The sequence below is a fragment of the Gossypium hirsutum genome, chromosome A07 (assembly GCF_007990345.1).
Source record: "Gossypium hirsutum isolate 1008001.06 chromosome A07, Gossypium_hirsutum_v2.1, whole genome shotgun sequence".
NCBI classification, from domain to species: domain Eukaryota; kingdom Viridiplantae; phylum Streptophyta; class Magnoliopsida; order Malvales; family Malvaceae; genus Gossypium; species Gossypium hirsutum.
The window spans coordinates 54,861,372-54,933,460 of NC_053430.1; the positions used below are offsets into that span (position 1 = coordinate 54,861,372).

General features: G+C 33.3%; 2 protein-coding genes across 3 annotated transcripts in view; both read right to left on the reverse strand.

The window, feature by feature from the left end:
• Positions 1–16,154: 16,154 nt before the first annotated feature.
• Positions 16,155–22,291, reverse strand: LOC107952775 (uncharacterized). 2 transcript variants are annotated; one of them, XM_016887947.2, is made up of 6 exons: positions 21,912–22,291; positions 21,606–21,678; positions 20,542–20,606; positions 18,564–18,673; positions 16,883–17,133; positions 16,155–16,718 (listed from the first exon to the last, which is right to left on the reverse strand). In XM_016887947.2, exons 1-5 carry the CDS (start codon positions 22,026–22,028, stop codon positions 16,884–16,886), a joined length of 615 nt encoding a protein of 204 aa, XP_016743436.1. In that variant the 5' UTR covers positions 22,029–22,291; the 3' UTR covers positions 16,155–16,718; position 16,883. The 2 variants fall into 2 exon arrangements, with proteins under 2 accessions (XP_016743436.1, XP_016743437.1); XM_016887948.2 differs by lacking the exon at positions 16,155–16,718 and having other exon boundaries at positions 16,737–17,133; positions 21,912–22,235.
• A 46,218-nt stretch (positions 22,292–68,509) lies between these two features.
• LOC107952776 (zinc finger CCCH domain-containing protein 3) overlaps positions 68,510–72,089 on the reverse strand; it is a 4,437-nt gene continuing 857 nt past the window's right edge. Inside the window, exons 2-7 of the mRNA XM_016887949.2 lie at positions 71,899–72,068; positions 71,605–71,658; positions 70,950–71,066; positions 70,586–70,876; positions 69,279–69,554; positions 68,510–69,121 (exon numbers count right to left, since the gene is read on the reverse strand). Coding sequence (XP_016743438.2) covers positions 68,780–69,121; positions 69,279–69,554; positions 70,586–70,876; positions 70,950–71,066; positions 71,605–71,658; positions 71,899–72,068 — 1,250 coding nt within the window. The 3' untranslated portion in view covers positions 68,510–68,779. The remainder of the gene's footprint in view (positions 69,122–69,278; positions 69,555–70,585; positions 70,877–70,949; positions 71,067–71,604; positions 71,659–71,898; positions 72,069–72,089) is intronic.

The following is a 72,089-nucleotide window of genomic DNA, read 5'->3' on the forward strand; positions in this document are numbered from 1 at the left end:
AGTATATTTGTGCTTAATTTCTCTTTGCTTAGCATGCGTGGTTTATTGATGAAAAGGGAATTCTTGCTGCATTTTGGGAAGAATGATCAAAATCATGTGTTTTAATCTTAGAGTTTTTTATTATGGATCGTCCTTGAGAGAAAGCAAGCATCGTAAATTTTGTTTGAATAAATGTGTAAATATTTTTTGCTTGTGTGATGTTTTGTCTTTAAATTTGAAAATAAAGTTGTTGAATTGTGATAAGATGCAAATGAAAATTCTAACCTTTGATCCCGGAGATTGTTCTATGACATGGTTAAAAGGATTCGTATATTCTTTGCACGATTACAAGTTTCACTTGCTTCAAGTTCCTTCCATGATGCCGGTCATGAAATTTTCAAGTCAAATTAAAATGGTAAACAAAAACTTTGTCTTTGATCTCGGTGAATGTTGTACCATATCATTGTTCAAGGGATTTGGACCAAGGAATTTTGATTTTCGAGACTATAACCTTCGAATACTTTATGAATCCAGTTTGTTTCCATCGAAGAAAAAGGTAAGATCGATTTCTATTTTGATCCCGGCATCGATTCATATGTTCAATTTGTGAATAACATTTCAGCATGTTCCTTCGAGTTCATCATCCATGGTGTCACCAACCTCTTTCATTTTCATGAGGGAAGGCAAGCAACTAATCTGCTTTCTTTTCGAGTCTTGTGTATTTTTTAGGTTTGTGACGAGGAAAATTTTTTTCGAGCAAATGGCCCGATTTGAGGACAAATCGTCTTCAAAAGGGAGGGTATGATGCAAACCCAGTCAAATCATGTTACGACCCAACTTGTTGACACCGATATTGGGCTAAATTCGAGGGGCCCAAGTGCAAAATGAAGTTTTTAATTTCAGTTTGTTAATTTGGCTCTTGGAAAATAAGGACTTTGATTAATTTATTTTAGTTACTTTAGTTATTTTAGTTTGTGTCTTTAATTATGTCATAGTTTGAACATCATTAGTATGAGTCTTTAATTATGTCATAGTTTGAACATCATTAATATGTGTTCTGCATTTAATAAAGTCATGCATTATGTAACTCTCATGTAAGTTAAGTTTGCATCATAAATTATGACATGCATTATGTAACTCCCATGTTAGTTAAAGTTTGCATCATTAAATTAAGTCATGCATTAAGTAACTCATTTGTTCATTTAGTTTACATCTTAAATCATGCATTTAAGCATCTTAGTTGTTAAATATGTTTGAGTTTATTTATATAAGTATGTTATTTAATTTGGCTATTACTTTTTACTACATAAATTAAAGTGTGTTTATTTTCATTTTAAATAAGGTTATTTGAGCTGCATGTTCATTAATAAATTTGTGTATGAGTGTTTACAGTGTGCTAATTCTTATGAGTGTCTTTAATGCTTAATTATCTACCTTGTAGGTGACTGTTCATATGGCTAATTGGCTCTTCAAGTTTTGGAAATAAAACATGCCACATGTAACACCCCTAACCGTAACCGTCGCCGGAATAGGTTAAGGGGCATTACCAGACTTTTAACTCAGATCAGAATTGACATACACCAAATATTCTGGGGAACTTGATATTGGTGTGTAGCGGAGATGGGTAAGAAATCTTCTGAAATGTGCATTATTACATAAGCATAACTTGTTATGTTCATTAAATTTGATGATATGTGAATTCTATGAAAGTTATATTTATGATGATTTGGATGTGTTATGCTACGTGTTGAAATATATGTTTGTGACGATCTCACACTGAGCCTTTTAAAGCTCGCCCATGTTATATGTGTATCTCAGGTAATCTTCGTAATTAAGGTTCGGATTTGGTTCTTTGGAGGGGCTCTCGGATTAATGATCTCTTGGTCATGGTATTTTTTTAATAATGTAAGACTTTTACGAACTATATGAGTTCATTTTGGATTTTTATTATGGACTTTAATTTGGGTTTGTCTTCATAAATTTTTGGGCTTTATTTTTAAATTATGAACTGTGGCATGGGATTTCTATTTTGATGTTTTGGGATAAGATTTCATGAATTGTTTTTATTTTTTTTAAATAAACGTTTTAGTGATTATTAACCACTACAAATTTGTGATTTAAAAACTAAGTGACAATACGAATATTTTTAATTAAAAATAAATAAATAAATTTTTATTGAAAGGAACACGATGTTTTAATAATGACATATTTTCAAGATAAGTGAGTTTTTCTTATAAAAATATTTTGGCCACCTCCATGGCCCATGTAATTACTTAGATTGGACCATAATATTTAGGTCCAATTTGATAGGTTACATTTAATGGTATCGGAAAAATATTTTTTTAACCCATAGTTCAAGTTTTAAATCGGCCTCTGATACCATTAAATGTAACCTATTAAATTGGACCTAAATATTATGGTCCAATCTAAGTAATTACATGGGCCATGGAGATAGCCAAAATATTTTTATAACAAAAACTCACTTATCTTGAAAATATGTCATTATTAAAACATCGTGTTCCTTTCAATAAAAATTTATTTATTCCTTTTTAATTAAAAATATTCGTATTATAACTTAGTTTTAAAATCACAAATTTGTAGTGGTTAATAATCACTAAAACGTTTATTTTAAAAAATATATACAAAAACAATTCATGCAATCTTATCCCAAAATATCAAAATAGAAATCCCATGCAACAGTTCATAATTTAAAAATAAAGCCCAAAATTTTATGAAGACAAACCCAAATTAAAGTCCATAATAAAAATCCAAAATGAACTCATATAGTTCGTAAAAGTCTCACATTATTAAAAAAATACCCATGACTAAGAGATCATTAATCCGAAAGCCCCTCCAAAGATCCAAATCCGAGCCTTAATTACGAGGATTACCTGAGATACACATATAACATGGGTGAGCTTTAAAAGGCTCAGTGTGAGATCGTCACAAACATATATTTCAACACGTAGCATAACACATCCAAATCATCATAAATATAACTTTCATAGAATTCACATATCATCAAATTTAATGAACATAACAAGTTATGCTTATGTAATAATGCACATTTCAGAAGATTTCTTACCTATCTCCGCTACACACCAATATCAAGTTCCCCAGAACTCGTCCATCTAATAACACACCATTTGTGGACAAGCTACCACATAGATACCGATGAATGGTTACATAACACATCGTGGACAAACCACCAAATAATTGTTGATAATGACCACATAATCGCAGTTAAAATGCCACATAGCTTCCTCCTTTCACAATTCCACCCCATGCATATGATATGGTCATTTTAACACATATGTTTCCTTTTTCATATTTTTCACATATTCATGCTCGTAACTCATATTTCTCAGTTTTTACACAGGCATGTATCATGCTTACATTTTCACATATCACAAATGATGGGTTTTCACAACACTTAATAGTTTAGGACATTTACTTGGATTCCTCTTTGATTGAGTTTTTCAACTCCACTCGAATACTTTGTACTCACAAATTAATTAATTAAATAAATTTTTTTTAAAGTAAATGACATTATATTTCACTTAAAATGAGAGTTAGATCACACATCTTAAACAGATCTAAACTGTATGCTCCCTTATAGAAGTCTCATTTGGATCTAGTCTCGATCGTAAATCTAATCACACGATTAACCCATTTTAGTCATGATCCAATCGAATAACATAACTTTTAATACGAGACCTAATGTGGAAATATCACCAACACTTACTCTCAATTCAAATGCTCGAATTTGTCACTCTCGCAATGTCACACTATTGGTTTCTCGGAAGATTGTTGTTTGGTCTTTCATGTTGACAAGAAATCATGTTAATACTTAATATTTTCAAAATAATAAAATTAAATACGAAATTTTTAGGCCCTATACTATTTGGCCATGTCGTAATAATTCTAAGACGAAGGATTTTCAATCACAAAACTTCACTTATACTTGTTTTGTTACAAGATGATGGAAAGAGCGAAAATGGAGTGAAATTGATGGTTGGATAATTTAAAATAATCGAATAAAATAAAATAAAATATATGTTTTAGTCACTAGGGTAATCGAAAAAAGAAAGAAATAAAAAATGAGGAAACCAGTCACCGGTGGCTGCGACGATAGTGGTTCGACGGCAGCGACAATGGTCCAATAGTGGCAACGGTGACGGTTCAATGGTGGGGTGCAGTGATCTGATGGCAGTGCGAAAATACAAGTAAGGAGGAGGGTTCGATCATTTTCAATTGAAAGAAAAGAGAAAAGAGAGAAGAAAAAGGAAAACTGTGGAGAAGAAGATGGCCCACAGTGGTTACGGTGGCGTCTCACAGTGGCACACGGTGGAAGAAGGAAGGGGAGCGAAAAGGAAAGTGAAATAGAGGTTGGTTGTAGATAGTGGTGATGTAGTGGTGCAAATAAGCCTACAGTGGAGAAAAGAAAAAGAGTGGTGGTCATGGTTGTCAAAAGAGAGAAAATAAGGGTGGAAAGGAGAAAGAAAAGGAATAAAATAGTGGAAATGGGGGTGTATGGTCGACTAGGGTGTTTTTTGGTGGTGACTAGGGTGTTTTTTGGTAAAGGTGAGGGATGGGAAAGGTAAGGGAACATAGGAGAAATAAAGGGGATGTGTTTCACTTAAAAAGGCAAGTTTGACTTGCTAATGAAGGAAAGAAATCCTTCTTATATGGTAACATAGGTGGACGACAAAGGCTTGAATGCAGAAGCTAAAAAAGTGAAAAAATTAAATAAAAATAATGGGCATATAAGGATTCCAACTAGGGACTTCTAGGATAGCTAAGGAGTACTTAACCACTTGACTACTACACTTCCTTATGTTCAATAATGCACAAATAATTTTATGACATAAGAGCTACCAGTTTCACCCTCTTTACTAAATTAAAATTTATTAAGAAAATGGGATATGACAATCTCCATTGCAGACGACCTTCAGGCAGGGTCTCTTACTCACAACTCACTATTCATAAGTTTCTTAATACCTTTATTTTTTCAAAAACTTAACATGCAAAGCTAATAAACTTACCAAAAGGTAGAATATCCACTCTTTAATTCAAAAACCTTAGCTTCCAAAGAAGAAAACATATAAGTTCTAAAAGGAAGAACAAGATAATAGATTTAAAGGAAGAAAAATAATCTAAACTGATCCTTCTCACAATATATATGTATCCAGTTTCCCCTTAGTATAACTCAAAAAGTGTCAATTATATCCAGAGTTTTTCTTAATAAATGGCTTACAAAATCTGAGAAAAAAATAAATGAGAATCCTGTGTCAATATTATTTGACCAGCCAATTAAATTAGCTCTTACAAAAGCCTAACTAACATAGTGTTCAAACAAACTAGGTGTACTCTATGTTTGGTGGTAACTCACACCATGCTTACTCTTCACTTGACACATTCTTTTCTTAAATAGCAAAATAACCTAAGATAGAATCCTTAGTTACTTATATGGCGGGTACCATACCTTAACTCTTATTTGCCAATAAACCTCAAATGGGTAGACTATACTATGCCAAATAGGTAATTTCAGACTTACATGCCTTCTAATCCAATTTACTCGATTTGTGCTGTTACACAACTCGGCCCATGGACAAGTCTACCTACAGGTATCCTTCAGCTACGCAAAATTCCAACTCTTTTTGTTGCATTGCAAGTATACACAGTTGACTCTCATGCTCCACTGCTTTTGGTTATAAAACCAATCTAAAAAATTCAAGCATGAGGGGGGAAGGGGCTCTTATCACCATTTCTTAAACACTTTAGGCCATTGCTTCCAAAGATCTATTCAAAAGAAATCCAAAAAGATCTTCAGACTTTAAAGATCTTTTGGGAAGAGTTCGATTTTAGAAGATCGAGACCCAAAAATGTTAAAAGGAAGAGAGGAGACTTTTGATCGGTAGTTCAACACCAAGGAACGACGACAATAAGATGAAAATCTAACATTTCATTTCATGTGAAAAATTTAAAAAAAATTAGAGAAGAAGAAGAATAGAAGGAAACTACAGCACTATCCTTTGGCTGAATGAGATGACCATCGATAAAGAAACCCGACGGTGGCGCCTAGGGTTTTTCAAGGGAGAAGAAGAAGAATAGAAAAGAAAAGAAAATGAGGGATAAGAAAAGAGAAAGAATAAAAAATTAAAAGGAAATTGGGAAAGAAAAAGGAAAAAAAGGAAAAAGGGGAAAAAAGAAAAGGAAAACAAAAGACGACAATGACGACGACAACAACAACAACAACAATAATGTGGGAAATTTCACTTTTAATTCTACAACTTTTTTCTTAGATTAACTGCATTTTAATCCTTTAGTTTCAAGTTTCTTTTATTTATTTATTTATTTTTGTTTGCATTTAAGTGAACTAGTTCGATGGCATGCACGGATAGGTCAAGGTGGGTAGCCTAGTATATTTTTAGTATAATTTCTTGCTATTTTAATTTTTTTATATTGCTTTTAATTTTTAATTTTAATTTTGTTTTAGGAAAATTGAAATTTATTTTTTTAAAGAAAAAGCGACGACAACAGATTCAATAAAATTTGTCATAGTGATTCCGTTGAAATCTTAAGGCATAAAATTCTATTAAAATTCAAAAATAAAATTTGAAATATTTTGTAGATTTTTTCATATATATTTAAAAAAATAATGAGGCAATGTTCCCGAATTAATTTGATCGATATCATTGCGTTGTTTCATAAAGAATATCATTAATGTTTATCAACGACGGGATATCCTTTTCTGAACTAAGTGAATCAACAAGTTCTTGCGTATTATTAAAAGATAAGTTTTTAGTATTTTCATGGACACCAGAAAATATCGAAAATCATTTTGTTTCGAACTTTTAACTCACTTGGAAAACAAAACAGTTTATTGTATGTAAATATTTCAAGGGCTCATAACTAAATATTAGATTTCACATTTTTAAATGTTATAATTTTTTGACAATACTAATGAACAAGATACCAATTTTGGGCATCATAGGAATGTTATAACCTTCCCTACGTGTAACTAATTCTCAAGCCTAATTTTTTTTCTCTAGATTTCAAAGAAAACCTTAAAATTGACATTTTAAAGGAATTCTAAAATTTCTTTATAAAATATGATTTTATAGGTGACTGATCACACCTAACCAAGAAAGATCGATGGCGACTCCAGTTTTAATTTAAAACCCTCGTGTTTTTCAAAATAAAAAAAAATCCATATTTTAAAATATCGCCAGACTGTTATTTTTTTTAATTTCAACCAAAAATTGATCGCGACAGCTTGGCGACTCCATTAAGGATATTTTGAAAGTTAAGCCTAAAGTTAATTACATGTCAAAATTTTCAAATTTTAAAAATGTAATAAGTGATATTTAATTATTATCTCTTAAAATATTTTCAGATAAATTGTTTAAAATTTATCTTTATCATGCAATTATATTGTTCATGATTTGTACTAACATGTGTTTTTCATGTTTTTTTATATTTTTTAATTTTGTTAAAGGAAATTTATTTTATTTTTAAGATAGAATAAAAGGTTTTGCAAGTTCTTTCCCACACATTGTGCACATACATTTGTATAACATTAGCTCTATACACATCTTTGTCTCGTTAAGTTAGAGTAACATTTACACCTTTATGACCATCTTTCATATGGGTTAGTAAATTACTTTTAAACTACAACCTACTTAAGTTTTCGTGATGATCCTTCGTATGGATATAAAGAATTTTATCCCCTCAAATTGAACTTGTGAACTGTGATATTAAAGATCAAGATTTTACTAACCTTAGTAAAGATTAAGATTTTACTAACTTTAGTAAGCGTCAATAAGGACAATTCAAGTATGTTATTCGAGCCCAAATCCTATATAATGAACCATACAAGCCTACTCATGTAGAGCCATATCGAAATTTTGTTCGTGACCAAGGGAAGAACGCTCCTTACCTTTTTATTGTTGTTATGCATATTTTGATTTTAAATTACTTATTTGCCTTAGGAATAAAATTGTTTGATAAGGCAAGTTGGATAGATTTATCTGATAAAGCAAGTGGGGTAGGATTTTAAAATAAAGCATGTTGGGTAGATTTTGTTGCTTATAAAAATTACCACAACACCTTTTTTATATATTGTTTCATTTTAATAATTTTTGGAGCAAATATTGTCACATGCTATGATATAAGATAGACACAGTTTTTAAATTCAAGTTGCAACACATGCCCACTATTTTTTGCAAAATTATTATATTACCCTTAAAATTTTGATGTTGGAATGCACTGTTAGAGACAATGTTTTTGTATGTTTTGAATAATACGAATATTTCAGTTGCCTTTCCAAGAATGATGAATGAATTCTATGTTGTAGGAATAAATTGTTTTTCTTTTAATGTACTAAATGCTGTAATAAACATGGATAACTTGCCATTTTAAACTTTTATTAATTTCCACATGTTTATTATTTGTTTTACTTTTTCAATTGCTTTGGATTGTTTCGTAATAATTATTTTTTGAATGTTTCGGAAATAATTGTGAATACTTGATTAACTCTATTTTCCCTGCATCTTATTATTTGTATTCATTTTCATGCATGCATACATGCATCAAATACATTTGGGAGTTTAAGTGGTTTTATGAGGGATTTCTTTTGTTGAATCATAATAGTTGAAATTACCAAGCATCGTCTTATTGAGCATCTGAATCAAGGATAGAGAATATGCTTCAAGAATAGAACTGATGGAAAGAACACAAAAAGAACTACAAGAACAATTGGCTCAATCTCAACAAAATTTGAGGGACCAAAGGGAAGAATCACGGAAATAGATGGACCAATTGATGGAAATGATAAGGAATTTGAGAACTAGGATGGCGAATATTGAAGAATCAATTAGGTTAGAGAATCAAGCCTGAATTATTAATAATCCGTTATATCAATCAAGAATCACTCTACCTTCTGATCATGAGCCACAAAGAGGATGTCCACGGACCATACCTACACTTGAAAGACTGTAATTTGTTGGCAGCACATCAACTCCAACTAATTATCAGCAACAAAGGAGTACGTGGCTTTTATCTAGGAACAATCCCCTCTAATCATGTTTTCCCAGATTTGGGTGACCTCACAAAGCTACTTGAAGCCTCTAAGCATTCCAAGTTTTTTTAAGCTCAAGATAAGTATGTTGAAGTTGGCATGCATGCAGCAGATAATGTAACCAAGGAGCAGACCATGCAACTAAGTTATGCGGATGAAGTATGAAGAAGCAAATCAAGCCGCACTTACAGCACATGAAGTATACATGCAGCTACTGAAGTTGATGGTACTGTTCAATTTCAGTTTCATTTTGTTACTTTAAGTAATATTTTGTAACTTAGTTAAATTAGAACTAAATAGGTAGTGTATGTAATGTAATTGGGTGCTGATAAGATTGATAGATCAGCTTATCTAATTGTGCAAGTTGTGATTTGCAAGTTGCAATGTGCAAGTTGTGCAAGTTGCAATGAAGCCTAAAAATAGTAAGTGAAACCTGTCAAAGCTGACCAGCTTATGACTGGTATACGTATTGGCAGTATGCCATCTTTTTTAATTAATGAATTTCAATAGAAATCATTCAAGGAAAATACTCTCTCAATATTTTCTTTCTTTTACCAAGTAAAATTTTGTTCGTTTATCCTACAAATATCGAGCTTTTTGAAGCTCAATCTTCCTTCATTCTTTATCCAGATTTATTATGTTGTTGCTCAAGTTCTTGACTAAGCCTCATATTTCCTCCGTATAAATTGTTCCAAAAACCCAACAATTGGTATCTAGAGCCAAATTCTTAGTGGACCTGTCATATTCAATCCTTAAAATCATGTCTTCCTCAGGATTCTCACTAGTGCCACCACCAGTCTTCAATAGAGAGGAGTGCCACATTTGGGTAGTGAAAATAAAAATCTACCTACAGGCATTCTACTTGTGTGAAGTTGTCAACTCAAATGTTGAACCAGCACTTCTTAGAGCCAATCCAACAGTGGTTTGAATTAGACAACATTCAGATGAAAGAACCAAAAGGCACAAAGCCATGTCTTGCATCCAAAATAGTGTGTCTGATGTGATTTTCACAAGAATCATGGCTTGTGAGTCACCAAAGCAGGCCTGCGATAAACTGAAGGAGGATTTCCAAGGGACTGAAAGAACAAGGCAGTAACAGCTACTGAATTTAAGAAGGGACTTTGAAAACTTGAAGATGAAGGAAGAAGAAACAGTAAAGCAATACTCAGATAGAATCATGGCTGTAGTAAACAGCATAAGGCTACTTGGAGAACAATTAGTGAAGCAAGAATTGTGGAGAAGGTGATCTCAACCTTACCTGAAAGGTATGAGGCAAAGATCTCATCTCTTGCAGACTCGAGGGACCTGACCAGCATATCCTTCACAGAGTTGATCAATGCTCTTTATGCTCAAGGGCAAAGGAGAGCCGGCAGACTGGAAAAGCATCAAGAAGGTCCCTTCCATGCCAAAAGCAGACCAGCCACAAACTCATCTGCATACAAGGGGAAGAAAACCTAGAAAGATAAGCCTAGAACAAATGGTGCAAGAAAATATCCACCTTGCCCACACTGCAAAAGGCTAAGTCATCCGGGTGAAGTATGTTGGTTTAGGCCTACTGTACAGTGCAAAATCTGCCAAAAGATGGGTCATGAGACAAAGTTTTCAAAAATAAAGGAAAACAGAAGCCAAATCAACCTCAACAGCCAAGAGCTGAAGCTCAAGTAGCAGAATAAGGTAGTGACCAAGAAGAGCAAGTCTTTGCAGTTTCTTGCTCAGCTGCCAAAAGAAAAGCCACAAAAGGATAGTTGATTGACAGTGGATGTACTAACCACATGACTCTTGATGCTGCCATCTTCAAGAAAATTGACAGAAGCTTCAAAACAAGGGTGAAGGTTGGAAATGGACACTTCATCAAAGCAGAAGGCAAAGGAGATGTGCTGATTGAAACTCCTACAGGTACCAAACTTGTTTCAAATGTACTTTTGGTGCTTGAAATAGATAGAAACCTGCTCAGTATAGCTCAGTTGCTAGAAAAGGGCTACTCTATGGTGTTCAAAGGCAAAGAATGCCTAATCAGTGATCCAAATAGATCCAAGCTTATGAGAGTGACCATGGCTGACAAGAGCTTTGTGGTGGACTGGAACAAGGGCGCAGACAGTGCCTACACAGCTATTCAAGATAAATCCAAGCTATGGCACAAAAGACTTGGCCATGTTAACTACAACTCAATGACTCAGCTAACCAAAGAAGATTTGGTTGAAAACTTCACTAATTTGGTTGAAAAGGAAGAAGTTTGTGAAGTGTGTCAGCTAGGAAAACAAGCTAGACTACCATTTCCTACAAGCAAAGCCTGAAGAGCTTCTGAAAGACTGCAACTTGTACACACTAATGTGTGTGGTCCAATGAATACTCAATCTCTGAATGGTAGCAGGTATTGCATCTTATTCATTAATGATTACTCGAGATATTGCTGGATTTATTTTTTAAAACAGAAATGAGAAGTGGCCTCAGTATTTTTAAAGTTTAAAGCTGTAGTAGAAACTGAAACAGATTGCAATTTGAAGACATTGAGGTCTGATAATGGGACTGAGTATACTTCATCCGGGTTACATACGTTTTGTGATGAAGTAGGTATCAAACACCAGCTCACCAACACTTATACACCTCAACAAAATGGTGTAAGTGAAAGAAAGAACAGAAGCTTGATGGATATGGCCAGGTGCCTAATGTTTGAAAGAAATTTGCCTAAAACATTTTGGGCAGAAGTAGTTAACACTATTGTTTACCTCCAAAATAGGCTCCTAAGCATTCGAGGCTTGGTTCGGGTTCAAACCATCACTGGCTCACCTAAGTGTCTTTGGATGTGTATGTTATGCTCATGTTCCAGCAGCAAAAAGAGACAAACTTGCTAAGAAAGCTCAACCTGGTATTCTAGTAGGCTGCAGTAGTATCAAGAAGGGTTATAGGATACTTGATCCTTCAACAAACAAGGTCTCTGTGAGCAGAGATGTTGTATTCGATGAGAAGGCAAGCTGAAACTGGGATAAAAATGAACCAGAATCTGTTACCGAAGATTTGGTGACAGATCAGACTGAAGCTGATGAAAATGGTCCTAAAATGGACATAAATGATGAACCAATCAGAGGCACTAGACCATTGGCTGAGATTTATGAAAGAGCTCATGTGGCTGCTATTGAACCAAGCTGCTTTGAAGAAGCTGAAGCTCTTCAAGGCTAGAAACAAGCAATGGCTGATGAAATCAATATGATTGAGAAGAATCAGACCTGGTAGCTAGTTAAAAGACCACTCAACAAAAAAGTCATTTGAGTGACGTGGGTGTTTAGAGCCAAGCACAATGCTGATGGAAGCTTGAACAAACTGAAAGTAAGGCTGGTTGTAAAAGAGTTCAGCCAAAAGCATGGCATTGACTACTTTTAAACCTTTGCACCAGTGGCTAGGCTTGACACCATAAGGCTGCTAGTTGCCTTAACAGTACAATTGCAATGGAAAATCCATCAGCTCGATGTGAAGTTAGCCTTTCTTAATGGTCTCCTTGAAGAAGAGATATATGTTGGTGAAGAAAATAAGATGTACAAACTGAAGAAAGCCTTGTATAGCTTGAAACAAGCTCCAAGAGCATGGTATGGCAGGATCGATGGCTATCTAGCTAGCCTTGGATTTGAAAGAAGCATTAGTGAACCTACTTTGTATGTGAAAAGTAAGGTACTAAAACTGAACTGATAGTGTCTCTATATGTTGATGATCTGTTAGCAATATGAGGAGACCAAGCAATGTTGATAACTTCAAGTGAAAAATGCAACAAGTGTTTGAGATGTCTGATTTGGGATAAATATCTTACTTCCTTGGCATGGAAGTATCCCAAACTCAGTAAGGGATCTTACTAAGTCAGAAGGCTTTTGCCTTAAAAATTCTAAACAAATTCTCCATGCTGAATTGCAAAGCAACAAGTACACTAGTTGCCATTGGAGAGAAACTATCGAGCCAATGTGATTTTGAAAAGGTTAGTGAATCAACCTATAGAAGTCTAGTTGGATGTTTGCTCTATTTAACTGCCACTAGACCAGACATTATGTTTGCTGTAAGTTTGCTTTCAAGATTCATGCATTGCTACAATGAAAAGCACTTTCAAGCTACCAAAAGAGTGTTCAGGTACATCAAAGGTACACAGAGCTATGGAATGTTGTTTAGCAAAGTTGAAAACATGAAATTAATTGGCTATGCTGATAGTGATTAGGCTGGATCGATAGATGATATGAAGAGTACCTCAGGGTATCTATTCACCCTTGGTTTAGCCATTTTTTGCTGGAGTTCAAAGAAGCAAACTGTTGTTGCTCAATCAACTGCTGAAGCAGAGTATGTGGCAGCTATAGGAGCTGTCAACTAGCCATTTGGCTAAGAAAAATAATGGTCGATTTAAATCAACACCAAAGTGAAGCAACAGAGATCAATTGTGACAACAAATCTGCTGTTGCAATTGCAAAAAATCCAGTGTTCCATGGGAGAACGAAACACTTCAAGATCAAATTTCACTTTGTTAGAGAGATGGAGCAAGCTCAAGAAGTGAAGCTGATTCAATGCATTTCTGAAGAACAACTTGCTGATATCCTAACAAAGCCCCTTAGTGTGTTAAGATTTGAAGATTTAAGAGCTAAAATGTGAGTTTATAGCATGCAAGCCAAGGATGAGTGTTGAAGTTGGCATGCATGCAGCAGATAAAGCAACCAAGGAGCAGACCATGCAACTAAGTTATGTGGATAAAGTATGAAGAAGCAGATCAAGCCGCACTTACAGCACATGAAGTATACATGTAGCTACTGAAGTTGATGGTACTATTCAATTTCAGTTTCATTTTGTTACTTTAAGTAATATTTTGTAACTTAGTCAAATTAGAACTAAGTAGGTAGTGTATTTAATATAATTGGGTGCTGATAAGATTGATAGATCAGCTTACCTAATTGTGCAAGTTGTGATTTGCAAGTTGCAATGTGCAAGTTGCAATGAGGCCTAAAAATAGTAAGTGAAACCTGTCAAAGCTTACCAGCTTATGACTGGTATATGTATTGCAGTATGCCATCTTTTTTAATTAATGAATTTCAACAGAAATCATTTAAGGAAAATACTCTCTCAATTTTTGCTTTCTTTTACTAATTAAAATTCTGTTTGTTTATCCTACAAATATCAAGCCTTTTGAAGCTCAATCTTCCTTTATTCTTTATCCAAATTTATTACGTTGTTGCTCAAGTTCTTGATTGAGCTTTATACTTCCTCTGGATAAATTGTTCCAAAAACCCAGCAAAGTACAACATTCTAGAGGAAAGACTGCAAGCAATCAAGGGTACAGAAACATTTGGTGGAATAGGTGCAAGGGAACTTATCTTGGTACTTGATTTGGTTATCCTATCAAAGTTCCAAAATCTTAATTTTGAGAAGTATAGTGGGACTAGTTGCCCTATGGGCTATATCACGATGTTTTGTAGAAAAATGATTGGCTATGTGAATGATGATAAGCTGTTAATAAATTGCTTTCAAGATAGTCTCACTGGATCAATGACAAGGTGGTATAATCAGCTAAGCCCAAGCAAGATAAGATCGTGGAAAGATTTAGCAAGGGCTTTTCTGCATCAATATAAACATGGTTCTGAATCACCTCTCTTAACAGAACATAGAAGAAAAATGCTACTAAGAGCTTCAAACAATATGCTCAAGGATGGAGAGACATGGTAGCGCAAGTGCAACCACCTCGGATAGTAAGGGAGACTATAGTGTTATTTGTGTACACTTTGCATAAAATTGTTGGGAGTGCCACAATGAGCTTTGCAAACATAATACTTTCAGGGGAAATGATTGAAAATGTTGCTAAAAGTGGGAAGTTCAAAGAATATGAGGGGTCCAACACAAAAGAAATAAAAAAGTTTTGAAGCCAATGTAGGATATCCCTATGCCATGATAGGAAATGGTGACCTATATTCTCATAATCCTTCATTTCACCCTCCCAAGAATCATATCTATCAGGGATCATACTCATACCCTAGGGTTTGCACCAATATCAATCACCAATTTGTCTCATTGCATGCTAGGTTGATCACATTCTCATCCCAAACAATCAGTAGATCATAAAAAGTAGTAGTAACGACATGTTTAAATTTTTCATTATCCTTTCTCTTATTAATCACCACCACCCTTGTTCATTGTCTTCCACTTGTAGCAATCTTCTTGCCACAATAATGACCTTAAGATTTTTATATCTTGATCATGACTAACTCTTGCTTTTTTTTTTCTTTACTCTTTTCACCTTTATCTTTCTCCTATTTTCAATAGCTATAACCTCAAATTGTGATGATCCTTGAAACCTTCTTCTAACCTTTTTATTCAAAACACTATTCTTGGCAATTTCCATACTCATAATACCTTTAGAAGTCGAATTAATAAATGAAATTCAAAATTTTCTTAAGAACCAATAGTGAAGCAAGCAATCAAAGACCTATAATATCATCAAGGTTGATGGTTATACAAAATAATTGAGTCACAACACCCTAAAACTCATTCAAGTGATTGGTGACCGTTGCACCTTAAACATCATCATCTTATTGAGTAAGAAAAACTTAATACCACCAAGATTTAAAGTACACAAGTTATAAAATTTGTTCCACAATGCGAGTACATGTATCGCTTGACCAATATGGTTATAAACATTTTACTCATCAAATTATAGAATAAAACAATTCACTTAATGAAGCTGGAATTCTCATTCCTTGTCACTTTAAGACTTGGGATTTTTAGTAGCAAAAATAGAAAGATGTAAAACCTTCACAAACAAAAGGTCTTCCATTTTATCTCGCCTAAGTTTATCTTTTATGTTATTTAACATAATTACTTGTTTTTATTTTCATTACTGCACAACACAATCAAGCTTCAATACTAGTTTGGTGAAAAAAATTGAACCTACCAAAAAATCAAGAAATTACAATCGGAGTTATTTTCTCCCAATAAACACAAATTTGTAATTATGACACAATCACAATACCTCCTCAATCAACACAAAATGAAACAAATAAGAAATTAAATGAAAAATGATTTTACGTTAAAACTCCTTTGAATCAAAAGGTAAAAATCTCATGACTTAAAAATACACTAAAAAGCTTTGCGATAATCAAAAGTGTTGCTATAAAATAACGATATATCTAACCACAAAAAGTCTTGAGCAAACAAGAGAGTAAGTAAAAAAGCTACTTTCTTCTCACTAAAGGGCAGATTGCAGAATGGGCATTCTCACATAATGGGATACAAGACCCAATACAATTAATAAGTTATAAAACATTTATTAGAATTATTTTTATACTAGTATTTATATATTTTTATAATTAAACTTAAATAAAAAAATTATTAGAGAGTGATTCAAACCGAACCAACCGATGCTTGGACAGATAGAATTTATATGATTAACTAATCCATTTAACCTCTTTTGGCACTGCCACTCTCCTTGCTTGACTTGATCTCAGCCTATGTTTAGTTCTGAAAGGGGCAATGGAACAGAGTAATTTTGCTAAAAGAAAACAGCAACAACTGCATCGAATTACATCCAATCCTGGAGTGAAACCAAAAGCTCAAAGCAAAATCTTTCCACCATTAAAGCAAAACTAAAGGGAACTAAATTTGATCCGAGAATGCAGCAGCAGCAGCAACTATTAAGTTTAATCTGTCCAAAGAATGCATAGACAAACAAATCTTATTTTTATAAGACTATATTAATAGTTTCAGTTTTTTTCGTATTGTATTGTGAATACATGATTAATTAACAACAAAAAAAAAAAAAAGGTTGGAACGTATGCTGTCATGATTATGAATAGCAGAAATACTAACATTATTGATGGGCTTCCACGGATTCACATGAGGTGGGAGCGCTCTTTAGCGTTGTTCCAGATGTTTTTGAAGCACTTTCTGGCCCTCGGCATCTTGGTGATGATCTAAGGAAACGGAATTGCCAACCTCGAGGTTTCATTTGTCCGAGCAATTGCCACCTTTTAGGTTTTATCTGCCCTAGTAGTTTCAACTGCTCCCTTCTGAACTTTCTATTTGCATACCATGTTCCACCTCGCCAACCCAAGCCATATCTGCAGTTAAGCAAATAAAGGCAAGGATTGAACATAAAATGTCGAATAAGGGCTTTCAAAAGTAGAGGCTACAATCATTGCCTTTTCATGGTTTTTATATTTCCTATTTTCAGTAAGTTAGGACGGATAAACAATGAGAAGAGGCTACAATTGAGATCATTTTTGCTTAACTCACCTTATTCCTACTACTAATGAAATCCATTACAATCCACTAGTACTCTAGGTGAAACCCTGTTACTTAAGGATGTAATATCGTATGTTACTCTTGACTTTTTCTTAAGTATCATATCCTGATATGGCCTTCCAAAGATATCCTTCAAATACATAAAAAACTTGGGACAAAAAAAAAAAAACACACCCAAATCCAACACTCACACCCAAGTCCGAGTAACATTAGGTTATGTCTGTATTCTTCAATATGTACCTCAATGGCCGTAACTTATTATTGAACATGCATAATTACAAAACTCCAACAATATAATTGTGCTTTTATCTTGATCTTAGAAAGGCTCCAAGAACCACTTCAATACTTGAACCAAAAACAAAATTGAACCTCTTTAAGCCTTAGAACTAAAAATGCAAGCAAGGTTGGAAAACTTAAGACAACGAAACACTTGCATGCAATAACAGATTGATCGGTAAGTTTTTCAAATTTTCAGAGAATATGTTCTTTAAGAGAATATCCATATTTGTTCTTCTTCCTCTTGCTAAAATAAGCCAAGAACCATTATGGGATTTTCCCAGTTAGAAAGGAGGGATCTTATAACTTACCAATGAACTTTTAGGAAGGTGGGTAAAAGGGTTCTGTATGTTTATTTTAAACTCCTTCGCTTTCCTTTATCTTATTGACATGCATGATGACAAGTCAAGAACCATCCAAGTAAAATAACAATAATAATAGAAATATATATAAAACTTGTAAAGAAACCTATTATGGATTTCTTTTCTTTTGGAATTTGTCTTGACAATAAATAAATAGTTCCTCAGGTAGATATTAAGCAAAGCAATTGAAAAATGGCAAAGTGAGAGAATTTCATTAACTTTAAGAGACAAGAAAAAGAAGAGAAAGTCCTGTCATGATGTACGTTTTTAATTTCTACGACAGTTGTTATTAAATCACTATACATGATTAGATGTTGTTTAAATGATCTATTCACAAAACATGTGAGAAACTCCAATGTTCTAAAATCATCATGGGAACACTCTTGATCACTTATCTGCATGCAAACAGCAAGAATTTTTTTTTTTTTTTTGGGTTGGAGGGGGGGGGCAAAACAAGAGAGATGTTGAATTGCAATTAACATCACATGTTCACGTTTCTCTTATGATTTCTTTGTCTTCACTTCTCTCCAATTAATCTAAAAACATTGTCAAGTTCAAAAAATACGGCAGTAATTCATCAGCAATAAGTTAACCATTTATAAGCTTACCCAACAATGAGAGCAGTACCAGCCGTGGCAACCCAAGCAGCAGCTCTGGAATGTCCTGGGTCAACAAGTTTTTTGAAGTCTGCATGCTCCAGATGATGACTGTTTTTCATCTGTCACAAAATAAGAAACAGTATATTTAGAAAACAGAGAGGGAGTGCGAGAACTGCAAAGCACATGGGATAAAATTGCATAAAAATGTTTCATAATGCCTCAAGCCTATCCTGCTCAGTCTTCATTTTTCACGAAGCACCCATGTTTGGTGCATTTTTGGACATGGATGTGAGGAGATGATCCTCTAAGGACACTCCAAATATATGGAAAAATATAGGAAAAAATGAACATTCTTGTGTCAGACACATACCCTTATCCAACACTCAGACTCAAGCTAGGTGTATGATAGCCTCAAGCAAACAAACAGCATATTCTAACTCACAAAAATAAACCAATAAAAGTGAAGAACAGTTACAAAAAAAGACCATAAGAATCAGGTTTTTCCAAGAATTTGGTCACTGAAACCACATAACCCATGAAATTATAAATTAATGGTTAAATTCTAAGGATAGTCCCTGTACTTATCGATCTGTGCGGATTTAGTCCCTCAACTTTTATTTGCCCCTCCATTAACTTCTCCATTTAACTCTGTTAAAAATTTAGATACAATCACAAATTTAGCCCCTCAACCTTTAAACTTTTATCAATTTGAACCTACTCTTTTTTTTCTTTAATTATAAAAAAGTTATTAAAATTTTATATAAAAATATAAAATTATAAAATTTCCCAAATATTTCAACAAATTAAAGATAGAAAAAACTTTATTATTCATTATTGCCACACGATATGTTATCATGGAAACTATAACCCCATCAAAATTGCCATCTCTTCAAAAGGATTCGAGCCCACCTCGCTGCATTTAAATTGGTCTCCTAAGTCCATATGTATGAGAAAAAAACAAAATCAAAGATGAATCTTCCTACCAAAAACAAGCAACTCAGTCACATGCAATTATCAAAACTCTTGATCAGCAATCAGCCCTAGCAATACAATACTTGAAAAGATCAACCCAAAATATGCTCACATTCTCCCGGAATATTGTATCAATATCAAAATTTGGAATGAAATGTCATATGTGTGACCACTTATACTTAACACCTTCAGAAATGGTTTTAAATACTGTCTTCTTAGCAGTCAAGTCAAAGCCCCATATACCTATATAGCTTCACCCTGAACGCAGCCACACTCCACATGACTACACCCCTCGGTCTGACCCACAAAACACAATTCTCACTCAGACAAGATGACCAATACCCAGAAGCATAATTAAAAAATAAAAAAACATCATACACCACTCAGCCAAGAAAGGCAGCCACTATGACACAATAAAACATTGGCCAAATAACCAAAAAATTGCAAGAAAACAAAGCTGGAAGTTTTCATGGCACCAAATCCTTTGAGCCTGTTAACATGAAATCTACTCTGAGTTTCAACTCTTGCATTCCAAGAAATAATCTTCATTACACTTCAAAATGTTATTGAATTTTTTAGACACTGCTAACACTCATGCCCACCAACAAGAGAATTGAACAAAACAAATCCCGAAAACCAAAGTCAAGAGGAGGCAAATATATAGAATTTTGTGACAAGTTTGAGAAATTTTATAACTTTTTTAGAGTTGGGACCAATTGACAAAAGTTATAAAGATTGAAGAGCTAAATTTGTGATTGTACCTAATTTTTTGACAGAGTTAAACAGAAAAAATTAACGAAGGGACAAAAAATGAGCAAATCAAAAAGTAGAGGGACTAAATCCACACAAATCGATAAGTACAGGACTATACTTAGAATTTAACCTAAATCAATCAAATGCAAACTTCCGGCTGAGAAACTACAATAAAGCAAATCCCTTATTGGATAGAAAAGTTGAGCAAAAGATATGAATGGCACAGTACAACAAATCTAACAATATGCAAAAGCATACTCACGGCTTTCTCAATTGATTCAAGCCTTTGATCTACTTTTGATTCATGATAATGCCGTAAAGAGTATCCTGTACCAACATTTATGCATTTCTTATTAGATGTTTCAACCCTAGCATACAAATCAAGTTGTCAATAGCAAGAACATGGAACTAGAAACCATAACATCAAACCTCCAAGACCATCAGAAAGAGAGACTTTAAAAACTACTAGTTTTAAATGAATTGTTGTTTCTATCAGCAGCTCAGTGCTTTCAGGGCACAAGCAAACACATTCCCAGAAGCATTTGAGTAAAACTTAACTGACATATGGAGCTTCAATACTGACATTTTTTATGTTTATGCTTTCATCCTACCCTTCTGAAACAAATAAAAAACCCTAAACCCATAAGCCTATAGCCAAAGAAGAGCAATAAAAATTACCAAAATTTTTTAACTGCATTTATAAACAACTTTGAAAAGACAGGGCAGATGATGAAGAAATGGAAGGTCTAAACAAAAGAAGAAAACCTATATGCAACAGAGCAGAATATTGCAGTGTGATCTAAAATCAGAAACACCATTGTGAGCAGCAAGTAGAGGACCATAGCAATCTACGCCTAATCTCTTTGAAAAACTTTACAGATCCTTCAAAGTTTCCACTTTCCATTAGCATTTAGCAGTCATAGCAAAGTTTGTTTCCTTCCTTTTCTCCATGAAAATCTTTTGATTCTATGGCTGAAGATACAATAAGTCAAATAACTATTTCTAGAAAGAGCTTAGGGACAGAACTTTTTCAAGTTGAAACCTTCTCGACAAGGCAGTGAAGTTAAATCCAAAAGTTCCATGTAGGTACAAAGAAATTTATTTTCAGCCGGATTGAGCAGAAGTTTATTGAATAAATACGTAGAATCCAAATTACCAATGAAAATTCGACAACTGAAGCAGTAAATATGTTTTCCGATAACAGTAGGAAAAATTGCAACAATTCCCCTATTTTAATAGTGAAGCAAAAGTATACAACAATAAATCCTTTAGGAATCATAATGAAAAAACGAGCTACAAAGACAAATCAGTGGAAGAGAAACTCACCAAACCATGCGGTAGCAACCGAAGCTATAGAAGTTCCTACTGTAAATACCACCTTATGCCTCTCAAATGTATCCTGCAACATTAAAATCAGCCATCACTAAAATTAACAAAACCTCCATAAATTACTAAAAAGAAAAAACTCAAATCAAATTAAATTTTAGAAAGGAAAAATTAGAGAAACAAGCTAATAATTTTAGATTAGAAATCACAAAGATTATTAATTTCCCAAAATATATTGCTAAGTTTTAATGAATACCCATCAAGTGAAACTACAAAAAGAACAAAAAAATAGGGAAAAGGAGGTACCTTGGTGGAGAAGTAGGTATCTTGAACAGCAGCCCAAGAATTAAGGGCTTTTCGCTTCAATTTGGGAACATCTACTGAACCCAGAAAGGAGGTGCCTCTGCTTCTTAATCGCAGCATAGTTCATTCGGTGGAGTTAACTCTAACGAGTTATTTGATTTCACCGAGTTTAGATAAAGGTACAACCACCAAAAGTTTTTGAGAACGAAAACTGAGAAAAGGTTTCTCGAATTGCTCTGCTTTTAGCCTTTTAGAAATGAAAATTTAAAACAATTATGGCACCTCTTCTTTTTAAAACCATCCATTTCTGTTGCTACATTATTTCGTTTCGCTATTAGAAATGAAATTTTTTTGCCCAAATATTCTTTATTTTTATTTACTTTATCCTATAAAATATATTATCACCAATATAATATTTGTTATCTTTTCAAAACAAACCACCATATTTTAATTAATAAATTTAACCTAATTTTAAATTATAAAAATCACATAAATTAAAAATAATCAAATTGGAGAATAATATGTGACTAATAATAGAATTTGTCTTAATAGATTTAAATACTATCATTTGAGATAATATTAAAATTTTGAAATTTTAAAAGCATAGAATAAAATTTTAATAACACAAATAATATTTATTTAATAGAAAAGACTATCTAATCTAATTAGAAGAGAAGGGAGTGGCACACCATATTAAACATATTACTAGGGCTGCTGCCCTCACTTATCATATGAGGGATTTGGGTTTATCCTATATTAGTTTAATTATACGTGATTCTTAGACTTTTGGCTCAGTACTTTATAATTTAATCAAAACTAATATTTTTTTTCTATTTTCTAAAATAAATATGATTTTATATAATTTATTTAATTAATCAAATTAACTAAATTAATTTTCCAATTAAAAATTTTGTTAAAGTCGGTGATAACTTTACCATAAAAGAATCTATTAGAAATTATATTTAATTTTACATTCAACGAATTCATAATGACTAATTAATTTAATTCTATTTTCAAATTTTAATTATTTAATTATAATTAATTAAAAAATAATTAAAAATCTTAAATTGATTCTCAAGTCATTTCTATACTTAGTAAAAAATGTATTCATTTGTGAACTCGACTTATTTCTCTAACTTTACCATTTGCATTTATTTTTGTTCGTTTAATTCTACATGCGATTCATTTCTAGTTTCAACGAGCTAGCGGAGGGACCAATTGGAATATATAATTAGGGCTCAAATAATTTATAATTAAGTTCTAAATTTTCACCTGTTAGTTATAAACTTATTTAGTCACGAAGTCATTCCACTATAGTATCATGACTGAGCTCTCTCTAAATACATACCATTACGAAAGCTACTAATTGTTTGTCCAATGACCTTTTCATAAGTGTGTGTTACTCTCATAGGATATCCTTAATATCTTTAGGATAAACTCATTATCCCAATATGATCCTATTTTATCTCATGATAATCATTACATCTTCCTTCATGAAAAGTCAATTACTATCAAATAGTAATCAAGTCATTTATCATAAAGACAAACGACCAATGGCTACTTTACTTTTCATCTAGCATGTAATACCAATGAGAAGATATCATTTATTCATTAGTTAGGCTATGAATTCCACTATTGTAAATGATGTTACAAACTGTAGTAATCGTGTGCCCAAAGCACCAGCTTTTGGTTCCTTATCTATTTGAACTCAGGCTTTTACTTACATCAAATTATGCGAGTCACGCATACATAGTACAACATTCACTCAGGATTAAGGAATGTCACATTGTGAATGTCACAACTGAATAAATTCATAAATGGATCTAGAATCTATTCTACTTGGATCCTCTCTGGTGTACTGTCAATCTAGTCAGTCACATCTATGTCGCTATTTTTAGAGAGTCATCTGCTCTGATGCTCAAGACAAAGTATTTCCCCAGTTGGACTTGATTGATGACATATTAGTCTTTCAATCGATTTTCTCATTTCCAATTAGATTAAGGACATGTTTAGGTTCATCTACTAATACAAGTTTTATTTCCATATTACAGTTCGACCATGTAATAACCTTTAGTCTTAGTTAAATATTAGATAACTAGTAAGCCAATATTTGCTTCCATTTTGATTTGTGTGCAAAAATATTGAGGACAATATAAAATTGGTATTGATGTAATTAATAGATATTGTATTAAACTAGTTTGTTTGAAATATATAAGTATACAAAATGAATATACTACACTCAATATCTCATTTTTCCCTAGTAGAGTAAATGAATCACGTTTTGCATTCTCTTTCCCTCCACATGTTTCTCAAAACTCCTAGCTATTAGAGTCTTGGTAAATGTGTTCATAAAGTTTTCCTTTGATTCGACTTTGACTACATCCATTATTCTGTTTGCTTCTACCTCCCTTATGATATGATATTTTCTATCAACGTGCTTCGTCCTCTTGTGGTTTCCGGTTTCCTTGGCGTTAGCTATTGTCACACTATTGTCACAATACAATGTGATAGTTTTTTCCATACCAAGAATAACTTCAAGATCTACAAAAACCTTTCGAAGCCATATTACTTCTTTTGTTGCCTTAACTTTCAATGTTTTTTCCCAAAGCTTGAAATCAACACCCTGCATTGCTTCATCAAATATGAGTGGGTCATCATCTTCCTATTTGGAAGACTCAGTGTTTAAAGCACTTTTTCCAAACTAGAAGAACTCAAACCTACGAGAAACCCTCCCACTACAACGAAGCTCCCTATGTTGAAAGATTAAATTCATTCATGTAACTTTTCTCAATGAATATAGCATGAGTCAACATTATAATTGTTTGTTCTTTTGGGTTATAAAACAAACCATCGTTTGATCTTTTAGGATATCCTAAAAACATGCACAATTCTTTGCGTTAATCCAACTTCCTCACATCTTTATTCAATACGTGGGTGAAGCAACACCAAATCCTAAAATTCTTTAGGGTTGGCTTCTTGTCGTGCCACAATTCGTATCGAGTTTTAGGTGTGCCTTAGTTGGTACACTATTTAGAATGTAGTAAGTTGTTTGTAAAGCATATCTCTGAAAGGAAACCGACAGTTGCAAATAATTTAGCATCGATCGGTAACAAAGTTCGATTCCTTCTCTTTGTCATGCCATTCTGTTGTGGAGTATTCAACATGGTTAACCAGGATAATGTCCCATTCTCTATGAGATAACCTAAGAACTCATTTGATAAGTATTCCCCACCTCAATCAAACATAAGTATCTTTATGGTTAAACCTAGTTGTTTCTCCACTTCTACACAAATTCTTAGAATTTATCAAATGTTTCACTTTCACGATGCATTAGGTTTATTTATTTAATTATCTTTTCTATTTAATTAGGTCGTCAATAGAGATTTTTTAGTTTGTGTTTTCCTAAAAGAGAACTTCTTTATTGTAATTAAACTAACTAGTTGTAACTTCAATTCATAGATAAAATTCAACAAAATAAAAAAAAAAAGGTTCTTTATCATTTTTATTTTTTAATGATTCATTTCTCATTCTTTTGTATGATTTTTATGAATCTATAAAAAAATGATTATTAATTGACTAAATAAATGAATGAAAAGAATATGACTTTTAGAGATCACAATTTCAGCACCACATCCAACAATTTAAAAAGATTTATGTAATTTTTGTATTAATCATTAGCATTTTGTAAAACATTTATGTAATTTTTGTATTAATCATTAGCATTTTGTGTTTGTTTTGAGGGTTCATCAAACCAACTAGATATTGGGTTGTACCCGTTATGTTATACAAAAAGCGTTTTGATTCTTGTCATAATTGTACACATACTCATATATGAAATAATCATTTATAAAGGTTACATAATAATCATAACCACCTTGCGCACTAATTTTCATAGGGCCACATACATCAGTGCACGCAAGTTCTAAGGGTTTCACGGCCCTTGTTCCTTTTACATTGAAATATCATTCAATCATCTTACCTTTCAAGCAAAATTCACATTGTGGAAGATCAACTTCCTTAATTGAACTTAAGGTGACATCTTTCACAAGTCTAGTGATTCTTTATTGGTTAAGATGACCAAGTCTCAAATGCTAAAGGTACACCTCGTTAGAGTGAGAAGTCCTAAGTCTTTTATTTGTTAATTCAATTTCAAACAGTGTGTACATCTTTGGTTTGATAAAATAAATATTATTTGACATCGATCCATTATAGATGAGAGAACAATTTCTAAAAATTGCACTATTATTATTAAAAGTAACAGTCAAGCTGTTTTTAAATAAACAGGTAATAGAAATTAAGTTTCTTTTAAAACTAGGTACACAGAAAACATCTTTTAAAATAGTCTTCCTAAAATTATCAAAATAAAGATGTATATCTCTCACTACTTCAGCTGCCACATGTTGGATTTGGTGCCCTAAGTGTAGTATTTTTGTCTATGTACACTTGTAATTTTTTTCAAACAAAATTATTCATGAATTAGATTAATACCTTTTGTATATTGTCCTCAATGGTTTTTGCATGCAAAGAAAAAATGGAAGCAAATATTAGCTCATTCTAGTGTTTGACTAATACTAAGCGGTATTATACGGTCGGATCGTAATACAAAAAAACAACTTATAATAGTAGATGAACCTAAATATTTCCTTAATCTAATTGAAAAAAAGAAAACTGATTGAAAGATTAATATGTCGATTATCAATTCCAATTGTGGAGATGTTTTGTCTTGGGTATCAGAGCGTGTCGATTATCAATTCCAATTGTGGAGATGTTTTGTCTTAGGTATCAGAGCGGATGACTCTCAAAAGATAGAGACATAGATGTGACTGACTGGACTGGTAGTGTAATGACCTAAATTCAAAGTTATCGGAATAGTAGTTTCGTAACCACAAATTCGATTTAAAGAGAAATTTATTTCAATATTTTTGCATGAAAATTGATATGATAGGAAAATCATATGAAAATATTGATAGAAAAATTTTACTGATTTAGTGGTTAGTTAGAAAAAGAAATTATTAAAGAAATTGGGTAAAAATAAGGTATCGAGACCTCTATCTCGTAAAATCGAGTCAAAAATAATTTTATAAATATTTATGAAATCTTAGTAATGTGGTATTAAAATTTCGATAGGAAATTTTAATGTTTGGGTAGTCAATTAAATGAAAAGGACTAAATTGTAATAGGTGTAAAAGTTGCTAGAATTATTAAATAGCTTAAGAGTCTAATGAGAAAGGATTTAAAAGGCAATTGGACCCAAAATTTATTATGGCTGGACGGCAAGGGCATGAAATCAGCAGGAAAATTGATAAATTAAGGGTAAAATTGGAATATTGCAAAATTAACTAAATAAAAGTAGGACTAAATAGGAAATATCTAGATTTCTCTTCATTTCTCTTCATTTCTCTTCAATTCCAGCAGCTAAAAACGCCATAGGAGGGTTCTCTAAGCTGGTATTCCATAATTTTTGCACCAAGTGAGTTAATCCTTGCCTTTTTCTTGTAATTTTTGTGTTTCTAAGACTTTTACAACTAGGTCCTACTATTAAATTCATTATTTTTTGATTTCATGGATGAAATTGAAAGTCACCATGGTTGAGTGCTGTAAGTTTATGATGAAATAGAATGAAATTAAAGCTTTAATTTGTTTATGAGATGATTTTATTAGGTAATTTCAATAGAAATTAATTTTTAGGACCTAATCGTGAAAATGCTTGGAAATAAAGTCTATTGCTGAAATTATGATTCCTAAAGGTTGTAAACTAGTTTAAGGTGATAGAATAAAATATTAATTGAGAAAAATTAGCTCAATTGAGAGGCTAATTGAGTAGGGACGAAATTATCATTTATTAAAAGCTTAGGGGAAAAATGGTAATAAATAGCTTGCACAAAAAACGTTTGGACAGCAGCAGTAGATTAACTTTGAAAAATCACCTTAAATTGTAAAAATTGAATTAGAAGATGAAAAGTTATATGGAATTAAATCTTATTGAGTCTAGTTTCTCATAGAAGAAATAGTGTAAGCAATGGATTTGTAAATTTTGAGATATAACGAATTTTGTGAGACAAGGTCAGAATAAATTCGGGTTCCCCTGTTATGACTTTGAAAAATAATAAAAAAATTAATAAAAATAATTAGGGGCTTAAATTTATATGTTTAGAATCCTGAATGAGTCTATTTTTAAGAAAAGCAAACGAGAACATCATTTGAATCCTGTATGAAGAGATAATTAATTTTTAGTGAAGAAGGATCAGAACTGTCAGACAGCAGAATAGGGGTGACTTTAAAGAATAAACTGTACTTATTGGCTAAACCAAAAATTCTGAAAATTTTATGGTAAGAATATATATGAGTCTAGTTTCAGGGAAAATTAACGTATCTTAATTTTGAGTTCCGTAGCTCGAGTTGTAAATAATTTAGTGACTATGACTCAAATAGACAGCTTTGAATAAACTATAAATAATAATAATGAAATTATAGAAATTGTTGCATATGAACATGAAATGTATTATATTGATAATTAAATTTATTTATTTAGATCCAGAAGATTCAAATACGAAGCTAGATCGAGGAAAGGAAAAAGTTCAGGATTAGTAGATTTTTGTATACGAACAAGTATCAAGGTAAGTTCGTGTAACTTGAATTATATTCTTAAATGCTTGAGATTTTATGTTATTGATGTGAATATGATTTGAATGTTCATTGTATGAAAATTAATGAAACATTGATATATTTGATAAAATGGGAAGAAATCCCGGTTGAATGAAAGGAAAATTCGATGGATCTCTGAAAAGGAATTGACGGTAAAAAGGATCTAGCCCAAATGGGTGATCCTATCTTGATATAGCCCTCCCGAAGAATATGTGTGAAATGGATTTAGCCCGGACGGGTAATCCGAATTAAGGTCTAAATTTAGCCTAGATGGGTAATTCAGATCCAAGCTCATAAGAGTAATTGTCGTTGTAGGGGATTTAGCCTGGATTGGTAATCCCGACAATACTCTATGAGTTTATATTGCAGGGGATTTAGCCTCGACTGGTAATCCCGCTGCAAGGCTGAGGTTCGCGGGAATGTGCTCTCTGAAATGGAAATGTGCGCACATGAATATAAATTGACAGACCTGGAATTGTACACTAAAAGTGTACCTCTGAAAATCCATCGAAATTCCAATAAATTCAATGGGATAAATATGGAAAAATAACAAGGAAATGGAAATTATGATATTGATGAGCTCATCAATCAAGATATATATTATTGGTACATGGAAATTATTGTACTAACTTGAATGTTGAGTTTGTGCATATTAGGGTAATAATGCATTGAATGGATATATGAATGTTTATTGTAATGTATTGAAAATATTAGGTAAGTATAATTCTTATTACATAAGCTTACTAAGCACAAAGTGCTTACCCCGTTTCCTTTTTCCCTGTTTTGTAGTGTTAAGAGCTCGGAGGTAGGATTTGGTCGGAGACACGTCACACTATCAACCTCAGGATTTCGGTATATAAAGAAACTTTATTTTGGAAATCAATGGCATGTATAAGCTAATAAAGTAAACGTTAACGTGAAATGAATGTAACGTTAGCCATTAGTATGGTTAACAAACCTGGTTTTGGGTATGTGATGACGTTATCTTATAAATATGCATGAATTTATCTTGAAAATATGTTGAATTGGTTTGGTTGATGTGGATTGGTCTCGATTTAATATTGCAGGGAAGATTATATTTATAAAGTGGCTATATTGAATATAAAAAACAAAATCGTAAACTCCGGTAATACCTCGTACCGTATTCCGGTAATGAATATGGGTAGGGGTTGTTATATTTATTGGTATCAGAGCTACGGTTTAGCCGGTTTTAGGATCGATGTAGCAAATACGAGATTAGCTATACATGTCATTTAAATTATTATTGATAGTGTGATATCTCCTGACCATTTAAAATGTGTTTTTCTTATTGTAATGTCATTCGACCGAGCTCAATCTGAGGAAGCTGGGAGTCATGCTCCGGCTTCAGTACAAAGAGAAGAAACTACCAGTAGAAGGCCCGAGACAGAGGGTCGAGAGGACAAGGAAAAAATAGCCTTCTTTCAAATGATGAATGAATGATTTAATCAATACTTAAGAACTAACCCTGTAGTGCAGCAAGTTCATGCTCCCCCTCTTGCTCCTCCACCGGTTGCCGAGATTCTACAGGGTACAGGTACTGAATCTGTTAGAAAAGGGAAAGCTCCAGTAGATTAAATTAAAAAATATGGGGCCGAAGAGTTTCGAGCAGCAGTTGATGATGATTCCGAACGGGCTAAATTCTGGTTAGAAAACACTACTCAGGTTTTAGAGGAATTATCTTGTACACTAGAAGAATGTCTGAAATGTGCCGTCTCACTGCTAAAAGACACAGCTTATCATTGGTGGAATACTAAAGCTTCAGTTGTTCCAAAAGAAGAAATTACATAGGAGTTCTTTTAGAATGAATTTAAAAAGAAATATATCAGCTAGAGGTTCCTTGACCAGAAAAGAAAAAAATTTCTTGAGCTGAAACAGGGCAATAGATCGGTATCTGAGTATGAAAGAGAATTTGTTCGATTGAGTAAATATGCTCGAGATTGGGTATAGTCAGAATCTGAAATGTGCAAACGATTCGAAGAAGGGTTGAATGAAGACATTAAGCTATTGATCAGAATTCTTGAAATTTGAGAATTTGCTACATTGGCAAAGAGAGCTTATAAAGCAGAAGAATTAAGCAAAGAAAAAAACAGGCTGGGAGGGAAGCTCAAATTTGTAGTAAAAGACCGATGGGAAAATTCCAGTTTTCTGCTCCAAAGAAATTGAAGAAGTACTAGGATCGTTCTACCTCAGCCACTGGGTATTCGGGTAGAGAGCGAGGTTCTCAACACACTAATCCAAGACCTTCCACTCCATCAGTTACCAGTGTTGGCAGTGTTGGTACCCCTAAACCGAGATGTCAGTACTGTAATAAAATCCATTTTGGTGAATGCCGATTTAAGAGTGGGGCTTGTTACCGATGTGCTTCTTTCGACCATTTCCTTAGAGATTGTCCAAAAAGAGATGAAAAAGAAGCTGAACAGATATCGAAGCCTAGTAATCCAGTTTTGAGAGGTAGACCACCTCGACCATCTAGTAATGTCAGTGGTAGCCGATGAGCTACGAAAGATATTGCAGGCAGGTCTGAAACACGAGCACCTGCTAGGACATATGCCATCCGTGCCAGAGAAGATGCCTCAGCACCTGATATTATTACTGGTACATTTTCTTTACTTGATACTGATATTACTGCATTGATTGATCCTGGTTCTACGCATTCATATATATGTGTTAAACTTGCAATTGTTAAAAATTTATCTGTCGAACCTACTGAATTTGTGGTTAAAGTCTCGAACCCCCTGGGCCAGTCTGTGTTGGTGGATAAAATTTGTAAAAATTGTTCACTGATGGTAAGAGGTTATTGTTTTCCAGCTGATTTGATGTTACTGCGATTTGATGAATTTGACGTGATATTGGGCATGGATTGGTTAACCGAGCATGATGCAGTAGTAAATTGTAGACAAAAATATATTGTGCTAAAATGTCAGAATGGTGAGTTGCTCCGCGTTAAATCTGATCAGACAGAGGGGTTTTCTGATGTGATTTCAGTAATGGCAGCACAGAGGTATGTCAAAAAGGGGTATGATGCTTACTTGGCTTATGTACTCGACACCAAAGTATCTAAGTAAAAAATACAGGCAATTCCAGTGGTATGTGAATTTTCCGATGTGTTTCCAGAGGAATTACCAGGATTGCCACCAGAAAGAGAAGTGGAATTTTCTATAGATTTGATTCCGGGAACTACTCCGATTTCCATAGCTCCGTACCGGATGGCTCTTACAGAATTAAAAGAGTTAAAGACACAGTTGCAAGAGCTTGTTGATAGGGGTTTTGTCCGATCGAGTTATTCACTTTGGGGTGCTCCGGTTCTGTTTGTGAAAAAGAAGGACGGGTCTTTAAGACTGTGTATCGACTACCGGCAGCTTAATAAAGTAACCATAAAGAATAACTACCCGTTACCCCGGATTGATGATTTATTTGATCAGCTGAAAGGTGCTACTGTGTTTTCAAAGATTGATTTTCGATCAGGTTTTTATCAGTTACGGGTAAATGAGTCAGATGTGCCAAAAACAGCCTTCAGAACCAGGTACGGACATTATGAATTTCTGGTTATGCCGTTTGGGCTAACTAATACACCTGCAGTATTCATGGATTTGATGAACCGGATATTCATACCGTACTTAGATAGATTTGTAGTAGTATTCATTGATGATATTTTGGTTTATTCTCGGGATGAAGAAGAACATGCAGAACATTTGAGAATTGTGTTACAACTTCTGCGAGAGAAGCAGTTATATGCTAAATTCAGTAAGTGTGAGTTTTGGCTTCAAGAAGTGGGTTTTCTTGGACACATTGTATCTGCCGAAGGCATCAGGGTAGATCCAAGTAAAATTTCAGCTATTGTCAATTGGAATCCACCAAAGAATGTATCTGAAGTTAGAAGTTTCTTCGGTTTAGCTGGTTATTATTGGAGATTTGTATAGGGATTCTCTATGATAGCTTCTCTAATGACTTGATTATTGCATAAGGATGTAAATTTTAAGTGGACTGATGAATGTCAGCAGAGTTTCAACCGATTGAAAGATCTACTAACGAAAGTACTTGTATTAGTGCAGCTTGAACCGGGTAAGGAATTTGTTATTTACAGTGATGCCTCATTAAATGGTTTAGGTTGTGTCTTGATGCAAGAAGGTAAAGTAATAGCCTATGCTTCAAGACAACTTAAACCACATGAAAGAAATTACCTAGTACATGATCTTGAATTAGCTGCTATTGTATTTGCACTGAAGATATGGCGGCATTACTTGTACAGTGAGAAATGTCATATTTATACTGATCATAAAAGCTTGAAATATTTGATGACACAGAAAGATTTAAATTTGAGACAGCGCGGGTGGCTTGAACTGATAAAGGACTATGATTTGATGTTGGTTACCATCTGGGTAAGGCTAATGTTGTAGTTGATGCTTTGAGCCGGAAATCTCTGTTTGCTTTACGAGCTATGAATACCCAATTATCATTGACTGATGATGGTTCAATCCTACCAGAATTAAGAGCTAAACCGACATTTTTACAACAAATATGTGAAGCTCAGAAGAATGATGAGAAGTTACAAGTTAAACGGGCACAATGTGAGTCAGGTAATGATTCTGAATTTCAGATTGGTTCTGATGGTTGTTTATTATTCAGAGGTAGGGTATGTGTACCTCAGAATTCAGAGCTTATACAGAAGATTCTACGCGAGGCTCACAGCAGTACTATGTCTGTACATCCGGGCAGTAATAAAATGTATAATAATCTAAAAAAGATGTACTAGTGGTCGGGAATGAAACATGATAACTCTGAGTTTGTATCAAGGTGTTTAATATGTCAGCAAGTTAAAGCTGAACATCAGGTACCTTCGGGGTTACTTCAGCCAATTACTATACCAGAATGGAAATGGGAAAGAATCACTATGGATTTTGTATCAGGGTTACCTTTGTCTCCGAGGAAAAAAAGATGCTATTTGGGTGATTGTTGACCGATTGACAAAGTCAGCTCACTTTATTTCGGTACGTATGGATTATTCTTTAGATAAACTAGCTGAACTATACATATTTGAGATTGTCAGGCTACATGGAGTGCCTGTCTCCATTATATCAGATAGAGATCCCCGATTTGCGTCTCGTTTCTGGGACAAATTGCAAGAAGCCTTAGGTACTCAGTTGTATTTCAGCACTGCATTTCATCCTCAGACAGATGGTCAATCTGAGCGTGTAATTCAAGTATTGGAAGATATGCTTCGATGTTGTATACTAGAGTTTGAAGGTAATTGGGAGAGGTATCTACCTTTGATTGAATTTGCTTACAATAATAGTTATCAGTCTAGTATTAAAATGGCTCCGTATGAAGCTTTGTATGGTAGAAAATGTAGAACACCGTTATATTGGATAGAGCTCAGTGAAAAGAAGATACATGGGGTTGATTTGATCCGGGAAGCAGAAGAAAAAGTAAATGTTATTTGGGATAGTCTAAAAGCAGCTTTCGATCATCAAAAATCATATGCGGTCTTAAACGAAAAGAGATTGAATTTCAAGTCGGTGACAAAGTATTCCTGAAAGTGTCTCCTTGGAAGAAAGTCCTCCGATTCGGTCGAAAGGGTAAATTGAGTCCAAGATTTATCAGGCTTATCGATTGGACCGGTTGTTTATCGATTGGCATTTCCACCGGAATTTGATAGAATTCATAATGTTTTTCATGTATCTATGTTACGACGATATCGGTCAGATCCTTCACATGTTATTTCTCCGACAGAAGTGGAGATTCAATCGGATATGACTTACAGTGAAGAACCGGTCAAGATATTGGCACGGGAGACAAAAGAGCTTAGAAATAAAAAGATAAATTTGGTGAAAGTATTGTGCAAAAGAATGGGATTGAGGAAGCGACATGGGAACCGGAGGAGGAAATGAGGAAACAATACCCAAATCTCTTTACTGGTAAGATTTTTGAGGACGAAAATCCTTAAAGGGGGGAGAGTTGTAATGGCCTAAATTCAAAGTTATCGGAACAGTGGTTTCGTAACCACAAATTCGATTTACAGAGAAATTTATTTCAATATTTTTGCATGAAAATTGATATGATAGGAAAATCGTATGAAAATATTGATAGAAAAATTTTACCGATTTAGTGGTTAGTTAGAAAAAGAAATTATTGAAGAAATTGGGTAAAGATAAGGTATCGGGACCTCTATCTCATAAACCCGAGTCGAAAATAATTTTATAAATATTTATGAAATGTTAGTAATGTGATATTAAAATTTCGATAGGAAATTTTAATGTTTGGGTAGTCAATTAAATGAAAAGGACTAAATTGTAATAGGTGTAAAAGTTGCTAAAATGATTAAATAGCTTAAGAGTCTAATGAGAAAGGATCTAAAAGGCAATTAGACCCAAAATTTCTTATGGCTGGATGACAAGGGCATGAAATCAGCAGGAAAATTGATAAATTAAGGGCAAAATTGGAATATTGCAAAATTAACTAAATAAAGCTAGGACTAAATAGAAATTTGTAGATTTCTCGTCATTTCTCTTCAATTCTCTTCAATTCCAGCAGCTAAAAATGCCATAGGAGGGTTCTCTAAGTTGGTATTCCTTAATTTTTGCACCAAGTGAGTTAATCCTTGCCTTTTTCTTGTAATTTTTGTGTTTCTAAGACTTTTACAACTAGGTCCTACTATTAAATTCATTAGTTTTTGATTTCATGGATGAAATTGAAAGTCACCATGGTTGAGTGCTGTAATTTTATGATGAAATAGAATGAAATTAAAGCTTTAATTCGTTCATGAGATGATTTTATTAGGTAATTTCAATAGAAATTGATTTTTAGGACCTAATTGTGAAAATGCTTGGAATTAAAGTCTATTGCTGAAATTCTGATTCCTAAAGGTTGTAAACTAGTTTAAGGTGATAGAATAAAATATTAATTGAGAAAAATCAGCTCAATTGAGAGGCTAATTGAGTAGGGACGAAATTATCATTTATTAAAAGCTTAGGGGAAAAATGGTAATAAACAGCTTGCACAAAACAAAGTTTGGACAGCAGCAGTAGACTAACTTTGAAAAATCACCATAAATTATATAAATAGAATTAGAAGATGAAAAAAATATGAAATTAAATCTTATCGAGTCTAGTGTCTCATAGAAGAAATAGTGTAAGCAATGGATTTGTAAATTTTGAGATATAATGAATTTTGTGAGACAAGGTCAGAATGAATTCGGGTTCCCCTATTCTGACTTTGAAAAATAATAAAAAATTTAAGAAAAATAATTAGGGGCTTAAATTTACATATATAATCCTTAATGATTCTATTTTTAAGAGAAACAAACGAGAACATCATTTGAATCCTGTATGTAGAGATAATTAAGTTTTAGTGAAGAAGGATCAGAACTGTCAGACAGTAGAACAGGGGTGACTTTAAAGAATAAAATGTACTTATTGGATAAACCAAAAATTCTGAAAATTTTATGGTAAGAAGATATATGAGTCTAGTTTCAGGAAAAATTAACATATCTTAATTTGGAGTTCTGTAGCTTGAGTTATAAATAATTTAGTGACTGTGACTCAAATAGACAACTTTGAATAAACTATAAATAATAATAATGAAATTATAGAAATTGTTGCATATGAACTTGAAATGTATTATATTGTTAATTAAATTTATTTATTTAGATCCAGAAGATTCAAATACGAAGCTAGATCGAGGAAAGGAAAAAGTTCAGGATTAGTAGATTTTTGTACACGAACAAGTATCAAGGTAAGTTCGTGTAACTTGAATTATATTCTTAAATGCTTGAGATTGTATGTTATTGATGTGAATATGATTTGAATGTTCATTGTATGAAAATTAATGAAACATTGATATATTTGATAAAATGGGAAGAAATCTCGGTTGAATGAAAGGAAAATTCGATGGATCTCTGAAAAGGAATTGACGGTAAAAAGGATCTAGCCCGGATGGGTGATCCGATCTTGATATAGCCCTCCCAAAGAATATCTGTAAAATGGATTTAGCCCGGACGGGTAATCTGAATTAGGGTCTAAATTTAGCCTGGACTGGTAATTCAGATCCAAGCTCATAAGAGTAATTGTCGTTGCAGGGGATTTAGCTTGGATTGGTAATCCCGACAATACTCTAGAAGTTTATATTGCAGGGGATTTAGCCTGGACTGGTAATCCCGCTGCAAGGTTGAGGTTCGCGGGAGTGTGCTTTCTGAAATGGAATTGTGCGCACATGAATATGAATTGACGGACCCGGAATTGTACACTAAAAGTGTACCTCTGAAAATCCATCGAAATTCTGATAAATTCAATGGGATAAATATGGAAAAATAACAAGGAAATGGAAATTATGATATTGATGAGCTCATCAATCATGGTATATATTATTGGTACATGGAAATTATTGTACTAACTTGAATGTTGAGTTTGTGCATATTAGGGTAATAATGCATTGAATGGATATATGAATGTTTATTGTATTGTATTGAAAATATTAGGTAAGTATAATTCTTGTTACATAAGCTTACTAAGCACAAAGTGCTTACCCCGTTTCCTTTTTCCCTGTTTTGTAGTGTTAAGAGCTCGGAGGTAGGATTTGGTTGGAGACACATCAAACTATCAACCTCAGGATTTCGGTATATAAAGAAACTTTATTTTGGAAATCAATGGCATGTATAAGCTAATAAAGTAAATGTTAACATGAAATGAATGTAACGTTAGCCATTAGTATGGTTAACAAACCTGGTTTTGGGTATGTGATGACGTTATCTTATAAATATGCATGAATTTATCTTGAAAATATGTTGAATTGGTTTGGTTGATGTGGATTGGTCTCGATTTAATATTGTAGGGAAGGTTAGAAATTTATAAAGGGGCTATATTGAATATAAAAAAAATCGTAAACTCCGGTAATACCTAGTACCCTATTCCGGTAATGAATACGGGTAGGGGGTGTTACAGGTAGTACATTGGATAAGACCCAAATAGAATAAATCTTGAATCCGTTTATGGATTTATTCACTTGTAACATTCATAGTGCGACATATATTAATCCTGAATAGATGATAGACTATGTATGTGTGACTTGTATACTTTGATGTAAGTAAAAGCCTAAGTTCAAATAGATAAGGAACTAAAAACTGGCGCGTTAGGTATACAAATTTTACAGTAGCATCATTCACAATAATAGAATTCATAGCCCAAGACATGGGTAAATAATATCCTCTCATTGGCATTACATGATAGATGAAAAGTAAATGTAGCCATGGGTTTTTTTGTCTTTGTGATGAATGAATTAATTACTATTTGGTAGCAATTGAATTTTTATTAAGGAAGATTTAATGGTTACCATGAGATAAAATAGGATCATATTGGGAGAGCGAATTTATTCCAAAGAGATTAAGGATATCTTATGAAAGTGACACACTCATGACAAGTGTAACACACCATACTCGACTCGATCGTCAAGTCTGAGCTACAATATGCCACATTCATCGCCAGAGCAACTACGATTAACCATATTTTAATTTCAAAATTTAACATCCAAATACAAGTAATATATACGTAAAACATGTAACACCCCTCCCCCGACCCGATCGCTAGGTTTGAGTTATGGGATGCTACAACAATTACTGGAATAATTATCATCATAATATCACATATAAATTATTTAACATTCACATATTTCATAAATACAATCATTATATGTTGAATAAACTTTTTTTGAAACTTAATTGAGCTTACAAAAGCTCGTATGCTAAACCAAACATGAAATAGGGTCAAATTGTAAAGTTCCTAAAATTTTTAAAATAAGTATTGATACCCCCAAAATGGTACTAATACCATTTTTAGTTTCGATGTATGAAAAATTCATCTTAAAATCAACAAGTATCAATACTTAAATTATGGTATTGATAGTCCTTTCCAAGTATCAATACCATTTTAACATTCTGTTTCTTTTATAAAAACTAATCAAAATCCCAATATATCAATACCCTTGTAAAGTATCAGTACCTTAAACCAAAGTATCAATACTTTAGTCCGATATTGATACCATTTTGACATTCTGTTTGTTTGAAAACTGATTGAAATAGGCTAAGCATAGATACCTTCAACAATGTATCGATACCTTAAAGGCAAAATGACTAAATCTTTTATTTTGGTCCTTTTTCATGCCCAATACTAAGTTACACTCAAATGGTGTCTTAAACACCCTAGAACCTACACAAAACAATTCCAATATACATACCAATTCATCATTTAACCTATACCAAAAACAACCAATTCCACATGCTTTATTTGGCACCAAAAATTAGAACACAATCCACTCTTCCATGCATTCAACCATTCAAAACAATCTAAATTCATGCCATAAACATGTTCAGCTCCTATCATGGAACCTTCAAAATTTGACATTCATATTGACTCAGATATATGACTTATCATTTGCCTAAAACCTACACATATACACAAGAAAACATTAACCTTTCAAAATCCAACATCAAACAAGTTTTTAACCAATTCATCCATTCACAAGTTATTACATAAATCATCTATTTACATGCCATAATACTGAGTTAAAATGAGCAAAAGTCTACCAAGTCGATAGAGGGATAGTGTGGTCTTCGAGCTGATCCAACTGATGAGTTCCTCAAACAAAAATCTATAGAAATGGAAAACAACTAGGTAAGCGTTTCAAATCTATAGTAAGTTCATAGGTAAATAATGATAACTTACTTGGATATACAATTAATCGTACAACTAAATAACGTAACAAAATACAAATAATTTGACATAGCATATTCAAACAACAAATAGATGAGTTCCTTATAAATCGAATCACATAGTAATTTCAACATTTATAATGCTATTAAATGTAATGGCATAAACGTAGAATTCATGTTTCAATACCATATACATTATGGGATCATCATATACCATTTGGGAATCAAGCTCGTAACATGTCATTTTCAATTCACTTTCCATTATTCAACTTGCCCGATGAACTCTAGAAAATAAACTCGGATACAGAAGTAACTACACCACAACAAATAGCACTATAGTGCTAATGTAACACCCCAAACCAGGCCTAGGCGTTATGGCCGAATCGTGATGTCATATTGGAGTGGGTTTTGAAAAGCGTGGTTTTATTAGAAAATTCTATTTGTGTCAAAACCTCGTTTGTGATCTTTACGAGGATCTAACTTATTTTATTCATTTGTTAAGTTACATGTTTTTCTAGCAAAACGTGTTTCATACTAAATCGTTATTACACTTTTAAACATTGTTTGTTGCGGAAGCTTTTAAAACAAGTTACGTAGTATGGTAGTTGAAAATCATTTACCGTTTGAAAACCCAAGTCCTACTGCTAACAGATTTAAGTCAATTTAAATAAATCCCCAAATAAAAAAAACTTACTTATTACATAAAATTTACCCAAATAAAACTACATTTACTAAAAATCAAAAACAAAAAACATAAACTATGGTGTGGTCATCTTTGAGTCCCTCGCAGCACCGACCCGCCTAAGGATTACCTGCGCAAATAAGCACAAGAGTGAGTTTATAGAAACTCAATGTGTAATCCCAATTTATCAAACAACAAATCATGCAGTGTAAACAGTCTGGGCCAAGCCCTTATCAGTAGCAATATCAGTGTGGGCCTTAGCCCATTACGGTAACAGTATCAGTGTGGGCCTTAACCCAATTCAGTACAGTTTCAGAGATGTAAATAGAGATCCTACCTATCCATCCTCTATACTCCACTCCGTCCAACCCTACACTCCGAGTGGGGATAAAATCGACCCACCATCCCTACACTCCAGAAAATAACACCGGTTGCGACACTAAACAGTATATGCAACAGAGCTGCCAGTACAGTATATTTCCTCCAAATATATCAAACCCACCCCCATGCAACATGTCATGTCATAATATATACATGTATGCAAAATGTCATGCTCGAATACAGTCAAATATAGCCTAGGGGTATATCAGTCATTTTACCTCTAGGGTACAATAGTCATTTCATCAGTAAGGGGTCTAAGTGTACTTACCGACCCATCAATAGGCCCACAGTCATCTTAGGGGACCCATGCAAACTTAACAGTCAAATAGTGGAAATGGGCCCAAAGGCCATAATACGGCCCATGTGGGCCCACACGTTCGTGTTGCCTAATAAGCCCAAATAATGGTCTTGACCGTGTAACCTACACAGCCGGCCCAATTATCTCCACCCAACAGTGTCATTTGCCCGTGTGGAACCCATAAGCCCGTGGGCCCACACGACCCATTTCGGCCCAACGTGGTCCAAAATGGCCTAAACCCTGAGATCACTCATGGTGGCCTCTGTAATCATATGCTCGCGCTTATGCGTTTAGTTGACCACACGAGCGAGCGTACGCCCGTGTGGCATCAATGGTACCAGTTTTCCAGCTTTTGTTGTGTCACAATTGAAGTAGTATGATTACACACCTATTGCGAAACGTGCGCCTAGTCCAAGAGTTTTCCTCAAACCTACATTCAGTCACGATAATCCGTTAGTCAATTTATACTAGGGTTAATCACCCTTCTAATTCCCAACTTAACATAACACCCAATACTTGCCTTGATCAAAAAGGTGATTAGCCCTGCTAGAACCATTGACGAAGGCTGGCTTACTCTCCCAACCGAATAACTGCATTGACAACATCCCATTATCGATGACCAAAAACACATGACATGAGACTAAAATACAGCCTATTGAAAACACAACCCAATGATAAGAGAAATAAACAACTGACTAACACCTTCCTAAATAAGTCATGCTCTAATAGAACCCTATTATCGTAAATAGAATTACCTTGATTGAGAAAAGAGGAAAAGGTTCGACTGCTCAGTAAGCACTATCAATTCCTTCACTCTCCAAGCACCTCCAGAACTCGAAAGAAACACCATGCCTAGGAAAAGGGGGGTAAGAATCAGCAACAAGGGAAAAGGAAAGTATTCGGCTTTGAGCAGTGCAAAAGTACTTATCGACTTGTCGAATAACAACACCTAATCACAACCAAAGGGATGGAGTATTCGGTCTTAAAAGCCAGATGGACAGAAATAAGCTTTGAAGAACTTGAGAGCCAAAAGAGGAAAGATGCTATATTCGGTCAAGGGAGAAGAAGAGAGAAAATGTGAAGAAAAAAATGTATTCGGTCAAGAGGGGTAACGTTGGAGTGAGGGAGAGGAATAAAAGAGGATGTTTGACCAAAGAATTGTTACTAGAGAGAAGAGAAGTAAAGGAAAACGGTGACCAAAATGCTACAAAAGACTAATCCCGAAAGAGACCAAAAATGACCAAAACGAATAACCAAAACAAAAAGTTTGTGAACAGAGAGAAGAGCTGAAAACAATGACCAACCTCCTACTTTTTCTCAAAAGCCGAAAATGCCAAAAGTGAGAGTCCACAATCGGTACAACCACACTCCTCACCTAACTCCTCAAATCACTCCAACTAAACACTATCCATATCCCTTCAAAACTCCTAACTTTTCTCCCCACAACACTCCTAGGATTCGGCTACATACTCCCCACTCCCCTCAATACTCTCAACCGCCCAAGAGCATCAGAATCCTACTAACAAACAACCTCCTGAATGGCACAGCGGCAAAAAGACACCCCTTGTGCGCAGAGAGACTCGAACTCAAGTCCCTTTCCATCAGTAACATGCCACTATCCTTTGGATCAACAAACTTTTCTTAACATAACCTCCCCTCAATTAACTAAGAACCCATCATCAAGCAGTAAAGGTTTAATTCTGTAAAAACCCAAAAATTTTGCTAAAGCCTAGGTTTGAACCCAGGACTTCTTACACCTCTTAGGAACCCCTTTAACCATCAAAGCAAACAAGCCAACATGCAACATAACACACAATTTAATCACTAAAAATTTAGGGCGTTACAGCTAAACAGGGAGCACAAAAGTGCTAAGAAAAAAATACCAAAGTGCCATTCAAAGAGTATCGAAGTACTGAATAGAGAGCAAAAGAGTTAAACCCGTACAAGCACGCAATAGCCTTATTGGCATGTCAATCGTATCCTAATCGTTTACTAAGTTCATGCAGGCATTTAACACTGTCTTCGATCATTTAAATCGCTTTAGAGTCATCGTATACATATCATCCCATAATAGATCATTTCTTTACAATTTAATCCATATCTCACCTTTTTTGTACCAAAATGTAACAAATTCAAAATTACATTTACACACAAGCTATTTCATAATTCAAACATATTTATAATACCATAACACATAATATGAACTTACCTAGCATAAACTGCGATAATAGAAAGCCGGGGACTAATCTGTAATTTTCCTTTTTCCTGATTATCTTCCGATTGGTTCAATTGTCGACCAATTTTGGAGGGTCGAATGCTTTGAAGCTTAAAAATGGCTTCTTAGGTTTTGTTTAAGTTAGAAACAATGGATGAAGGAAGAAAATAAATATGTTAACATGACTTTGGCTTTTATACTTAAATAAACTTCATTTAATTACTAATTAAATTAATTAAACTTAATTAGTTAACCTTAAACCAAGTTAATTAAGCTAGTGGATTTCATCATCATCCACCACTACTAAATAGCCATATACTAATGTTCCATTTACTCAATTAGGCCTTCATTTAATTAAAAATTATTAATGACTAATTTTTACCATTTTTACAATTTAGCCCTTATATCTTAATTAACTAACAATTCACCAATATTAGTAAACCAAAATTTAATTAAACATTATACTAACCTCGTAAATATTAAATAACAATATTTTACATACTCAACTATTAGAAATGGGGTTTCAAAAACACCATTTTTTACACCACTAAAAAACGAGTTTTTACAAAACATGATAAATAATCATTTCCAGGTCAAATATGAGCTTATGAAAGCTCAATACCATTCTGGGGTCAAACAAGGACTAAAATGAAAAGTTTTCAAAATATCTCAAGTGGATGTCACGACTTCCAGGGCTTAGTGTTGCGACTTTGAAAATAGTAGCCAAGCTTCAAAACTTAAGGATCAATTTGTAAAGTTCTCAAAATAAAACAGAGTTGATGTCGCAACCTTAATAGGGGACGTCACGACGAGGTAGCCTAACGTCACGATATTCAGGGTGTGAAGTTGCGACTTCCATAGCATACCACTTGTCTCCATTTTTCTTCCTTCAATTTAACCTAGCATACTTAACATTAGTTAGCCTCAAGGCCTCAATCTTTTATTCCTTATAATCAAGCATGTTGAAAACATAATTATCAAGTCATTAGCATCATTTCCATGTATGAAAAAAAACCAATTTCACGTAATCACAACTTATATACAATCATTTTGACCATTTCTAGAATTGGAAAAAATATTCCTAGGTACATGTCATTGACATAATGAAAGAGCTATACAAACTTAGATGAGTTGATTGTAGCTATCTAGATGTTAACTTCACTTTCTTAGGGCTTTGAGAATACATGTACATGTGTACAAAATAAACAAACAGTACATTGAGAGATAAAGCTTTGTAGTACTTTCATGATCCAAAATAATATAATATAAGATAACAACAATGATATGACATATGATGCACATAGTATCAATGTCTACCAATACATATTCCATATCAGAACACATTTACATAATCGTTTTTACATGACAGTACATATATATCAAGTGGCAAGCCAATTCAACTATCATGGCAATGGAAATGATTCAATCCAATTACATATACCAAAAACCTATCTTAAAACATTTTAGCTATCAATACCAATTCATAATTCAAAGATCCATAACCTTAACATTATGGCATTCAATGCCAATTTCATTCCATATCTTTTAACCATTTATGAATTATTCAATTCCCTTTTATGGAGTTTATTGACTCATTCATGCTCATTTCATCCCCCAAGGCTTGTTTTCAACTAGTTTGCATGGTAGATTACATGTATTTCTCAATTCATAATCCATATACATATATGCAATCGATTCCATAGCATTACCAATTTTATTTTCAGCATCTCATATCAAATTTACAATTTATAACTTCTATTAACACGACTCAAACTTGGATGGATACACGAATAATCCAACCAACACACCAATTAGCACCGAAATGCATCATCGAATAAATTAAAGTAGGGAAAACTAGCACGTAAAGTGCATACTAGCAGACAAAGCACATCCCGGCACTCGAAGTACATCCTAGCACATAAGTGCATAAATTCGTACACAACCCAATCCTATGGCAAGCCAACTATATTCAACATAAATTACATTCACAATCACAATCCAATTTCATGATCAAATTCCATACATTTCATGTTATATAATAATTTTCTACTCAATTTTCCATATCACATATCATAATTCAAGTATTTCATGTCATGTTCCATTCTATTCATTTTAGTCCCCTATTTCGAAACTTCATATCAAATTCAACATAACAATTCATATTGTCTCAATAACTCACCTTGACATTTCATCATACAGTTAACATGTAAATGCAAAAAACTTAATACGATCTTGAATATAAAAGTACAAATCAGGATTTCTAAGTTAGTTGTCAATAACTTTCACTTTTCCTTTCCTTCTCGAAGGCTTAGCGTCGACATTAGCTATGTACAATCACAAAACATATAACATTATCAAATTTTATCCAATTCACAATTAAATATCAAATCATGAATATTTTTTAATTTAGTCCGTAAATCTGAGACAAGCATAACTTTCTATCTAAAGCTTCGAATTAAAATTCGATTCCTATCACAATTTCATAATAGGTTTGCGTTTTGCTCAATTTGTCCCTAATGTAAAAAAGCAAACAATTAGGCTTGTTAAGCTTTGCAATTTAGTCTCTTTTATAATCTAAGCTTAATTTTTATCAATTTCACACCTAATTCATCCAATTCTCAACAATGAAAATTTATCAAACTCTCACCAATTGAACAAATTGATACATGAGTTAGCTTAATCAAGCTCCCATGATAAAAATCTATAAAAATCAAAGAAAAATGGCTAGGAACTTGTAATTGATGACCAGATACACCAAGGGTTTTTAAAGCTTTCTTTTCTTTTCTAAAATGGTGGACGGTAGCTTTGGGGAAGACGATGATGACATTGTCATCTTTTCCACTTTCAATTCACTTATATAGTATGGTTTAGTTGTAATTAAACATAATTAGTTAGTTTAATCTTAATTAATTCAACATTAATCCTTAATTAACTTAAGCTAATTTAATCCACAATCAAATCCCACTATCATATATTTTAATTTGATTTATTTACCATTTTGGTTTTTTAGATAATTGCTATCTAAGTCCTAAAGCCTTTTCCTAATTAAAAATCTATAACGATTAAACTTTTAGAATTTAGTCCTTGGGCCTTAATTAACCATATATTCGACTAAATTGCTTAACCAAATTTCAATATATCAATACAATAAATATGTAAAAATCCCTATTTAATATTTATGGATTCAATTTACAGAAATGGGGTTCCAAAATCGCATCTTCCAATACCATTGGAAATAGAGTCATTACAATAAGGTCATTGGACAAGCACAAATCGAGTAGCTTTTGTAATGGTATGTCATTAGGCAGAGCTCAGTCACGATACTATAGTGGAATGACTTCGTGAGTAAATTAGTTTATAATTAATAGGCGAAAAGTTAGAACTTAACTATAAATCATTTGAGCCCTAATTACATATATCCAGCAGTCTTTCCGTTAGCTTGTTAAAACCAGAATTGAATTGCATGTTGAATCAGATAAACAAAAATGGGTAGAAATGATAAAGTTAAAGAAATTACTTACATTAAAAAATAAATATGGTTTCTCACTAAGTATGGAAATGATGTGATAATTAATTTAATTTTTTAAATTATTATTTAATTAATTGAAGTTTGAGAATGGGATTAAATTAATTGGTTATTGTGAATCCGTTGAATATAGAAATTAAATATATTTTCTTATAGATGCTTTTATGATAAAGTTCTCATGATTTTAAAAAAAATTAGAATTGAGTTGAGAAAATTATTTAATGGGAAAAATAATTTAAAATTAATTTAATAAATAATTTTCATTTTTGGGAAAGAGAAAAACATATATTGGGTTGGATTAAATTATAAAGTAATGGGTTAAAAGTCCAAAAAACACGTATAATTAGACCCAATATAGGAGAGGCCTAAAACCCCTTATATTAAACTTGAGGGCGACAACCCTAGTAAAACAACTAGGGTCAATCACCCTTCTTTCTCCTAATTCAACTAGGGGATTATTTTTTTTATTAAATAAGCATTAATTGCATTCTACTAATTCAACTAAGGTTCACTTATTCTCCCTATAAATAGATGGCACCGGTAAGGCTAAATTAGAGGTGTGCATGGGCCAGGCCGGGTCAGATTCGGGCCGGGCCCAACTAAAAATTTAGACCCGCCGACCCGAAAAATGGGCCTAAAATTTTGCCCAACCCAGGCCTGAATAAAAATGTTAAAACCCGAGCCCGAGCCGGCCCGCCCATATTTATTTTTATATAATTTTAAAATATATATAAACCATCAAAAATACTAAAAACATCAAAATAAATATTTCTCAACAAATTGAAAATAAATTTTAAAAAATATGTATATTTAAATAGCACTAAAATAGATGCAATTTAACAAGCAAATGAATCTAAAATAATAACAAAATTAGCAAATGTCTTACCCGAGGCTCGGACCATTTTCATTTAGTGAATTCGGGCCGAGCCGGGTCCAGCCGGGCCTGGGCCAAAAATGCCTTACCCGAAGCCCGGACCATTTTCTAAACGGGCTTTATTTTTTTGCCCAAGCCTATTTTTCGGGCCTATATTTTTGCCCAAACCCTCCCACATTTCGGGCGGGCCTTTGGGTCGGTCGGGTGGCCCGGCCCATGCACACCTCTAGGCTAAATACACAATTTTGAGATATTGTTATTTTTCCTGAAAATAGTCATAATTTATATCTAAGTATAAATTATATTTTCAGAAATAACAATTCTTCTAGTTTCTATAAGAATGAAAGATTTACTTTTCTACTGAAAGTAATAAAATTATTTATGGTTTTGTGTTTGATTCATAACCTTACGAGCCCACACTCGAAGCAATTTGTGGTACGAGAATAGCAGAGAAGATCATTCGATTAAAAGCTGGGAACGTCAAGGATCCGTCTTGCACAAAGCACAAGTACTTTTTGGGAAAAGTTTATTGCTATAAATATAACCAATCGACTCAGTTTTCATATTTTTATTTTTCCACTATGCAAGAAAACTATTTTTGAATCGGATTTTTTTCCAACACCACACTTATCCCATCTTCGATTCGTAACGAGAAACTCTTATATCTAAGATCTTTCGTTTCCTTGAACACTTATAGAGAAACACACACATAGTTAGTAGCTCCAGAAGCAATGAACTAGTGGTATATTGAATCCTTTTATAAGAAAATTCCAATCATAAAGAGTTTCTTACCTTTTCCCTAAGTGGCTAGGTAATTCTTCCACTCTTTGCAATTGGCCTTGAAGTACCTTTTCTTATTGCAGAAGAAACACTTAGATAAGTCTTTACGTTTCTTGGCTCTCTTCCTTTCCATCTTAAGTGGCCCACAAGAAGTAGTCTTGTTTCTCTTAGCATGCTTTCCCTTCCCTTTAGAGGAAGAAACAACAGTTAAGTTTGTTTCTACTTTTTTAATCGATTGAATATCATTCAACATCAACTCATAGGATTGCAACTTCTTCATCAATTGTGTAACCATTAGTTTCTTGTTCCCAAGGTTATATGCGGCCCAAAAGCCTACAAAGTCCTTGGACAAGCTTTTGAACACCATTTCAATTTGTGTGTTCTAGTCCAAATTGTCCTCATTATCTACGACCTTGACAAAATAACCCATAGAAGTAATAATATGGTCTTTTACCGGAGTACCAAGTTTTTGTTAGGCATTCACCAAACTAGTTATAGCTGACTTTCGAGCCAAGATAGCTTGGGCTCTGAAAATTTCCTCTATTTTTTCCAATATCGCTTTGGTAGAATCATAACTCTCCCGTTGCTTATAAAACGTACTGGTCACGCTTGTCAGCATATAATAACAGGCTCTCATTAGATTCTTTCCAGCAATTTCTAGCCTCAGCTTGGTTAGCTGGAGAACATTTATTATCAACAATTGTCTTGAGTTTCTCACAGCTTAGGACAACGATATGGTCCCTTTTCCATTCATTGTAGTTATTTTCATTTAGTTTGTTCTCAATAAGTATGTTTAATAAGGGAGTACGTACCATTTTCGAGCTGGAAAAATAAAACATCCATTCATCAATATTTTTGTATTAAGCAAGTATTATGATTTTTTTTTGCAACATTCAATATGCATTAAGATGATGCATGTGTTACATTAAACCTTGAAAACATTTGTAAGTCATTAAAACGATAACTGCTATACCCATTGAATTAAGTCACCTTAGGGAAATCTTAATCAACTTGTAACAACATAGATTTCCATTTAATTAGTATGTGAACTTAATACCTTAGGTATTCACATATACTAATAATTGTTTCATGTTTGTTCATTAACTTAAATAGAGTTTCATAGGAAGTTACTTAACTATAATGATCTTGAGTGTATAACCATCAACTCAACATCTATCATAAGATGTATCATAAATGATTCATCTTTGGACAATCTCACCAAGTAACATGTATTGACTAGTTGTCTTCTTTTAAAAGAAAATTTTCTTCAGTGAATTCCACATTATAATAGCTACCTCAGGGCTGACAAATTATCATATGTTATTCTAAGATAGTTATGTCTTTTTAGGAAATCTACTCAGTGGAATCCATATGACAATAGTTACCTTAGGGTCGAAAAATTTGTCAAGCCATTACAATAGACCACTGATGAAAGTCGTAAGTCTTGTTTAGGGACCTTCTCCCACTCAATCTTTTATAAAACATGCAAGGTTTTTAATGTATATTTCAATCATGAATGATTAAAATGTCATTACAAGAACATGTGACATTTTTTCCTAAACTATATAGCATGCTTATCATACATATGTATGAACATACTTTTCCGTCAATTTAAATATCATCATGTTATAACATAAAAGTAGATAATTAAACTGAGTTTGACCAACCAAAGTTTCCATAATTTCATACTAGAAAAATAGATAACAATAAAATTTTACGTTTATAACTCCAAAACATTCTTTGGGTCTTCTAGGTGAAAGCCAAATATCCTGGTTTTTGGTTTTCCAAACTCCAAACTTTGAAAAAACATCAAAGGGATCTACAGTTGAACCGTCATCACCACTACAAGTTATCGCTGTCGCCGCCGTTGATGCCACTGTCGGCTTTCATCGATCGCTTCACTGCCAGTCTTTCGCTAATTGGTTGGGTTGGGTTTGCATTTTCTGAATCAATTTTGGATACGTCTTAGTTCTTCGAGATTCATTGAAAAAATCAATTATAAAAAACTTAAGACTGTTTCCGAGTAACATGATGTAACACCCCTAACTCGTATTCGTCGCCAGATTGGGGTTATAAGCTATTACCGAACATAACACAGTTCGATACAATTACTCAATTCAAAAATATTTAAATAGAGATCTAATGCTTAACTTATAACCCGATACAATTCATTCATAATCATTTCACTCCAATGCTCGTAACATCCCGAAATAAGGCCTAAAAAGAACAGCGGTTGCGAAACCACAAATTTGAGGTAGAAAAATTTATATTATTATTATTTTTAGGTTCATGATATGATTGCATGATTGTGTGAAAATTTCATGATGAAATTCTATGCATAAAGTGCTTAAGTTGAGATTAGGGGCTAAATCGAATAATTTGCAAAACTTGCATTCTAGAAGTTTTTAGTATGAAATTTCTTTGGAATATTAATTAGGAGGGTTTAAATAACAATTTGACCAATTTCTAAGTTCATGGACAAAATAGGACATGGATGGAATTTTTGAAAGTTTAATAAGGAAGGGCATTTTGGTCATTTGGATATTAAATGAAATAAAAAGGGAAAAATAACACAAAATTCATCATCTTCTTCATTAGCACGAAGTTTCAAGGGTTCTCCATAGCTAGGGTTTGTTTCAATCTTTCAAGCTCCATAGTAAGTGATTCCAAGCCCCGTTTTTAATGTTCTTTACGTTTTCGGAGTCCCGGTAGCTTGATAAAGCTTATGCTAGCAATAATTTAAGTTGATAAAGCTTATGCTAGCAATAATTTAAGTTAAGGTTCATATTTGGAAAAATACCCATAGGTGAAATGTTTTTATTTTGATGTTTTATGGTGGAATATGAGGTTTTAAATTATGTTAGACAACTTGTGCTACTCGGTTTTAAGTGAAAACGAGTAAAAAGGCTTAATCGGTAAAAATACCTAATAGTGATAAGTACATGTTAGAGTGTGAATTTGATGTTGACATAGAAGGGAAAAATTATCAGCATGTCATAAAACATAAGAAAATAGGATGAAGTTTAAATTACGAGCCTTGGGGAAAAAGTGCAAATATGTGAAAGTTTAGGGGCAAAAATGTAATTTAACCAAAGTTTGGGTCAAGGACTGTTTTGATAAATGTGAATATTAAATAAGTTAAATTTGCTATTATAGATCAAGAAGAGCGAAATTCGGGAGTAGATTGGGGAAAAGAAAACATACAGGACTAAATTGTAAAGTTTAGTCACATTTTGTATCGGGGTAAGTTTACAGTAAATAAATGCAATATTCTTTTATTTTACACTATTATTGTCAATTTCCAGCATTTATATACTTATTTTTTTGAGAATATTTAAAGTCGAATTAAAGGCGAAGTGACAGAGAAAAAGCATTAGGAAGCCCCGTTTGAACCTTAGGAATGTTAGGATATTGGGGTTGACAGGACAGGACAGGATAGAAATGAGCCATGTAAGTCCATATCAGATATATAGATTTGGAGATAGGAATGAGCCATGTAAGCCCATATTAGATATATATATATGGCATTGGAGACAGGAATAATTCATGTAAGTCCATGTCGAAGACAAGGCATTGGCAGGATATTGATAGACAGGAACGACCCTAGTATCCTTAGTATTCTGAGTGGTTCAACGGGTCATTGTACACGTTAAATTACAGTGAATTATCATCAAAAGGGAAGGTAGATTATATTTATGAATAGTGAAAGGTCAGGTAAGAAAGAAGGTAAGTGATTAAAGAAGAAGGTAGAAAATGAGAAGTAAAGAAAGTTTATGAGGCTAGGTGACATTATGTATAATTATTCATTATGTTGAATGTCGTAATTTATTTGCTTGTAAGCTTACTAATCCTAGTGCTTACTCTCTTTATTTTCTTTTTCTTATAGTTTTTATCAAGCCACTCGGGGATCGAAGGAAACGTCGGAGACCCGATCACACTATCGAAGAAATCACATTGGTATAGTTAGACGTTTCGTTTTGTGTATGGCATGTATAGGAACTTGGTTTCTTTTGATATGATATGATCAATGAATGATGTGTAAATACTTGCTAGTGATTAGCTAATAGAGTGGCTGATGATATACATGTTTAATAGTATGTATGATTAAGTAGTAACTATTACATGAAAACTAAGAAAAATGTGAAAGTAACTTAAAAACAGATTCAAGTATCAGAAATAACGGGATTTTGAAAATCACAAGAAATTGTAGAGACATGGGTTGATGATGAATAATATATGAAATTAAATCTCGTTGTGTCTATTTTCATATGGAATAAGGAAAACAGGTAAAGGTTTTGTATTTTATAGGGTATCTGAGTTTTGGTGAAATAGGGCCAGAGCAATTTCTGGATCCCCTGTTCCAACTTTAGAAATTCACCATAAATTTTACAAAAATAATTAGGTGGTTTACTTTATATGATTAGAATCCTTATTGAATCTAGTTTTAATAGAAACAAACGGTATAGTCATATGGTTTTTTTTACAGAGAGAAAAGTGGTTCGTAGTAAGTAGAGGCCAGTGGAGTCGAATTCTGAAACAGGGGTAACTTTAACTAATAAACTGTACTAATTGGATAAGTTAAAAAATTCTAGAAAATAATTATTAGATATATATATTAGTATAGTTTCAGAAAAAATTTATGGATCCTAATTTCGAGTTTTGAAACTCGAGAAATGAATTTTTAAGCAACCATGACGTAGAAAAACAATTTATTCTGAAAATTAAAATAAGTGGTTTAGAGTTATGTAAAAGGTAAGATAAGTTTAGTAACACCTCAAGCTTGACTTCGGTGACGGTTTCGGGAGTGGGGGTGTTATATTTATTGGTATCAGAGTAGGTTTAGTCGGTTCTCGGAACAGTTAGTGTGAGTAAAAGTCTAGCTATACATGCCATACCTGTATTTTGATAGTGTGACGACTCCTGACGATTTTTAGATATTTTGTTTTATAGTAATGGATCCCGAGTAAGCTGGTGATGATGATGTAGAAAGCAATACGCCTGCTCCCGCGGAAGGGGCAGCGCCATCTGAGAATAGGCTAGTAACAGTTAATCAGTGAGGAGTGACTCGAGAAGCTCTCTTCCAAGCTTTGAATGATTTGTTTGTCGAGTTCGATTGTATGAATCCGGCAGTTAGACTTCCACCCCCTCATGATTCTTAGGCTATCCATGTAGCTCAAGCTCCCCTAGTCACAGGTCCAATGATAAGAGAAAAGCCACCAGTTGATAGAATCAGGAAACAATGGGCAGAAGAGTTCTGAGCAACAAAAGATGATGATGCAGAAAGAGCAGAATTTTGGTTAGAAAATACTATCAGAGTCTTTGAAGAATTATCTTGTACACTCAAGGAATGTATGAAATGTGTAGTATCACTTCTTAGAGATTCAGCCTACTATTGGTGGAAGACACTTGTATCAGTTGTACCAAAGGAGAAGGTCACTTGGGATTTCTTTCAGGACGAATTTCGTAAAAAGTACATCAGTCAGAGGTTTATTGACCAGAAGAGAAAGGAATTCCTGGAATTGAAACAAGGTAATATGACAGTGACCGATTATGAGCGCGAATTTGTCAGGCTGAGTAAATATGCTCTAGAATGTGTGTCTACAGAGGCTATTATCTGTAAAAGGTTTGAGGATGGGTTAAATGATAATATCCGACTGTCAGTGGGTGTCCTAGAAATAAAAGAGTTCGTTATTTTAGTTGAGAGAGCCTGTAAGGCAGAGGAGCTGTTAAAAACAAAAGAAAAAGTTGAGACAGAGACACAAGATACAAAGAAGAGACAAATGAGCAGGTCATTCCAGGCTACATCCAAAAGACCAAAGGAGTTTTCTACCAGATCGAGTTTCTCAGCCGAGTATTCTAGTCAGAACAGAGGCACCAGATTTAAGGATTCGAAGGCTCAGAACACCTCGACTGCGAGTGTAGGTAATGTTGGACAGGGTAGATCAGGGTGTTCACGGTGTGGTAGACTTCATTATGGTCCTTGTCGGGCAGGCGAAAATGTTTGTTATAAATACGGTGCTCCAGATCATTTTGTACGAGAATGTCCAGAGGTGGCTAATCGAGAGTTAACACAGAGTGCTAGATCCAGAAATGCTCCTACTAGAGGCAGATCACCGAGGCAACCGGGAGTCGAAGCAAGTAACAGAGGTACCTCAAGAGATTCGACTATGAGACCATATGTTAGAGCCCCTGCAAGGACTTATGCTATTCGTGCACGTGAAGAGGCATCCTTCCCTAATGTGATTACGGGTATATTTTCTCTATATGATATTAATGTCATTACTTTGATTGATCCGGGTTCAACTCATTCATATGTTTGTAAATTAATGTCTAGTACAAGTATGCCTATAGAATCTATAGAATTTGTGATTAAAGTATCGAATCCATTAGGCAAGCATGTATTAGTAGATAAAGTATGTAGAAATTGTCCTTTAATGATTAGAGGCTACTGTTTTTCGGCCGATCTCATGCTATTGCCATTTGATGAGTTTGATGTGATTCTTGGTATGGATTGGTTGACTACACATGATGTGATAGTGAATTGTGGAAAGAAATTCATTGAGTTGAAGTGTGAAAATGGTGAAATTCTTCGGGTTAATTCAGAAGAGTCAGATAGTTTATTTTCCATAATTTCAGTTACGTTTGCTCAGAAATGTTTGAGAAAAGGGTATGAAGCTTATCTTGCTTTTGTATTAAACACTAAAGATCCAGAATTGAAAATTGAATCAGTGCCTGTGGTATGTGAGTTTCCCGATGTGTTTCCGAAAGAACTACCAGGTTTGCCTCATGTTAGAGAAGTTGAGTTTGGTATTGAGTTGATTCCAGGTACCACGCCCATTTCTATTGCTCTTTATAGAATGGCTCTGTTGGAATTGAAAGAATTGAAAGCTCAGTTGTAGGAATTAACAGATAAAGGCTTTGTAAGACCCAGTAGTTCACCATGGGGTGCACCAGTGCTATTTGTGAAAAAGAAAGACGGATCGATGAGATTGTGCATAGATTATCGGCAACTTAACAAAGTAACAGTAAAGAACAAGTATCCATTGCCTAGAATTGATGATATGTTTGATCAATTGAAGGGAGCTACAATGTTTTCCAAGATATATTTGAGATCCGAATACTATCAGTTGCGAGTTAAAGAGTCAGATGTCTTGAAGAATGCTTTCCGGACTAGGTATGGTCATTATGAGTTCCTTGTGATGCCATTTGGCTTGACTAATGCTCCTGCCATTTTCATGGACTTAATGAACCGAATTTTCAGACCTACTTGGATAAGTTTGTAGTTGTGTTCATTGATGATATCTTGATTTATTCTCATGATGAAACTGAGCATGCAGAGCATTTGAGAACAGTTTTACAGATTCTGAAAGATAATCAGTTATATGCCAAGTTCAGCAAAAGTGAGTTCTGGTTACGAGAAGTTGGTTTTCTTGGACATATTGTCTCAGGTGAAGGTATTAAGGTCGATCCGAGCAAGATTTCAGCCATTGTAGATTGGAAGCCTTCTAGAAATGTATCAGAAGTTAGAAGTTTTCTTGGTCTTGCCGGATATTATAGACAATTTGTAAAGGGATTTTCCATGATAGCTACCCCGCTGACAAGATTGCTGCGAAAGGATGTCAAGTTTGAATGGACTGAGAAGTGTCAACAGAGTTTTGACAAGTTAAAAGCATTGTTGACTAAAGCTCCTATTTTAGTACAACCAGAACCAGGTAAGGAGTTTGTAATTTACAGTGATGTGTCCATGAATGGACTTGGTTGTGTACTTATACAGGAAGGGAAGGTAATTGCTTATGCCTCTAGACAGTTAAAGCCACATGAGAAGAACTATCCGACACATGATTTAGAGCTAGCTGTCATTATTTTTGCATTGAGGATTTGGAGACATCATTTGTACGGTGAGAAGTGCCACATATTCACTGATCACAAAAGTTTGAAATATTTGATGACTCAAAAAGATTTGAATTTGAGGCAAAGAAGATGGTTAGAGTTGATTAAAGATTATGAGCTAGTGATCGATTATCACCCAGGTAAGGCAAACGTTGTTGCTGATGCTTTGAGTAGGAAATCTTTATTTGCATTAAGAGCTTTGAATACTAGTCTAGCCTTATCAGATGATGATTTTATCTTAGCTGAGTTGAGAGCTAAACCGATGTTTCTTGAAGAAATTTGTGAAGCTCAGAAAAATGATAGTGAGTTGTTAGCCAAAAGAGATCAGTGTGAGTCGGATATAGAGTCAGATTTTCAGATCAGTTCTGATGGTTGTTTGATGTTCAGAGATAGGGTATGCGTACCGAAGAATGATGAGCTTATTCGAAAGATCTTACAGGAAGCACATAGTAGTTCTTTGTCTATTCATCCAGGTAGTACAAAGATGTATAATAATTTGAAGAAAATGTACTGGTGGGTAGGAATGAAAAGGGATATTTCAGAGTTTGGTTCTAGATGCTTGATCTGTCAACAGGTAAAGGCCAAACATCAGGTACCTTCAGCTTTATTGCAGCCTGTGCTAGTCCCTGAGTGGAAATGGGATCGAGTTACTATGGATTTTGTGACAGGATTACCGTTTACACCGAGAAAGAAAGATGCAATATGGGTTGTGATTGATAAGTTAACGAAGTTGACTCATTTTATCCCAGTTCGTATGGATTATTCACTTGAAAAGTTGGCCGAGTTGTATATTTCAGAGATAGTTAGACTACACGGGGTACCGTTATCGATCATTTCAGACAGAAATCCAAGATTTACTTCACGGTTTTGGAAGAAATTGCAGAAGGCTTTGGGCACTAAGTTGAGTTTTAGTACACCTTTCCATCCTCAAACCGACGGTCAGTCAGAGAGAGTTATTCAGGTACTTGAAGATATGCTTAGATGCTGTGTACTGGAATTTGAAGGTAGTTGGGAAAAATATTTACCATTAGTAAAGTTTGCCTACAATAATAGTTATCAGTCGAGTTTAAAGATGGCACCTTATGAAGCTTTGTAGGGACGTAAATTTCACACACCTTTGTATTGGACAGAGCTTAAGGAAAATCAGATTTACGGGGTTAATCTAGTTAAGGAAACAGAAGAGAAAGTAAAAATCATTAGAGATTGCTTGAAAGTAGCTTCAGACAGACAAAAGTCATATGCAGATTTGAAGAGAAAAGAGATTGAGTATCAAGTTGGTGACAAAGTTTTTTTGAAAGTATCCCCGTGGAAGAAAGTTCTCAGATTTGGCAAGAAAGGCAAACTAAGTCCACGTTTTATTGGACCGTTTGAAGTGATTGAGAGAGTCGGACCATTAGCATATCGATTAGCTTTGCCGATTGAGTTAGAGAAGATTCATAATGTATTTCATGTGTCTCTGCTACGTCGTTATCGTTCAGATCCATCACATGTGATTTCTTAGACAGAAGTTGAGATTCAGCCAGACATGACTTACGGTGAAGAACCGGTAAAAATTCTAGCTCGAGAGATAAAGCAATTAAGGAAAAAAAGTATTGCACTTGTGAAAGTACTATGGAATAGACATGGGGTAGACGAGGCCACATGGGAACCCGAACAGGCTGTGCGAAAACAGTACCCAAATCTCTTCATAGGTAAGATTTTCGGGGACGAAAATCCCTAAAGGGGGGAGAAATGTAACATCCCGAAATAGGGCCTAAATGGAACAGTGGTTGCAAAACCACAAATCTGAGGTAGAAAAATTTATTTTATTATTATTTTTAGGTTCATGATATGATTGCATGATAGTGTGAAAATTTCGTGATGAAATTCTATGCATAAAGTGCTTAAGTTGAGATTAGGGACTAAATCGAATAATTTGCAAAACTTGCATTCTAGAAGTTTTTAGTATGAAATTGCTTTGGAATATTAATTAGGAGGGTTTAAATAACAATTTGACCAATTTCTAAGTTCATGGACAAAATAGGACATGGATGGAATTTTTGAAAGTTTAATAAGGAAGGGCATTTTGGTCATTTGGATATTAAATGAAATAAAAAGGGAAAAATAACACAAAATTCACCATCTTCTTCATTAGCATGAAATTTCAAGGGTTCTCTATAGCTAGGTTTTGTTTCAAGCTTTCAAGCTCCATAGTAAGTGATTCCAAGCCCCGTTTTTAATGTTCCTTATGTTTTCGGAGTCCCGGTAGCTCGATAAAGCTTATGCTAGGAATAATTTAAGTTAGGGTTCATATTTGGAAAAATACCCATAGGTTAAAAGTGTTTATTTTGATGTTTTATGATAGAATATGAGGTTTTAAATTATGTTAGACAACTTGTGCTACTCGGTTTTAAGTGAAAACGAGTAAAAGGGCTTAATCGGTAAAAATACCTAATAGTCATGTTAGAGTGTGAATTTGATGTTGTCATAGAAGGGAAAAATGATCAGCATGTCATAAAACATATGAAAATAGGATGAAGTTTAAATTACGAGCCTGGGGCAAAAGTGCAAATATGTGAAAGTTTAAGGGCAAAAATGTAATTTTGCCAAAGTTTGGGTCAAGGACTATTTTGATAAATGTGAATATTAAATAAGTTAAATTTGCTATTATAGATCAAGAAGAGCGAAATTCGGGAGTAGATCGGGGAAAAGAAAAAGTAAAGGACTAAATTGTAAAGTTTAGTCACATTTTGTATCGAGGTAAGTTTACAATAAATAAATGTAATATTATTTTATTTTACATTATTATTTTCAATTTCCAGCATTTATATACTTATTTTTTTGAGAATATTTAAAGTCGAATTAAAGGCGAAGTGACAGAGAAAAAGCATTAGGAAGCCCCGTTTGAACCTTAGGAATGTTAGGATATTGGGGTTGACAGGACAGGACAGGATAGAAATGAGCCATGTAAGTCCATATCAGATATATGGATTTGGAGATAGGAATGAGCCATGTAAGCCCATATTAGATATATATATATGACATTGGAGACAGGAATAATTCATGTAAGTCCATGTCGAAGACATGGCATTGGCAGGATATTGATAGACAGGAACGACCCTAGTATCCTTAGTATTCTGAGTGATTCAACGAGTCATTGTACACGTTAAATTACAGTGAATTATCAGCAAAAGGGAAGGTAGATTATATTTATGAATAGTGAAAGGTCACGTAAGAAAGAAGGTAAGTGAGTAAAGAAGAAGGTAGAAAATGAGAAGTAAAGAAAGTTTATGAGGCTAGGTGACATTATGTATAATTATTCATTATGTTGAATGTTGTAATTTATTTTCTTGTAAGCTTACTAAGCCTAGTGCTTACTCTCTTTATTTTCTTTTTCTTATAGTTTTTATCAAGCCACTCGGGGATCGAAGGAAACGTCGGAGACCCGATCACACTATCGAAAAAATCACATTGGTATAGTTAGACGTTTCATTTTGTGTATGGCATGTATAGGAACTTGGTTTCTTTTGATATGATATGATCAATGAATGATTTGTAAATACTTGCTAGTGATTAGCTAATAGAGTGGCTGATGATATACATGTTTAATAGTATGTATGATTAAGTAGTAACTATTACATGAAAACTAAGAAAAATGTGAAAGTAACTTAAAAACATATTCAAGTATCAGAAATAACGGGATTTTGAAAATCACAAGAAATTGTAGAGACATGGGTTGATGATGAATAATATATGAAATTAAATCTCGTTGTGTTTATTTTCATATGGAATATGCAAAACAGGTAAAGGTTTTGTATTTTATAGGGTATCTGAGTTTTAGTGAAATAGGGCTAGAGCGATTTCTAGATCCCCTGTTCCAACTTTAGAAATTCACCATAAATTTTACAAAAATAATTAGGTGGTTTAATTTATATGGTTAGAATCCTTATTGAATTTAGTTTTAATAGAAACAAACGGTATAGTCATATGATATTTTTACAGAGAGAAAAGTGGTTCGTAGTAAGTAGAGGCCAGTGTAGTCGAATTCTAAAACAGGGGTAACTTTAACTAATAAACTGTACTAATTGGCTAAGTAAAAAAATTCTAGAAAAAAATTAGTAGATATATATATGAGTATATTTTCAGGAAAAATTTACGGATCCTAATTTCGAGTTTTGAAACTTGAGAAATGAATTTTTAAGCAACCATGACGCAGAAAAATAGTTTATTCTGAAAATTAAAATAAGTGGTTTAGAGTTGTTTAAAAGGTAAGATAAGTTTAGTAACACCTCAAGCTTGACTCCGGTGACGGTTTCGGGCGTGGGGGTGTTACAATGCTAACCAAAATTTTTAGATCATTCTCCAAAAACAAGCATATTAAATAATACACATATACCAAAATGAGTTCTAGTCATATGAAAATATAGTCGAATACATTTTAAAACCAAAACATGACATAAAATATACTTGTCAGAGATAATTTAATCATCGATTATGGATACATATGTATATTCAAGAAACAAATTCCATGAACCATATTTAAAAGAAACATATAATATATCTCCCATCATATTCGGTATATTCTTTATTACCAACTCATTTATAGCACGTTAACCTAACATAATAACCTAAATTTCACATATAACTTTTCCTAATATAAACCGAGTCCAAGTTGAGCAAACATATTTATACATGTATTATGACGATTTCATTTATCAACCAATCTCAATATACACACACGTATCACAAGTTCTAATCATCCAAGGTATAAGGCATAATAACTAAAATAGACTAAAACCATTATTTAACCAAAACATACTCGAGCATAGAAATTCAGACACTTTCGCATGGCCTTTATACATAAACCAAAATACAACATTCCGAAATGCATTCCAACCTATACATGCCATAGTTCCAAAATGTAACTTATAAAATACCGAAGACGGTTGATAGTGTTATAGACTTTGTTGATGATCCCCGAGCTTGTAACTTGAATCCAAAATCTATAAAACAAAATGAACATGAAAACACAAAGTAAGCTATAATAGCTTAGTAAGTCATAAGCAAATAAACATCCCAATGATATAATCAACTCATTTTAAGCTAATCCAAATTTCATTATCATTATCAAGCTTAACCTCAAACTTACAAATGAGATAAATAACACATTTTCATACACAAAATCTACCTTGGCTGAATGCTCACTTAGGCAATTTGACCTAATATTATTCATCTTTCACAGCTAAAATGTCTTAATATAATCAAACATACACATACACATTTATATAAGCTCAAGAACCATAATATAACATCATGTACATATACCACTTATATGGCCGAATATACATGATCACATATATGCACATATCCAAGAATCAATTCTACAATGTTCATACCATTTATTTACAAGGCCAAATACACATACTAAATTCACATGAAATCTTCATTTGTATCACACATAATTAGTAACAAATGTCAAGTTACTTATTTACCTTATCTCAAGTAAACAACAAGCTAACTCATACCTGATCATTTAGCTCGTTAAATGTATTCAATTACCACATCAGCATAAAGTCTTTTAGGCATAAACTTATAATAATTCACCAGCATAAAGCCTGCTAGGCCTAAGCTTGTATCTCACACCGGCACAAGGCCTACTAGACTCAAAGTCTGATTTTATACACCGGCAATAAGCCTGCTAGGCATAAGCCCGATTTAATTCACCAGCACAAGGCTTGCTAGGCTCAAAGCCCAAATATCACTATTATAAAGTTGTCTCATAAACAATTCATATATAAAAATTCCAGATATTCCATATAGTTCACATGGACTTTCAAATGTTATAACTCAGTTGAATTAAACTCAAATACATTATTTCCAAGCTTAATCATATTCGGCTAACTTTACTATAAATCTATGAATTCTAAATCAGCATATTAAACTAAGTTACATTCAAAATTAATGATGTTTAATTGCTTAAAAACTTACCTCGGATATCAACGAACAGTATTAATCGATTATTCGACTATTTTGGTCTTCCCCCGATCCAAATCCGATTTTCTCTTTTCTTGATCTTGATTGAGCTTGAATAAATGTCGAATCCTTAGCTTGTTTTTCTTTTCTTTTGTTTCGGCAAAAACATAGAAATAAACACATATTTTGGCTTTATTTTATGTTTTATGATATATATTATAGTTTATTATAACTTAAAGTTTAGTTTACAATTATAACCTTAATGAATTATTATAAAATATTTATAACATAAACCTATTATCGTCCAACTAATATACAAATGGGTTATTTACAACTTAAAGACTCCATTTAGAAAGCCATTAGCACTTAGGTCCCTTTTAGAAATAACCACCAAATTTCCCTTTTACGCGATTAAATCCTTTTATTTAATAGGATACCTAAATGATAAAATTAAATAAAAAATTCACAGATATAAATTCACACAAAATAAACACAGAAAATAATTTTTAAATATTTTTCTAACTCGGATTTGTGGTCCCGAAATCACTGTTCCGATTAGGGTCTAAATCGGGCTGTTGCAAATGAATTATTCTAAAATAAAAAATAAAACCTACATAAAGATGATATTCCATGATCTAATTACATATCCAAAAATTTGATAAAACCAGAATTTATACCAATCAAATATCTAGAAATCATAACTTTGGCACAATTACTTTATCATATATATATTAAAATAATTAAACTATATTCATTCACATACATAACTCAAAACATGCATATAATTACAAGAATTCCACATATTATCAAAATTAACCAAACATGAAGAAGAGAAAAAAATTGGTAACGATTTATATTATAAGCATAGTACAACGTAGCTCTGACAACAATTGTTGGAAAATTTCAATTAAGAAAATGATTTTCAGTTATAATGAAAGTTTAAAATTTTTGAAATTTGGGTCGATTTGTGATATTTATGAAAATTAACGTTTCCCGAAAAGTACATGTACTTTGTGCGAGAGGGATTTGTATCATTCCTGGCTTTCAACTGGACGACCTTCTTCATTATCCTCATACCCCAAATTGCATTGAGTGCGGGCTCAAACAACAAGAGCTAAACACAAAACAAGAAACAATTTAATTATTTTCAGTAGGAAAGTAAATCTCTCAAATAGAAATTGATAGAAATTGTAATTCCTAGAAAATATAATTTATTCTTAAAAAGTAAATTTCCACTATTTTCTGGAAGAATAACAATATATGTAACTTGTGTGTAAAAAATTATGTTAATAGCTCTACCAATACCATTTATTTATGGGGAGAAATATGAGAATCCTGGTTGAATAAAAATAACACAAATAATATTTATTTAATAGAAAACACTTACTAGTCTAAGTTGGAGAAAGGGAGGGACACACCTTAGTAAACATTACTAGGGTTGCCGCCCCTCACTTATCATATGACGGGATTTTGGCCTCTATTATATTTGTCCACTTATATGTGCTTTTTAGATTTTTGACCCAACACTTTATAATTTAATCCAACCTAATATTTGTTTTCTATTTCCCAAAATAGATATTGTTTCGTTTAATTAATTTAATTAATCATAACTAAATTAATTTCCCAATTAAATAATTTTCTCAATCCAATTCTAATTTCGTTAAAGTCGTGGCAACTTTACCAAAAAATAATATATGAGAAAATATATTTAATTTTACATTCAACAAATTCATAATGACTAATTAATTTAATTTTATTTTCGAACATCAATTATTTAATTATAATTAATTAAATAATAATTCAAAAATCTTAAATTGATTCTTAAGTAATTTCTATACTTAGTGAGAAATGCATTTATTTGTGAATGCGACTGGTTTCTCTAATTTTACCATTTCCATTTATTTATGTTCATTTAATTATACGTAAAATTAATGTATGGTTTCAACGAGCTAGGGGAGTGACCAATTGGACATATATAATTATGGCTTAAACTATTTATAATTAAGTTTCATCTTTTCGCCTATTAATTATAAACTTATTTAGTCACGAAGTCATTCCATTGTAGTATTGTGACTAAGTTTTTCCTAATTGCATACTATTATAAAAGCTACTAAGTGCTCATAAATGACCGTGTCATAAGTGTGTTACTCTCATAGGATACTTAATCTTTTTGAGATAAACTTTTTCTCCCAATATGATCCTATTTTATCTTATGATAACAATTACATATTCCTTCATGAAAAGTCAATTACTATGAAATAGTAATCAAGTCATTTATTATAAAGATAAACGATCAGTGACTACTATTACTTTTCATCTATCATGTAATACCAATGAGAAGATATCATCTACCCATTAGTTAGGCTATGAATTCCACTATTGTGAATGATGCTACATATTGTAGAAGTCGTATACCCAAAGCACCAGTTTTCGGTTCCTTATCTATTTGAGCTTAGCTTTTGGTTCCTTATCTATTTGAACTCATGATTTTACTTATATCAAATTATGCAAGTCACACATACATAGTACATCATCCACTCAGGATTAAGGTATGTCACACTATAAACATCCCAACTTAATAAATCCATAAACGAATCTAAGATCTATTCTACTTGAATCCTACTCGATGTATTGTCAATCTCGTCAGCGACATCTATGTCTCTATCTTTAAGGGGTCAACTACTTTGATGCTCAAGACAAAGTATTTCCCCCATTAGACTTGATTGATGGCATATTAGTCTTTCAATCGATTTGCTCATTTCCAATTAGACTAAGGACATATTTAGGTTCAAATACTAATACAAGTTATCTTTCCATATTACGATCCGATCACATAATTCCCCTTAGTATTGGTTAAACGTTAAGTAACTAGTGAGCCAATATTTGCTTCCATTTTGCTGTGCGTGCAAAAACATTGAGGACAATATAAAAAGGGTATTAGGGTAACTAATGTATATTATATTAAACCAGTTTGTTCAAAAATTACAAGTATACAAAACGAATATACTACAATTAGGCATCAAATCCAACACAGGAACCATATCAGAAGCCAGCATGAAGCTTTAAAAAATTGCCTATAAGCCATCTCGTAAATAAGTCAACACATCACAGGTAAAATCATGGGGGAAAAATAGAAGCCAACATATAGCATGTAAAAGGGTAAATAAAACCTTGGCTTTCCACTACCATGTTTTGGTTCGCTAATGGTGCTCAGCTCATTCTCTCCTTAGGGGATATTGAACTCAAATTCATATTGTTTAGTTGTAACCCTTAATATTACAACAATCGTCCTATCTTATCGAACCTTGTAGTGCAGTGAACTAAATCACCCAAACAAATAGTCCTCTCTAATCTCTTCACCACTATTTTTCGACGACCCTCCACACTCATACTACTACCAACCTCCCCACCCTTGTTTCCTCTAATTATTTTCGATAAAATTACGCTAAAACAAACCTTTCAAGCTACAATTAACCAATTGGACTTACCAATTACATGAACTACATGCCAGTATAAACTACTCCAATGAAGTATGAACTCAAAAGTATGGAGGTTAAACCAGAGATTTAGACCTTTCAGTCCAAAGAACATTTTCGAACACACCTTCGAGCCCTATAAGAGCTTTAGGCGTGGCAATTTTAAATGTTGACATGGAAAGTAATAATTGGCAATGCTTCTCGATAATGTGTTGTAATGCATAGTCATTAATGCAAATTTATAGAGGCGTGCACTCTCAAGTAATACTGACCATGCGTACATCTCACGTGCATGCTCTTGACATTTCAAATTTCAAGTGCTAAAGAAATAATTACCACAAAACAATTTGGAGAACTGAAAACCTAGCCACATTATAACTTCCCTCGCAACTGGAAGGGAAATTGTTATACCCTAACCTCTCGAGAAGTTAACCGAATAAACTCCTCGAATACACTCCTCGACTTAACACTCATGAAGGCCCCACTTATTAACCACCATCTTTTTTTTCTTGGCGAATTATTAACCACTATCTTTAACTCCAACTACCACGTCACATTTGAGATTATTAAAAGCACGTCCAATCACCACCCTACCTAGACTTATAGTGGTGGAACACTTAACTACTTTCCTCTGGCCCACCTATAAGATCTCAAAATGTAGTGCCTTGAAAGAGTATATAAAGCTCAAAGCTCCTACAAGATAAAGGGTTCTCTCTTTCTCTCAAAACTGAAGTTAAGGGTATATAAAGCTCAAAGCTCCCAAAAGGTTGAGGATTTCTCTCGTTTGATCATATTTTAAAATTTTGTCTATTATATTCCTATTATATTAATAACAAATTAAAAAAAAGTTAAACTGAGCCATTGGCACATATAATATAAAAGATTTTTATTTGACTATCTATATCAACTTGCTCTCTTGGGCATGCATAAAACCAATCCAAAAATAAAAGGTTAATATGCAATTTGTTTACTGAATTGGTCTAAAAGTATCTAGTTGAAACTAATAGCCAATTTGATGGTGACATGTGACAACCTCTAAGTATGTTATGCGACAGACATAAATTATTTTTTTAAAAAAATATAAATTAATAAATATATATTTGTTTACATCAAGAATGAACCTAGACAAAAAATTATCTAGGTTCATTTGAATCTGGACATATTTTTAGTACGTTTATATATATATATATAATATTACTATTTAGGTTATTATTATTTTAAAATATAAAAATATATAAATTTGGACAACCATATGCCTAGGTTTATTTTTTATGTAAAAACTTTTTTTTATATTTTTTATTAATTTATATATTTTAAATTTTTTAATTTTATATATATTTAATTTTATAATAATATAAATAACCTCATATTTTATAATAAATAAAAAACATATGAATTTACTAAAAAATACATCTTGAATGCTAGATAAATTAGTGTGCACATTTAGATGTATCTAGACAACTATTTGTTCAGGATCATTCTTGATGTAAATTTTTTTTTAATTTTATATAATTTTAAAGTTTTTGCTTGTCAAATAACATGCTAAGAGGTATAACATGCTAAGAGGTTGGCATGTGTCACCATAAGATTAGCTATCAGTGCCACTTCATCATAAGTTGAGTGTTAGTGTGAAAGTACCAACCTAGGTAACGGAATACAAGTTCAGGTACCAACTAAATACTTTTGGATACGTTCAAGGGGCAAACTACATATTAACCCAATAATAAAATATGGGTTCGAATATCAAACCAACAACTTCCAACTCAATACTATAATACAATATAAAAAGTATAAATAAAAAGATAATGAGAGAGATCCACTTCCACCAATGTAAAATTAAAGCTATTTTTATATCATTTCGTATATTTTTGTACGATTACTATTTTAATGATCCAATTGTCATATTTCATTCATATATATTATGCATATAAAATTTGATATAAAATTAAAATTTTCTAATTATTTGTTTTATGTAAAAAGCTTTCAGCCATTCTATAAATATTAACATATATACTTTTTAGATTGATATGATAAGAATATTAGATTGGTTTGAAAGTTTACATTCATGACGAGTACAATTATATTAACAAATTCAACGATTAGATAGTTAAAATATTAATCTTATGATAATATACAAAATGTGGTTTTACATTGATGTAAGTAGATCCCTCCCCCAAAAATAATACATAAATACGATCTTGTCAATATTTAGCCTAATATCATATTTTAGCCATCAAAATTTAAATAAATATATAACATCTTGAATATAATTAAATTATGGCATATCCATGATGTGGGTGAAAATTTTATTTAACAAATATATAAAAAAAATTGATATGAAAACTTAATGTAATTTTGATTGAAATGGTAGAATTGAATTAATGAAATCTATGACGTTTTTGGTTCAAATTTCATTATTCCCTAGGAATAGCAACGAGTAAGATATTTGTAGGTATTTTTTACTATTCAAATTCAAATTTGTAAATTTGTCTAAAAATCTAATTCCGCTTTTTATCAGTAGGTTATTCAAATATTACTATCCGAATGTGAGATTAATACTATTGTCCACTTAATATCCGAATTCAAAGAAAAGAACAATTCAATATTTTCAAATCAATTTTTGCATATCCAAATTCACAAAATTTCAACTTTGAATTTGTTAAAAATTCTTTCTATATATATAAAATCAAAATTGTAAGCATTTTGTAATAAGTGAATTCAAAATACATTCGTATTCATTATCTGAATAAGCAATACTGATTCAAATAATAGATGTTCAAGATATCTATTTATATCCGCTCCAAATTTGTAATTATAGTAATTTTGAAATCCAAATTCGAATATTACTCAAACCCACAATATCCATCCGAATCCGAATCTATAAACTAAAAATTAAATATTCACAAATATCTGAATCCTACAATTCAAATTACCATCTTAATAATTCCTCTCGTGTGTATATATTTCTTTTAGATTTATTAAAAGATAAAATAAAATAGAGAAGCTTAAGTTGAAATCAATTAATGACTGTCCGATTATCTAGTCATTCATTATAACAGTATAGATTATGACAAGTGAAAACACAAACACCGCATTAATATATGAATTTCCAGGTTTGCAACTCACGTAAAATCCACAACCATAGTAGAAAAACCAAAACAATTTGAGCAAAGCCAAAAATTTAAAACATAGGATCTTACAACTTTTCACCTGCATTTTATTCACCACAAATAAGAAAAGAAAAATTGCCTTCCTGCCTCCCAGCATTTTGCTCATAGCAAATATTCCAACAACCTATATCGACTCAGCTGGATCACAGGTGAAAGGGGTGCAGGAGGTACACATCATGAAAGTCTCGTTCAAAGGTTTCGAATTTGAACAAAAGGATAGCAAGTTAAAAGAGATTAACAAAAATGACATGTTAAATCAGTTTCAATCATCATGTGAGGTTTTCGAAGAACCCTGCAAAGAATGTGGTGACGTAACCTGTTGAGCAGGTGAATCATCCGAATTTTTAATCTCCGAGTTCTGATGTTTCTTGCTCACAGAGTCAGTGTTCCATGCCAAATCAGAGAGCTTTGACGGCAGAGGAGCTTCAGACAAATGGGCTGTTGGTGACATTCTCTGATATGTTAAGAGAGACGTATCCAACACGGATAAAGGGACACTTAGACCATAATTATAAGGATATCCCATGTATGGGTGATCGAATCTGCAAGTTGGCCCATATTTGCAGAGACCGTACATAGCATAGCTAGAACATATGGCTTGCCCCTAAATATAGAAGAACGAGAAATAATCAACATAATTATTTTGCTTTAAGTGGTGGGATTGCTAGAAATGGCCATCTGCATAGCTTCATCAAAACAAATTAACCTGTATGGATACTTAGCTAAATACCTGACACGGTGAAGACTAGAGGGAAACTTACAGGTCTAGAGGGAAGCCCGAGTGGGCCAATGCTGTTTACTGCTGAATTTGCAATCCTTTCCTTTGGATGATGGTACTTGCAATCAGATCCGTATTTGCAAGTGCCTGTGTTCATATAGTACCGACATTTGGGTTGATCAGGTCTTTCAGGAAAATCTGAAGCAGACGTTGATGACAAAAGCATCTGCTCACTAGAACCTGACTCAGCGGGATTCATCAAGTTGTAAGCGAAATTCGATCCGAGAATACCAGCAGAAGATACAGGACTCATATTTCCCTGATCAGATTTAAATTAGAAATGATGAAAGCTAAAATAAGGTGGAATGGGAAAATTTCAAAACACTTTTTAAAACGCAAAAAAATGCATTGTATAAGGCAATATAGTTGCAGTAAACTGTCAGATACACACCTCAAACAATAAAATGCATAGGTTACTGCAACCATGTCCAAAAAAGAACAGGAGAATATGGGTATACGAATTTGTAAAATAAATAGAATTATATTAACGTTTGTCTAAGACAACAGCCACTTGTGTGAATATAAAAAGAGCATGCCCTTACGGATATCCTCAGCAAGCAGCCAGGCAACAATTGAGCACAGATAAGGGCATCTAATGTTCCTAAGGTTGTACTCATTCAAGAGAAATTATGTTTCTGTTGGTAAGTGAATTCATATGAAAAATGGAGTCAAGCCAAATTTTATCATAACATCTCAATGACAACCACTTTCAGTGAGAAATAGTCAGTGATACCATTCATAACCGACAAAAATGCTAAAAGCAGGCAACTACAATGCTAGAAACAGATAACTGATAAAAATACACACAGTAAGTCTTTAAGAAAAAAATGATTAAATGCTTTCCCTCAGATAAGAAGAAAATGCACATCATGAGTCCTTCCAGATAACCATGCAGAAAACCTTTGGGACCAACCAGTCTTAGCTGCATGTGGTAAAAGAAAGTTCATAAACAACTTTTTTTTATAATCAAGACCACATCACTTTATTATCAAAACTGCTAAGGTCCTGCTCTTATCACATTATTCAAATATCCAGTGATTCAACATACAACATTCAATTTAGCCATCTGAAGGCACATAGAATTGAAAGGAGATACATGGGGCTTGCTCTGGAAAATGAAATCAACTTAAACAAATATAAAAATCAGTGCAACATACTTTGCATTTTACAGTGTCAAAAAGAAACACTTTAGAAGGACAGCACCTTGCAGAGTTTTAATTGTACGGACCACAAAAATCTGTAGCCAGAATTTCAGACGGGCATTACTCAACATAGGAAGAATTCACTCACCATGTAGGTGCTCCAACCATGAGCAGGAATTGTGTTTTGAGAAGGAGAAACAACAACAGGCATGTAACTTTGGGTTTGTAAACGTGGTGCAGAGACATGAGGTGGCCTAGGTAGTGACCATGAGGGTAATCCACCAGCATATGGCACACCTGATGGTGGCAAAATCGATGATCCCACAGCATTTGCAGGTAAGCCAGCCCCAGGTGATGCAGGCTGGGGATGATGGAACTTGCACGCAACTCCAAACTTGCATGATCCAGTCCGCATGTAATAAGGACATGATTTTTCTTCCTGATAAAAACAGAAACAGCATGAGACAATAGATGGTAAAGGAAGCACACAAAAAAGAAAAAAAAAAAAGCACCTGACGCATAGGGAGACCAAGAATGTTAAATGTAACAGGTCCGGCCCCATTCCTGTCCTTTGGATGATGATATTTACATGTGGATCCATATTTGCAAGTTCCGGTCTTTAGAAAGTACTGCAAGGTTTAAAGAAAATTTCTACATTAAAATGTTTTCCACTAGAAATACTTTGAACATAAGTTTCCCTCTGAGAGAGAAAGGGGGGGGGGGGGGGAAGGGGGTTATGCATCACTTCACCAGGTTAAAAAGGAAACATCAGCACAACAGTGAAATTAAGATGATAGTCTCTGCTGTACGAGGGGTGAAACAGAATAACCAACGTACAGTACACCACCAATAATAAAAGAAACAATGAAATGATGGCTAGAATAATCAGAAAATTTCATTTCACTGCATATCATGTTAATATGCATATGTACAAATCTTGTCTGCTATATATAAATTTCATAGCTCAAGTGAACAATTAACATGCAATAATCAGTTTCCAAAATTATGTTTCAAATGAAATAACATGTATTCATTAGTTGCCTTTCCTTTTGTGAACAAGACCTACACAAACTCAGCAGAAAATGGCAACACAAACATTTCCAGAAAAGGGATGATTTATAGGCTATAGCAGGAATCCACTAATCATAAATGAGAAAGTATATATACCCCACAGTCTGACTGTCCAATTCTTTCAGGGAGTTCTTCTCTGTATTGCCCACTCTGCACCAAATAACAACATACTCAACCACTACATCAGCAGAACAACTTTATAAGAGAGAGAGAGGGGCACGCTGAGGTTAAAAAAACTCCACAAGTGAGATTAAAAAACCAAACTGCAAGTGTTCATTTTACTATACTAAAAATAAAGCAAGAATCTGAATCCACTGGTTTTACATCTTGAAATGATCAGTCACTAAATGTCATCCACTTCAAAAGAAGACAAATAAAAGCTTTGATTACCTGAGCATCATAAACCGGATGATTGAAACGACAATTACTTCCATAACCACATGATCCAGTCCTTAAAAAATAAGAACAATCCGGTTCACCCGGACGATCAGGGTACGAGGCTGATCTAGAAACACCCACCTCTTGATTGTTATCATTAATTTTTAACCGCATAATTGCTTCTGGAAAGAGAGGGTAAATTC

Bases quoted from the DNA above. Each gene is read 5' to 3' on its own strand.
- LOC107952775 (XM_016887947.2), bottom strand. From the start codon at position 22,028: ATGCTGCGATTAAGAAGCAGAGGCACCTCCTTTCTGGGTTCAGTAGAT. The intron at 21,679-21,911 runs GTACCTCCTTTT...TTAATGTTGCAG, and splicing joins ATACCTACTTCTCCACCAAG to GATACATTTGAGAGGCATAA. The intron at 18,674-20,541 runs GTGAGTATGCTT...ATTTTGTGACAG, and splicing joins TTGAATCAATTGAGAAAGCC to ATGAAAAACAGTCATCATCT.